The sequence below is a fragment of the Marmota marmota genome, unplaced genomic scaffold (assembly GCF_001458135.2).
Source record: "Marmota marmota marmota unplaced genomic scaffold, marMar, whole genome shotgun sequence".
Lineage (NCBI taxonomy): Eukaryota > Metazoa > Chordata > Mammalia > Rodentia > Sciuridae > Marmota > Marmota marmota.
The window spans coordinates 57,054,162-57,118,182 of record NW_025999977.1 but is presented as its reverse complement, the minus strand read 5'-3'; the positions used below and the strand labels follow the sequence as shown (position 1 = coordinate 57,118,182).

General features: G+C 46.2%; 1 long non-coding RNA gene across 1 annotated transcript; it reads right to left on the bottom strand.

Annotated features, from left to right (window-relative positions):
- Positions 1-9,941: 9,941 nt before the first annotated feature.
- On the bottom strand, positions 9,942-34,623 carry LOC125617283. Its single transcript, XR_007348261.1, has 2 exons — positions 34,204-34,623; positions 9,942-10,582 (listed from the first exon to the last, which is right to left on the bottom strand). It is a non-coding gene; the product is annotated as an uncharacterized LOC125617283 (long non-coding RNA).
- Between the last annotated feature and the right edge of the window lie 29,398 nt (positions 34,624-64,021).

Below are 64,021 nucleotides of genomic sequence, written 5' to 3'. Positions count from 1 at the left end.
TATATATATATATATATATATATATATATATATATATATATATACAAATTTTTATTAGTACTCAAAAGTACTTCTTGGAAAGGGATCGGGGGGAAAACAGTGCTGGAAGTCCGTATCTGGAAAATGGTTTTCCAGGTGTCAGCAAACGCCAGCCCAGGTCAAATCCTACCCCCATCATCCAAGTGCCGTCCGGCTGCTCTCAAACCAGAGTCAAAGGATGGGGCAGACCTTACACCCCAGGGAGCCAAAGTGTCTTGCCATATGGCCCTGCACCTCAAGTCTCCGGAAAGTCTAGTTGATGTGTTTTCTCTTGAGGGGTGTCAGGGGGAGCGTGAAGTCTTATTTCTAGAGAGACAACTGAAGGGTGTTGCCCTGTATCTTTGAGGAGAGCAATGTACATGTGGGAAGCAAAAGGTGATTCTGGAGTCTTCAAAGAATTTCTTTTCCCAATACAATTTTCAACCCAATAGAAAGTTCTCTAGGAAACTGCACATGGCTGCCCTTTTATCAGACAAGGTTAACATTTCCTATGTTTACTTGAACAGAGCTTGGGCATTTAGCTATTTTTTTAAAAGATTAATTTTCATTGAGTATGCAAATCTACTTCAAATACGACCAAACCCAGGGCTCTCCTGGGGTGCTGACCACTGGTGTTAGAGCTGACCCTTGGATATTTAAAGAGCAACCTCACTGCCCAGAAACAGAGATCATGCCCCAGGGGGGGATATCTCAATGGACTAGGCTGAGAATAGAAAGTAAGGAGAAGTTCATGGGCATTTGGAAACATTGCATTAATGGGTCATTATATTTACTTGGAGATTTTCAGGTAGTCAGGTGGATTTCTTTACGGAACCTGCATAAATCTTTAGAAAAATGGATGAAGGGAAATTCTGGCTCATGTAGTTCCAAATGTGGAGAGCAGTTCTGACACCAAAGTGCTTCAGGGCTCCTTCCCGCTCAGAGAGGTCACGCCACCCTCAGCACTGTGAGGCCCATTTCCTTGGAGGTGACTTGGGTAAGAGGCCACAGCCCAGGGCCTCCACCCCCACCTGTGCTGAGATCCCGCCAGGTACGCTGGCTTCTCCTGCACTTTGAGGTTCACAGGCTTCATCTCATGTCCCGAGGAGGAAGTGGTCTCCTACCAAGGGAAGTTCTTCCAAATTGAAGTATTTTCATAAAAATCATGATCTTACTTGATTCTAGCCCAAATGCCTTTCCTTTTATTTTATTTCCATAAGTCAGCTTTACGAATAAACGATTTTCTAAGTAAGGCTAAGATTCTCTCTTAGGTTCAAATGTGCCTCGTGAGAGGACAAAGTTCAGGAAAACCAGTGTTCTCGAATCTGCCCCACACCTGGCACGAGGTTCTCCTCATGGGCCTGCGTTTGCCATGGGCAGGCTCAGTGAGACCTGGCCTGAGCCACCAGGAACAGAAGCCACCAACTGGTCACCACAGAGTGGCATTCAGGTCTGAGCTGTGTCTTCTAGAGCCTGTCCCCATATCTAGCTCCAGATGTGCCACCAGGTGCAGAGTTCAGGTTCTCGTTTCGGTTGACATCCAGCCGGGCTGAGGTTCACCGTGCCCCTTAGTTTTTCCCCAGTGCCACTCCTCCTCCCTGGTAGGTTCCCAGGCCCTGTCGGTTGATCATCACGGTTTCTCTCCCTTACTTTCCCCTCCTGCTCTCAGTTCAATTTCAATTCAAGTATCTGGGGTGCCTAAGCTGCTTTGAAGGATTCTTCAGCTTCCTGGGCCCTAGGAGTGGGACCTGCACTCACTTCTCCATGGACTTCACTGTCTCCCAAACCCAGCTTGTGAACACATGGTGTCCTTGGGGTCCAGGATGCAGTCTCCCTGATTTCTCCTGTGGGAGAACCCAGGTTCTGAGCAAGGACCTGTACAGAGTGAGACTTTGCCTGACGTTCCTCGCCTCGAGGGGTCCTTGGTACCGGTGCCACACTGGGGCTCAGCACTCATGCTCCACGCACTCACAACCCATCCACGCACACCTGCACCACGCCCGACTTCAAATACCAGCCTCTAATTTAAAATGGTTTTAAAACGGTTTTGATGTATCCACGCTAAGCACGTCTACCTTTTCCCAACACAACATTGTCAGAACACAAAATCATGAACCAGGCTTCTTTATCCCTCTACTTGAATTTTGGAGTAATCATAGATAATGAATTGTGTCCCCTAAAACTCCTAACACCCATGTCTTGTGATGTGTCCTCATTAGGAAGTAGGTCATCACAGATGTAGTGAATTAAATCAAGTTGAAGCCACCATGGTGAGCCTTAGTCCATTGATATTCCGTTCTTATTAAAAGGGTGAATCTGGAACCAGAGGTCCATCCACATAAGGTGAAGCATCTGGAGAGGTGAAGCCAGAGAGGGGGTATGCTCCCAGGAGCACCCAAGGTGGCTGGAAACCCCAAGGAAGTCGGGACACAGGCTTGTGACCTGCTCTCCCTCCCAGTCCCAGATGCCCCTCTCAGCCTTCTGGCCCAGGGAACCACGAGGGGATACACATCCACTGCCCTAAGCCACCAACAGTGCTGTCCTTTGTTGGGACAGTCCTTGGAGCCTGGCACAGCAGGGGAGATGCTCACTTCGGAAGCAGGTGGAGCGAGTCACATAAGGCAGCCTGGCTCAGTGGTGTGTGGCAGGCAGGGTCACCCGGGAGGCGGAGATCTGGGTCAGAAAAGGAGGTCCAGTGAGTGGCTGCTTGCTCCTCGGGATATGATCAGTCCCCTCTGGACCTTGGGTTCCCAGAGCAGAAAGTGGGCAGGTCAGTAGTTTTGTCAAGGATCGTCATGAAAGAGGAGTGGAAGCAGACATGTATAGCTTATGTGCAAACTGAAGTTTCGACAATTGAATGAAGGAGTGAAGAAATAAAATGCCTCAGGAAGTCACGGAGGAAAACAACCACTGTGTTAGAGACGGTGCTCGAGTGGGACTTTTGTGTGGTTTTCAATTGTATTCCAGCAGATATTTCTAATGGTATGGAGTTTCAATTTTCTTAGAAATTAAAATATTAATAAGGTGATACATACTTATAAAACTTCTAATTTTCTAAATCATCACTATTTGTGGTGTGGATATCACAATTATTTAATTCCAAATGTTTGATTTTCAGATAGCATTGATCTCAAACAGCCCTACTGACTCCTCTGTAGTTTGGAGGAGACCAGTAGAAAGCAGTGGTCTGAGCTCCATCCATGCCAAAAAGAATTTTAGTCCTGTGTATCCAAGTGACTTTGGCCCAAGACTAGGTGTGCCCAGCATGAGCTTGAGTCACCTGCAGGTTTTATCTGCGAAGCGTGTCTTCACCTCTCCGTTGCCTGCACGGTGCATTAGAAGCCTGTGCCTCCTCCTCTGGCTCTGGCACTGCAGAGCCTCCAGTTCCAGCCTGTTCCCCTAGCTCCAGGCAGCCGGGGTTGACTGAAAACATGGGACTGCTCGAGGCTTCTGTGGAGCGGAGCACATCTCGCCTGCTCCTCACCTGCAGAGCCAGCGCCTCCATCACGCCCACCCCGCTCGGCCCTCCCCCTGCTGCTCCCCGGGGCGCTCTGTGCTTCTCCTGTTGCCCCTTCTTCTGCTGAGCCCAGGCTGGCTGTGGAGCGCCTCTTGACGCCTACAAACACCTCTGGCCACGGGCCACAGGGTCTCGCTGCATCCCCAGGTTCTAGAGCAATATCTGGCACTGGGTAGATGTCAAAAGTGTCTTCAGGACAAAGGAAGAAGGAGTGGAAACCCAACTAGCCAGTGTGTCGTCAAGTCTTCTAGTCTCTTCACTGTACTTTTATGAGCTCAATATGGGCCGAGGCTGCTCCAGTCTGTATGAGCATCAGCACCTCACGTTGGTAATCCTCACATGACAGGCACCTCCAGAATCCCAGTCCAGACAGGGAGGTTGAGACACACAGAGAACGGAGACCCTGAGCAAGGTTGCCCCTCACTGGAGCAGGAAGGCAGGTATTCAGACCAAAGCTTGCCTACAACTGGCATGTGTTGACCTTTCAGCCACCAAGCCACAGAGCTTGCGAAGGCTGGAGTCTGATTCGGGAATCAGTCACATCCTAACTGCGGAGAGCAGACTGCGTCTTGCTCTGAGTGACTCCGTTTCATGAAGCAGCAGTTTGCCACGGGCTGTTCCGTCTTAAGTGCGAGTGCCAAGGTGGAAGGACTCCCCACTTTGCATAGGCAACCACCACCATCTGCCCAGCACCACCATAAGGATGAGCTAAGAAATAAATTAATAAAAATGGCCACCTGTGAACTTATCAAATTAAATCAGAGGCACAGGGATGCATGGGCATATAACCCCATATCAGAAAAACCAGGCCTATTACCCGGCCTGTCAGTCTCACTAGAGGACACTTCCCACCCGAATCCTGTAAGAGCAGAAGTGGAGGCACACGGGTGCTGTCTTGGGACCATCCTGTGGTCGGGCCGTGAGCCAACAGGCACCGCCCTGCCTCTGTCCCCTGGATCAGCTCCATGGGATCTCCCTGCTTGACAGGGCTCACTTCAAAATGACTGCCCTCCAGATGGACCCTAGCGAGAATAAGTGTGTGTACAGCTCTGGGCCCTGACCAATTCTTCAGCTGCTGGTGACCTTATCTGAGCACCTACAGGGACTCCTGTGTATGTATCTGCTCTCTGCCTCCTTCTCCGTTCACCTTCCTGAGCCCTGCTGGTCACCTGAACATTTTGTTCGTCTTTCTGTGACCTACATACACATTATTGTGTAAGTGTGGAGTGTGACTCAAGTGCTGGAGGTGTCAGTGACCCACGATTACTCCATGAATTGCCACCAATGGAAGTGACACAGCTTGTGCTCTCTTGTATTGAACATCTTCAGATGCTGTGGGGAGACTCGGATGTGAGTCGTTCAGCTAATGGCACAGGTGGCTCTCGGCACTAGCAGAAGGGAAAGGAGGGAGCTAGACGCTGCTGCCCTGCCTGTGCCCTTGGCACCGCCCACCTCCCTGCCCAGGCCCACCAGCCTGGACCTGGCCTCCTCCCAGAAGCCTCCTGTGCCTTTGTCATTAGTGATAGGTCCCAGGATGGTGTCCCCTCTCCCCTGGCACCCCTGCTGGGGTGGTGTGGACTCCCTCCTCAGGCTGCTCTGTTTCTGCTGGACAGAGTTCATGTGCCCTGAGCTGATGTGTGTGAACGAGAGCGTTTTGCTCTGCCCCAGCAGGCGCTGGACAAACACTTTTTGGAAAGATAAGTGAACCATCACGCTGTAACAGAAAGGCAGTTAAAATACTTTGGGTGGAAGCAATCACCATGATTTAGAGTGCTTAACAAATAAACATGGTGGAACGCCATCATGACAATCGTAAAACGCAGGCTAGCCTATGTACTCATGGGGAAATTACATTCCACAAGAGGTAGCCACATAGAACACATCCACAAGGCAATGGAGTAGGTCTAATGCCTCTTCCAAATACCAGAATCATAAAGGTCATGTTGTGTATTTGAGATGAATCCAATCAGTTATACTGTCAAACAAGCTGCAAGGCAAAAAAATTACTATTCCCTTGGAAATTTCCACCCATAAATAATATATATGACTCTGGTCTTATTGTTGGATGTATGACATGTGTGTGTGTGTGTGTGTGTGTGTGTGTGTGTGCTTGTACACACCATATGTATGCCTGCCTGTGTGTACCCATGTGCAGATAAACGGGGGTATCAGAGGAGGGGCATGGGTGTGGAGACCCAGCCCGCTGCTGACCTGTGATGGAGAGTCCTCTTCAAGGAAAGCCCTGTGGAGTTCCCACTAGTCTTTGAGCACAAGATCCCACAGCCCTGGTTCCTCCGCTTGCACAGAACAGCACCGTCTTATAGTTTATTTCTTCCCGAATTTCTTTCCTTTCGCTGAGATTGTGAAAGAATTCAGACTGTGTCTGTGGTTTTGTTTATTGATTTGTTCCTCCCTCACCTGATAGCATGCAGCACCTTTATGTCCTAAAACTGTAAGGGAAAACACAATGATCTGTGAACTCAGTTATCAAGGAGGAATTTGGGGAGAGTTTTCCCTGGTCTGTTTGGGCGCCAGGCTTGAACTGCCGTAGTCCTGTTCCCGAGGGTGCCACACAGTAGACTATCAATTTCAAAAGCCAGATTTAATTTTTGCTTCTCAGGCAGCCCTCACTTAGCAAGGGCAGAAAGCTCATCTTTGGGATTCAGTCATAGGATATCTGCACTCAAAATTTAGACAAAGGACTCTGATGACAATGGAGTGACAGTTCACAATAGGGTCTCAGAGGCCCTGCAGGCCAGTGGCTGAGTCTCTTGATTGGCTTCTCAGCCAAGCGTAGTCCCAGTATGGGGCAGACACTCAGAAATGGCCTGAGGTTGGGGAGGCCATGCTATTTAGCTGATTTGTGGAAGGCACATTAAAACTAAAAATAACAAATACGAACCCAAAAATATAATGTTGGAAAGGTTTGATTAGCAATCGTGCTGGACCCTCCACCTGTGGTAGGGTACCAAGAGTAACTTCTTATTTGCAAACAAAGTGCGGACTGTGTGACACTGGTGGGCCAGACACCCTTGAGCCTCGTGACAGATCCCACACAGCACGAGGTCCCTCCTTCCCCAGGTCCTCTCCTACCACATGGCAGCCACTCTGTACTCTTGCTTCCTGTCTGTGAAGATCTGATTAGCGCTGAAGTTCATCGACCATTGAGGCTGAGGTGTGGCCATGAGGCACAATGGCCATGGCTGTAGGTATGAGTTGTCCTCCTGAGAGCCACGCCCAGCCTGGGAGCAGCCCTCGACCAGGCAGGGGAGACTGCCTTTCACTGACTGCATTAATCTTAGTTTCAAGATAGAAGAGACACATTCAGCAGCTGTCTCTCAAGTACTCAAGCTGGGAGAGGGTGGGCGTGGAAGGGGGTGAGAGGCCTTAGGTCTTCTTGTCCCCATGGGAAGTGTCTACAAGGTCATCTACAAGGACAGGAGTGGGAGGGAGCAGAGGGAGCCCACAGCTACACAGGAATGGGGGGAGGAAGGAAGGCTGGGCTCGGGGCCCACGTTCCTAGAGGAGCCAGAAAAAAATATAAACGAAGCCTCAGGTGGAGGGAGCAGTTTCTCTTTTCTCCTAGTGATGGTTTCAGACAGCAGCATTCTTCCAAACTCCAGGCCTGAGCCAAGTTGGACGTGGGGATGAAACTGGCCCAGGCTCTTTGAGTGAGTGAGCCACAGCCTTGGCCAGGCCTTTGCCGCTCCGTCGTGGCTCTGTGTGGCGTGGACCCGTGACCCTCCCTCCCTGGTGTTCTTCCACATCCTGCATTGCACACTCACCCATCACTCGGCACATATTTTGTAACTATTGCAACATACTGAGAGGGACTCAGAAATTCTGCTTTGGATAGTAGGCTCCAGCGTGCATGGTGTTCTGTAAGAACTTACCCTTCAGTCTAGAACACCAGTGCATGTCACATCACATAAACATGCTATCATTATTTTATTTATTTGTTTGTTTGTGCCGTTCACCTGTAGACCTCACTCCAAGGAGCAAAACCAATGGCCTGTGTTTCCACATTAGGACAGGGCGATGATGACTGCAGGAGCTGTTTGAAAATGTCAGTCCCTAGAGCCCTCCCCAGGCATCCCTGTTCAGCTGGTCAGAGTTGAAGCTAGGTTCCTGTAGTTTTGATTTATTTATTTTATTTCATTTGTGTATATTTATTTATTTATTTATTTTGTTTTTGCTTTTTTTTTTTTTTTAAGTCTCCCAGTTAATTCCTTTGGGGCACAGGTTGGGATAAACTCTGCTCAGGACTGCCTCTTAAATAAGGCCAGAAAGATGACTACTGTGCCCTGTTTATAAAGCAACAGCTTGACCATGTAGCAGAACTGCAGTGGTTAAATAAAAGCAGAAAGGATTTGAGCAATGTGACTTTAGAGATCTGCTGAAGGTGTGCCCAGGAAGGCAGCCAGCCTTCAGAGGCTCCAGGTAAAGGCCAGGATTAAAGACAGTTAAGCCTCCGAAGAGAGAGCCCATTACTCTCTGGCTGTTCTGAGGTGAGAGGACTCCCTCTTGTCCAAGGAATTCCTGTTCCCCTGCTAAGGGCTGTTGACAGCTGCTCCTTCTCAGAATGATGTGATCCAAATCCTCAGGAAAGCAGAAATAACACCTACACTCTCATTAAGCCCTGTAAGAAGGGATAGGAATTGAGAACTTCTCCCACTTTGAGCTAGAGATATCCTGCTTTCTCCCCCTACTAAGTCTGCTGAGGACCAAAAATAGTGTTCTAAGGATTACTTCTGCTTTATTCATACCTAGTGATTTACAGTCTCTGAGTTGAAGACCTGTATCTTTGGGGAAATGCAAACAGGATCATTTCTACTCTGGAACTATAACAGCCATCTTTAGTTAAACAAGGCTACCCAAAACACAGCCAGGCAGAAAGGGCCCAGTGCAGGACTCCACCAGCCACGGCTAACGGTAAGAACACAGCCCGCATACCTGCCCTCCTCCTCCCTGCCCTCCTCCTTCTCTTCCTTAGTGTCTACCAACTCCTGAGGACACAGTCACAACTGCACACTCTCCGTAGCATCAGCAAAGGGTGCATGCACAAACACACTGCCATGTCATTACAGCCTGTGAGATACTGCTGAGAGTCCTGAGGAGAGGCAGCTGTCCAGTGAGGCCCAGGACCGTCACTTCCCTGAGAACACTCGAGCCACAAGAAGACGCATTCACGTCATAGTTGGGGGACTTCCTGGGATGGGGCTGCCCACTGTGCCCCGGTGTGTCAGCACGGACCTGGTCTTCAGTGGGTGCCTAAAGGTTCCTCACTAATCCCACATCCTGAAGAGCCCCACAGAACCTCAGGACGCATCACAGTAGCAGCCAGAATATATCCTGACCTGGTAGGAAAACCAGCTTAGGCACCTGAGCCTGCGGGCTTTTTTTTTTTTTTATTATTAGGTGTTCATGGGTCTTCATTTTATTTACTTATTTATATGTGGTGCTGAGGATGGAACCCAGTGCCTTGCACATGCTAGACAAGCGCTCTACCGCTGAGCCACAACCAGCCCAGCCTGAGTGTTTTTTTTTTTTTTTTTTTTAAATCTTCTCCTTCTGCTTCTTTTCCTCTGTCTGATCTGTCCTTCTCCACCCGGGTCTGATGTCCTTCTCTGTCTCCTTGTTTCCTATCTGCAAGTCAGAGAACTGTGAGCCATTCTCCAGGGGAAGGCTTTTAACCTCTCAGGTCACATTAAAAGAAAATTCTGACATTATTATGTAAATGTGTTTTATTTTACTTCTCCATCTCCTCCTGTTTTGAGAAGGAAGCATTTGCTTTAACAAGTGGTCAGACTGTGTGCTGAAATCTCAGGGCTTGTCTTCACTGTCTCCTCCATAAAATGCAGGAGAGCAGGTGCATGCATACCGAGATTCAGGAACAAGAGGAGTCAAGGGCGCAGAAATTTGAAAAAGGTTCATTCACAAACATACTCACACACACACTCATGCACCCGTGCACACACTGAGACTCATTCACGCACATTCTCACACACTCATACACATCCACACACAAACTCTCACTTGTGCAACTCACAGATTCACACACTCTTTCACCCACATTCAAACTCTCACACACCCGTGTATGCTTGCCTAGTCCTTCACACTCATGCACACACATTTACATACACTGGCTCACACAGACAGCCTCACCCACACTCACACATAGTCGCCTTCACACACTCGCACACTCACACACACTGACTTTCACAACTCACACACACATTCATACACACAGAGAGTATCAGTAACACAAATGCTAACTCAGAAAAGTATTGCTATTGTGATTAAAAAAGATTGATGACATCGGAACTCTTAAAATACAAGATATTTTATATAAAACAATAGTTTGCTATTATTATTAAAATGAAATCAAAACCTGGAAGCACAAGAATTGAAACAAAACAACATCTATAATTTTTATCATGAAAATATAATCATAAAATTTGCTTTTACAGTTTTTCCTTTGTTTTTCTTTTCAAAAACCAAGATTTTAGAAACACTTTGGAATAATGCAAGTGTATCTTTTATGTAGGATTTTCTGATCTTTCTCAGGCTTTGGAAGTTATCCAGCTACTACTTAATTCCATACCTCTTTATTTTTTTTTCCAATTGGGTTTGGTGTGTCTAACACTAAATGCTTAGTTATGAAAGAGCCTTCTTTTCATGATTAAAAATTATAAATGTGCATAATATTTAACTCAGCTATGTGATTATGACTGGAAACAAATACATATGACTTTTATAACTAATGCTGCAGGTGATGGGTGGGTGGGTGGGTGTGAGTCCAGTAAAGACCAGTGTTCTGCCTTGCTGATGGGTGGGACCCAAGCTCTAGCAGATGTTTGTATGGGGCGTGATGGTCCTGGTCTTAGCAGGTGCCAGTGAGTGTCCACTTGATGTGTCAAAGCAGGAGAGGTGTACTCAGTTTTACTACAGACAGGTTTCCTCCTAGGTGGCTTTCTTCATGGTATGAGTTGTCTTGTTCAGCTGCCATTTAATTGACAAAAGCTTCAGCATGCTAGCTGAGAACCCCTGTCAATACAAAATTACATAAGTGATTTTATCAATGAGGTTGATTTAACACACACATACTATAATCAATGGTATACAACTGTGCATGGTAGTTTTCTTCTAAATACTTATGGAATGTCTTTCTGATTTAAATAAATTATGTTCTGTAGTATATATTTCAGAAACTAGAATGTCATATTCATTATGATATGATACAATAAAATATAAACAAAATTTCAAAACAGTTTGTAAGCACTTACCAATTTAAAAAAGAAGCAAATAAAAGCCACAACATAAAGGACACCAAATGATCAAAACATTAGGAAAAAAAAAGAAAACAAGCTATACCTGCAAAATCACAACGGACTGACTAAAAAACTGGCTAAACTAAGTCACTCAATAATGTTGCTGTTTGCAAAACACATGCTTAAAAATATCAGTTGCTGAGCACTCTGGCATCTATCTGCAAAACAATGAATTTTCAACCTAAGTCGCCCTCCTAAATTAGCCCAAATAAGCCCTGCCATAATGCAACATTATAAAATTTTAGGAAAATCTTCAGAATTGTCCAGCTCAGAATTAGGCAAAGTGTTCTTAGACTTAACACCAAATACACAATCCATAAAAGGACATTTCATAAAACGATTCTCATTAAAATGAAAAACTTTGCTCCATAAAGGACCATGTGGAAAGGAAGGAAATGCCAAGAGAAAACTGGGAAAATAACTGCAAACCCCATAACCGACAGGCACTCACACCTAGAGTGCATGGAAATATCTGCAAACTCAAGGGCACATACCCAAGATTAGCAACCGTGATAACACCTGGGCTTGCCTGAGTGTGGAGGGACAGACTCTAAAACTTCCCCAGTGATTCTAGTACAGCGTCCCCTCAAGAAGCTTTAACAATACATCAAGAACCCTTTGAAATGCACGCTTTCTCTCCCTCATCAATTTATTTTCTAAAGTATTCCTTAAAAATAAATCTGACAAGTATAAAAAAAAAAATCGCAAATGGGAAATTCATCATAGCATTCCATTCAAAGTCCTAACATTGAAATAAGTTAACTGCTCAGTAGAAATTAACTATTAATTTATTCTCATACCACTTACACAGGAATTAAAACTGAGACATTGTCTTAAACAAAGTTTGTAAAGTATACATTTGACATATTTTTTCTTTTGACATATTTAAGGATAATTTATTCACTACATAAGAACCATACTGATTCTGAGTGGTACATTTTGGAATTTTAAGTCTTTTATTTGAGCTATTCTTTGCAATATTTTCAAGAATAAAATCATACAGTTTTTAGAATTGGGAAAAGATACTAAATAATCACATAGTTTTAAAAGTCTCTTTACTCATATAAAATTTAGAAATTCACCCAAATATAGTTTAGAGAGGGTAGCACTTCACCAACAACTCTGGATGGGTTTTCACAGACGTGCCCTCTGATTCATGGCTGTGTGGAGGCATTTACGTGGAGTGTGATTTCCTGCTATCCACCGGGTGTCCTGCCTCTGTCTGTCCACCAGGACCTAAGCTCCTGCCCAGAAGCTGTAGTGTGCAGCCTGGCACCACAGTGAGAGCTTAACTCAAAGCCCTCACTTAATCAACATGAGGGTCTTGAAAACATCTCTTCTGAGCAAGAGGCTGCAAGTCTCAAAGGTTGGCTTTACCCAGTTCTTTGTGTTGAACTCCCCACACTGCAAAGTTTTAAACTAACCCAGCGGTTCCTTCCTTCAGACCACGTGCAGAGGTTCTGGTGTAGCTGCACCTGTCGTAAGAGGTGAACTGTCCAAGAACATTTCACCGAGGATGTATCTTCAGAGGGTTAATGGGACTTACTCAGAAGGAGGGGGACAAGCTCATTTGAGGGATGGGTAAGCTCAGGCCCTGCAGATATAAAATTTGACCCATTCTTTTTTTTTCTTTCTGTGAGCTGGGTTTCAGGGAGGTCTCTCTCTTTGTCTCCTGGCATCTCTTCTCCTGTGAATCAGTGCCAGAGCAGAAGGTCCCTGGTCCATTGTTCAGGGCCAGCCAGCTCAGGTTGCAGTTATAGGGCGTAACCACTGGGGGCCACACAGCTCAAGAAGTTGCTCCAGCCCTAGAAGGTCAAGCAGGGGCTGGTATTTCCACGATGTCACCAGGATCCCTGAACCAGGAGGCCTGCGCCACACTGGTCTATTCCTTCTCTTCTTCTTGCAAGCAGGACTTGTATTGGGGGCGGGGGTTAACAGGCTTGAAAAATAGCGTTCTTTTAAAATCTCTTGTCGTGATCTCTACCCACACACACTACCTGAGAATTTGGGGTAAGAGATAAGAAGCCAAGGCAGAAAAAGAAGAGATGGAAAACACAAACATCCACAGTGACAACAGAAGTGGAGCTGCTGGATGGGAAACCCGGTTCTGACCTCTGCAAGGTGAGGTTTCACTGTGGCTCTAGTTTACTTTCTTACCTCAGTGTTTCATTTTGTTAAATAGTTTATTTACTTAATTGGTGCATATTAATCATGCAGAATGGGGTTTCATTCTGGTATGTTGTTAGAGGCATGTGACATTATTTGATCACTTTCAGTCTCCAGTGCCCCCCTTGCCATCCCCCTCCTTCCCCAACTCCTCCCTCTGCCACAATGGTCTCCCTTCTGCCTTCCACTTTCACGATATCCTCCCTGTTTTCCCCACTAGCTTCCACATATGAAAGAAAACCTGTAAGACTTGTCTTTCTGTGTCTGGTTTATTTCACTTAACATGATGCTCTCTAGTTCCATCGGGTTTTCTGCAAATGACATCATTTCATTCTTTTTTGGTGACCGAATAAAACTCCATGTTCATGTACCCCACATTTTCTTTATCCGTTCATCTGTTGATGGACACCTACATTGGGTCCATAACTTGGCTCTTGTGACTTGTGTGGTGACCCACATTGGTATGCATTTATCTGTGGAGTCAATTTTTGGCTAAGGAGTGCTACAGTTGGATCTGATGGGAGTTCTATTTGGTTTTTCGAGGGACCACCATTCGGATCTCCATAGAACATAACAAATACACTCCCACCGACAACACACGAGTTCTTCCCCATGTCCCCACAGTATTTATTGTTGTTTGTATTCTTGATGACTGCCGTTCTGAGTGGTATGAGATGGGATTTCAGTGTAGATGTGGTTCATGTCTTCCTGATAAAGATTATTAAACAGTTTTCATATAATTCTTGGTCCTTTATATTTCTGCTTTGAAAAGGGGTCTGTTCAGTTCATTAGGCCCTATATTGATTGGACTATTCAACATGTTTTGTTGTTGTTTTGAATTTTGGGGGTATTTTATATATTCTGTATATTGATTTTCTTTCAGAAGAGTAGCTGTTAAACATCTTCCCTCATTCAGTAAGTTGCCTCTTCACTCTGTTCATCATTTCCTTTGTTGTACAGAAGTTTTTTAATTTGCTGCCATCCTATTTATTAATTCTTGCTATAATTTCCTGAGCTATGAGAGATCTGTTCAGGAAGTTTTTTCTTGAGCCTATATGTTGAAGGTTTCCCCTATATTTTCTTCTAAGAGTTGCAAAGTTTCTGATCTTATACTTAGTCTTTTGACCCACACTGAATTGACCTTTGTGCAGGGTGAGCGATAGGAATCTAGTTTCATTCTTGTACATGGAGAAACCCAGTTTTCCCACAACCATTTGATAAAGAGGTTGTCTTTTCCTCCAAGTGTGGTTTTGGCATCTCTGTCAAGCATCAGATGATGTTTGTCTTTGGGTATTCCTCCTGTTCTATTAGTCTACATGTCTGTTTTTATGCCAGCACTGTGCTGGTTTTGTTACTATGGCCCTGGACATACAGTTTGAAGTCAGGTTTGGGATGTCTCCTGCACCATGCTTTATGCTCAGGATTCCTTGGGTGATTCTAGGTTTCTTTTTTTGTTTGTTTGTTTTTCCATCAGAATTTCAGGATTGCTTTTTCCAGTTCTGTGAAGAATATCACCAGTATTTGGAGATTCCCTTTAGTCTGGCCAATTTAACAATATTAATTCTGCCTATCCAGGGATATGGAGGTCTTTCTATTTTCTAGGGCCTTCTTTGATTACTGTCTTTGGTGCTCTGAAGTTTTCATTGGGGAAGCCTTTATCTTCTTGATTAGGCTTATTCCTAGGATTTTTTTATTAAACTATTATGAATTAATTTTTTTCCCTGATTTCTTTCTCAGCAAATTCGTTATTCGTGTATAAAGAAGCTTAGCTTTATATTAGCTTTTGTATGCTGGTTTTGTATTCTTCTATTTTGCTGAATTTGTTTATCAGATCTAGAAAACTTCTAGTGGAAGAGATAGGATTTTAAGTGTAGGATTTTAAGGATAATCTGACTTCTTCCTTTCTTGTTTGAATTCCTTTTATTCCTTTCTCTCGTCTAGTAACTCTGACTAAAACTCCAAGCACTATATTAAACAGAAATGGTGAGTGCGGATGTTCCTGCCTTCTTTCTGGTTTTAGAGAAAGTGCTTTCAGGTGTTTCCCATCAGGTGATTCTGGCTCGGGGTTTGTCATATACACACCTTTTTAGCTTAAGTTCCATCTATTCATAGTTTCTTTAGGGTTTTATCATAAAGCAGGGTCGAAATTTGTTAAAGACTTTTCCCACATCTTTTGAAATGACCATGTGACTTTTGTCCTTATTTATTTATTCATTATGTTTATTGATTTGCACATGCTGAACCATCCTCACATGCCTGGACTAAAACTAACTTCATCACGGTGCATGGTCTGCATGTGTTGTTGAATTTGGTTTGCCAGTATTTTATTAAGGAGTTTTACACCTATATTTGTCACAGACAGTGGACTATAATTTTTCCCCTAAGGAGTCCTTATAAAGTTTTGGTATCAGGGTAATGCTGGCTTTACGTAGAATGAATTTGAAAGCACTCTCTCCCTTCCTATTTCATGGGCTAGTTCTCCTTTAAAGATCTGTAAAGTTCAGTGTTGAGACCTTTGGTTGTGGGCTTTTCTTTCTTGGGAGGCTTCTTATCATTGCTTCAATTTCATTGTTTGTTATTGGTCAACGGAGATTTCTATTCTCTTGGTTCAGTTTTGGCAGGCCATATTTGCCTAGAAATTTATTCATTTCTCCTAACATATTGGAATATTTTATTTTTCAAAATAACCCCTCATGATCCTCTGGATTTCAGTGGTGTCGTTTATAATGTTCCTCTTTTCATCTCTAATTTTAATAAATTGGATCTTCTCTTTCTTTGGTTGGTTTTGCCAAGAATCTCATTAATCTTTCCAAAGAATCACCTATTTCTTTCATCCTTTGTATTGCTCTTTTAGCCTCTATTTCATTATTTTTACTTCTGATTCTTTGATTGTATTTGTTATTGGTTTGTTCTTATTTTTCTCAGACCTAATAATAATTTCTCATTATTAGGCTATTTACTGGAGACCTTCCTGACTTGTTTGGTTGTTGGTTTTATATAGGCAGTCTTAGCTATAACCGTCCATCTTAGAACTGCCTTTGCTGGGCTACAGATTCTGGAATGTTGTGTTTCCACTTTCATTTGATTCTAGGAATTTTTAAATTAGCTTCAATTTTAGAATCCACAGCTTCAAGGAGGTTTGTTGTGCAGTGCATCCCATCTCTGTTGTGACCCAAAAAAGTCAAATTCTTAGAGGACTTTCTATACTGAGCTCCACCCCTCCTGCCCCGGCCAGAAGTGAGGAAACCATTGTCCTCTACGGAGTGAAATTCACCCTCCATAACCCTGAATCTTGTTGTGGGGGTGACAACCTGGATTGCACCCTGCCCTGTGCCCTCAGGGCCTCAGGCCCCATGCTGGGTGTGTGCCAGGTGTCAGGCTGTGGGGGTCAGTCCTCCCATGCTTCTGAGCATGGGTGACATGACCACCTGGAGCTCTGCTCTTGGTTGGGGCGCTGCTGGCTGCAAGATTGTCATCAGACCGATGGCATCTCTCCTACTTGGCCTCTCCCACACCCACAGCAAGCATGTTGAGCTCTTTGTCACAAAGCTCAAATGTCCAGTTTCAAAGGGAAGCTCTATCCTATTTAGTTCTCCCAGTAGGTCCACACCATGGTCTCACAGGGGATCCCAGACAGGACTTGGGGTGGGCAAAAGTGGCTTTTGGATTTGGGAGACACCAATTAAAAGGAAATAAAAGGGAGACTGGGGGCCGGGGTAGGGATGGAGTGGGTGGGCGGGAGTCTCTGGTCTCCACGCAGTCTGTCCATGCAGAGCAGCCGCTGTACCCATGGCTCTCCTTCCTGGCCCTCACTGACCGCAGCCTCTTAGAGGTAAATGCTTCTCCCCACTGCTGGCTACATATGATCCAGATCTCCTTCTGCTCAGACTTAGCACTTGCCCAATAGCGGAATCTGCATTTCTTAAAATCACCAAGATGTCTCTCAGCAAACCAGAGGGGAGTCTTCCCATCCCCCCAAGCTGCCTGCACCCACAGGTATGGTGAAGTCCACCTCTTTTTGGATTTTCTTCTTACTCTAAGAACCTGTATTTCTGGATTTCTGCTGGCCCTGACTCTGTGCTGCCTCCTGCTCCCTCCCAGGGCTCTCCTACCTTATCCTGTGGTCCCCTGTGTTGAGGGGTGTCAATTTCAGGGGAGAGCCAGGACACACTGGATGCCTCTAGTCTCCTTGTGAGAGGATCTCTGAAGTCTGTGTTCAGCAGAAGCAATCACAGTCAGGACTGCCCTCCACACATTATCTTCAAAGGCTTGTCAACTCTTTCAAGTCCCCTAGTGAGGACCCATCTGAAGAATGTGGAAACACAAACCCTGGAATATCACATTGTGGCGAAAGTGGGAGAACAGTTTGTTGAGCTTAAAACCTGGGGGATCCAGCCTCCCATCCTTGGCCGTGAAGCAGTTTACCAGCACACACTGCGGAAGGCTAGCCACCTCCACGCCCTCCTTCTGCACCTTGGCTTTTCCATACCGACTGTTTCAAATACCATCCAAACTCCATTTTATCACAGCCAACTTGTTTCCAGATCCACAGTGATTTCTGAAATTCCCCTCCTGCTGCATCTGCTCACACAGTATCACAATCATCCCTCAAATGGCTTTTCTCAAACTGCAGGCTTTGCTGAGGACATGGGGCTGATATGTGAGGCTAGGGAATCTTCACCGTCCTTGACGAAAATCACTGCCCAGCCAGCAGGACTTCAGCCCACACAGTGCGTGGGTAACTAGGCAGGGCCTACGTGACTCCTCACCTCAGGGCGAGTTCTGCTTGAGCCCTGATTCTGCTGTGTCAGCAGGCACAGAGCTCTGCCTCTGCAGGTGGGTGAGCTCACGGAATGCACAGTGTGGTCAGGGGACCGGGGAACCACAGCTTGTCCCTATGTACTGTCACTGTAGGCATCTGCTGGGTGGCTAGTGTCCTACTGGGCCTCACATATCACAGGAAACTGCACTAAGACATAGTGCCCCTGGCCATATCACATTTGAAGTTCCTCCCTATTTTGTGCCACACTAGAGGCAAGGACTTGGCTTTGCTTTTTTTAAGCTGTGCTGTGACATGCCCAAATGTCTCTGCATTCATCAGTTTTCTGGTGAAGCATAAGTATCTTACAAAGCTCAGGCCCCCATCACAGATGCTCTGATAAGTGTAGACAGATAGGTTCAAGAGACACTGCCTCAGACTTTTAATGAAGCCTTCACAGGGCTGGGGAGGTGGCTCAAGCGGTAGCGTGCTCACCTGGCATGCGTGTGGCCTGGGTTCGATCCTCAGCACCATGTACAAACAAAGATGTTGTGTCCTCTGAAAACTAAAAAAATAAACATTAAAATTAAAAAATAAAATAAATAAAGCTTTCGCCTTCACCTCTAGGTGTTGATATCCCAAAGGGCCCTACCAAGGACCCGGGTGACTTCCAACCTACAAAACTTCTGAGCTCAGTTGTGATTCATTTCCCCTTTTCACTGCTAAAGAGTTGAGCTATCCTCTGTGAATACCACCTCCAAACACACATGTTGACACACCAGTGTATAGCCTCATGATGCGGTCAAGGTGTATGACTTCATGGAAACGCAGTTCTCCACCTATAAAATTGGAACAAGTATAAATGCCCTGAGGATGCATATAGGGTTAAATATAATAGGCACAAGGCTCTGTCTTATAAGCAGTGGGCTCTTTGTAGGTGGTGACCATTTACCAAATACTTCCATTGCTGCAGTACATGTGATAATGGAAGAAAGAAATCCAAGTCCTGTTCTCTTAACACCTGCTTCTTGGTTGTAGAAGGCAAATAAATGTGAACATGTAGGTGACAATAGGTGCAAAGAAAAGACATGATTATGCTACTTGCATCTGGTAGAGATAGGCAAACACTTCCATTTGCTCAATAAAGGTTCTGGGAAACACAGTGGACACTCTGAAAGGGACTTTGGCCTTTTTCTAACAACAATCTTCTCATTTCACTTAGAAACTATGTGGAGTCTTTATGGTGCAAACATTTCTCCTGCAGGGAGAGTGAGGGTCACAGAATAGAGGAAATGTGCATTTTCCAGGTACTCAGTGTCTGGGGTTCAAGCAGTACTGCTTCTCAGCAAGGTGGGTGATGCAGGATTCACTGAAATCCGGTAGGGAACAGTCAGCTCTGAGTCCTAGAGCCCAATAAATCCAGGTGCTTTGAATCTGGGACAAGAAAGAAGACACAGAAGACCAAGAGGCAGTGGCAGCAGCACCAGTTTACCTCAGGGGGTGGAGTGACACGGGTAGAAAGAGAGGGTCACTGCCAGCAAATTTGGCATGGGAGAGCCTGTGGATCAGAGAGGCAGTCTGATGAAATACTAGGAGGTGAAATACTAAAGAAAGTAATTAATTATTGGAAATTTATTATTAAAATGATTAATGAATGGAAAGAAGTTCTAAGGAAGAAATTAAGAGAAAATTCAAGAGGTGAAAGACCATTTCCATAAGAGCTAGAGATTCTGAAAGAAAGGGAATGAAAGACAAAGTTAATCCAATAAAAGTTTCCTTGAAAGTATCATTAATAGATTAGACTATATAAAAAACAGAACTTCAGTCATTAAATAAAGGGTATATGAACACGAACACTCACAGGCAATAAGAAAAAAAAAATTAAAGACCAAATCAGAATATTTAAGAATTCTGGGCCAACATCAAGAAAACAATTTTAAGAGCAGTTGGGACAAAAGAGATCATGGAAATTCAGGGTTAAGAATCTTTTCAATGAAATTATAGCTGGAGATTCCCAAGCCTTAGAAATGAGATGGAAATTCATATTCAAAATGTATATACCATCCAAAAATAGTCCAAATTCAAAAAGTACCTTTCCAAGATACATCCTAATCAAAATGCTTAACACAGGAATAAGGACAGAATATTAAAAGCTGGAAGAGAAAAACATCAGCTTGCATTTAGAGGTAAACCAGTAAAACTTCTGACTTCTCCCAGATTTTAAAATCCAGAAAGGCTTGGAATAAGATAAGCCAAGCTCTTAAACAAAAACAATTGCCAACCAATATAGCTGTATCCAGAAAAGCTATCATTCAGAATCAAAGTATAAATAAAAAACATTCCACAATAAGAATGAACTAAAAGAATTTATTACCAGTAAACAACAATAAATAGAAAATACTTAAAGAAATACTACACATAGAGAACACAAAAGCAAACACCAAAATTCACAAGTAGATGAAGTTTTCTAGAAGGGAAGTTAGATAAATGAAGATTAAGGCTGAATTTAATATATAGAAAGCAAACAAAAATGCCAGGAAATAATAACAGATTCTCTATAAAATCATTGAATGTAAATGGACTCAGCTCTCCAATTAAAAGGTACAGACTGGCAGACTGAATTAACAAACAAGAGTATACGTTTTTTACAAGAGACTTATCCTATAGGCAAAGAAATTCACAGGATGAATGTGAAAGGATGGGAAAAGATACTTCATGTAAATGGAGTCTGAAAACAAGCAGAGGTAGCTATTCTCATATATTAAAAATCAAATTTTAAGCAATAATTAATCATAAGAGACAAGGAAGGCCACTATATATTGGTAAAGGGAAAAATTATATGAAATATTTATGCCCCAAATGTTAGTACACCTAATTACATAAAACAAATGTTTCTTTATATTAAGTTCCAGATAGATTCCAATACAATAAAACTGTGTGATTTCAACACAACCTCCTCAACAATAGACAGATCATTCAGACATAAAATCAATAAAGACACTGTTGACCTAAATGATAGTGTAAATACAATGAAACTAGTAGATATCTGTAGAATATTTTGTCCAACCACAGCTGAGTTAAATTTTTTCTCAGCAGTTCATAGACCCTTTTACAAAACAGACAATGTTTTATGTCACAAAGCATGTCTTAACATGTACAAAAATTTAATATAATTCCATGTACCTTATCATATTATAATAGATCGAAATTATAAATTAATAGCAAAAAATACAGAAATCATATAAACACATGGAGATAGAACAATTCTCTGTTGAATTAAGAATAGGTCATAGAAAAAATAAGAAGAAAATTTTTAAAATTCTCAGAATCAAAAACAATGGTGATATGACATACAAAATCTGTGGGACACTATGAAGTTGGTTATAAAAGCAAGCTTTACAGCAGTAAGTGCCTATATGAAAAAAAAATACAGAAATACACCAAAACAATAATGAAAAAATAATAATGGGGTTCTTTCTCAAGGCTTTGAAAATGCAGGAACAAACAAATTCTCAAACTAGCGGAAGACAAGATTTAATTAAGCTCTAATTTAATTAATCTTAATTAAGATTAGAACTAAAATTAATGCAGTAAAGAATACAACATAAATAATCACTGCAACAAAGAATTGGTTATTTGAAAAAATAAACAAAATTGATAAACCCTCAGGAAAACTAACCAAAAGAAAGAGAAAAGACACAAATAAACAAAATTAGAGGTGAATAAAGATGATATCACCCCAGACATTTCTGAAAACCAGAGGATCATTAGGTATTATTTTGAAACTTATACTCCAATAAATGGCAAAATATAGAAGATATTCACAAACTTCTGGACACATATGAGCTACCCAAATTGAGTCTAGAAGATGCAGTAAACTTAAACAGATAAATATCATGCAAAAAAAGATTAAAATAATAATAAAAACCTTCCAACAATGAAAAGACCATGACCAAATGGATTCTCACATGAATTCTACCAGCTCTTTGAAGAATAATTAACACCAATCTTTCCAAATTATCCCATAAAATAGAAAGTAAGAGAACACTACTAAATTCATTCTAGGAAGCAAGTAATACCCTAATACTAAAACCAGATAAGGACAAATCAAGTGAAAAAAAATAATATCCCTGATGAACATGGGTGACAAATCTTAATAAAATATTAGCAAACTGGCAGACTGAATTAACAAACACATCAATAAGATGCTTCTACCTTACAAACACATCAATAAGATGCACACCATGATCAAATTAGATTTACCCCAGAAATGTAAGGCTGGTAAACATATATAAATCAATAAATGTAATTCATCACATAAATAGAATCAAGAGCAAAAATCACCTAATAATCTCAATAGATGCAAAAATTTCGTGATGAAATCCAACACCTATGTATTTAAAAACACTGAAGAAATTAGTGATAAAAGGAACTTACCTTGACATCATAAAGTCTGCATATAATAAACCAAAAGCCAGCTTCAGAATAGATAAAATTCAACAGCATTCCATCTAAAGTCAGGATTAAGACAAGTATATCCATTTTCACTACTGTTACTGAATACAGTTCTTGAAATTTGAGACAGAGTAATAAGGATAGAGAAGGAAATTAGAGGTATATAAATAGAAAAAGAAGGTAAGCAATCTCTGCTTACTGATGACATGATCTTATACTTCAAAGACTCCAAATCTTCACCAAAACACTTCTAGATCTGATAAACAAATTAATCAAATTTCTAGGATAGAGGATCAACATATAGACTATCATCCTAAAATCAATTGATTTACTATATTACTTTAATGAATCTGCCAAAAAAGAAGTTAAGAAACACTCATTCACAATAACTAAAATAAAGAAAGAAAGAGGCATGTGAACTTTATGATAAAAATTATAGTACCAAAGAAAAAAATTGAAGTGAACCCTAGAAGATGAAATAACATCCCATGTTCATGGATAGGCAAAATGGCAGTATTATCAATAGCAATCTACAGATTCAATGCAATTCCCATCAAAATACCAAAGACATTTTTCACAAAACCAGAAAACACAGTCCTAAAGTTCATAAGGAAGAATTAAAGATACAAAGTAGCCACAGCAATCCCAAACAGTAAGAGCTGTTTGGAGGAATCATAAGATCTGTTCTCAAAATAATTCAACACAGTTATAGTAATAAAGCCAGCATGATAATGGCATGAAAACATATATGAAGATCAATGGAATTGAATAGAAGACACAGAGACAATTCCACATAGATATAGTCATCTGATCCTTGACAAAGATGCCCAAAACACACGCTGAAGAAAAAAAGCCTCTTTTTACAAACAACGCTGAGAAAGCTGGATATCCACATGCAGAAGAATGAAATAAGGTCTCCCTCTCTCACCGTCTCAAAAAATCAACTCAAAAGGATTAAATACCAAGGAATTAGACCAGAAATACTGAAACAGCTTGAAGAAAACATAGGGTCAATACTCTAACATTCTAGTGCAGGAAACAATTACCTTAATGAAATTTCCACTAGAACTCAAGAAATGAAATCAAGAATCAGCAAATGGGATGGAATAAAGTGAAAAACTTCTGCACAACAAAGAAAGCAGACCATGAAGAGAAGCCACAGAACTAGACATTTCTCCAAAGATGATATACAAATGACCAACAAATACATGAAAAGTGATGAATATCTTTAGCAGTCAGGAAGATGCCAATCAAAACTACACTGAGATTTTATCTTACTCCAATTAAAATGAAAGTCATCAAGAATACAAACAAAAATAGTTGCTGATAAGGATGTGGGGCAAAAAGTATACTTACACTTTGTTAGTGAGACTATAAAATAGTGTGACTAGTTTGGAAAACAGTATCATAATTCCTTGGAAGATTAGGAATGAAACAATCATATAATCCAGCTATTCTATTCCTTGATATTCATCTAAAATATTTAAAATCAGCATTCTATATTGATACTTTTCTACCAATATTTATTGCAACATAATTCACAATAGCCAAGTTATGGAACCAAATGTTCATCAACAGATGAATGAATAAAAGTAATGAGGTATATATACACAATAAAATTTGACTTATCAATAAAGAATAAAATTATGTCATTTGTGGGTAAAAGGATGGAGGTAGAGAACACCATGCCAAGTAAAATGAGCCACACTCAGAACATCAGGTGTTGAATGGATTCTCTGATGTGGAAGTTAGAAAAAGAGAGTGAGAAAGAGAGAGAGAGAGAGAGAGAGAGAGAGACAGAGACAGAGACAGAGAGAGCAATGGGGGATCTCATGAAAATAGAAGGAAGATCAACAGAATAAAGGAAAGGGATCCTAGGGAGGTAGGAGAGGAAGTCATGTGGAAGTACTGGGGAATGAAAGATGCCGAATTATGCTACGTGCTTGTGTAATACACCACAACTAATATCTATATGTTCTGACATATTATATGTACATTGCCGCAGTCTGGCTGGGCACAAATGCCGCAGTCTGGCTGGGCACACAATCACGAGCCACCACACAGCTTGTAGATTCAAACAGCAACTCTTTATTCCCGAACTCACACCAGCCGTCTACAATCACGTTCTGGGGAAATCCACGTTCTCTGCCCAAATCCACCTCCACTGGGCTTCTGTCTCCTCAAAAATACTGTCTGAATCCCGTGAGAACTCAAGGGGAACTCAGGCAGCAGGATACGCCCTATTCCCAGCAGGAATAATCTTAAACCTTAAACCTGGAACCTAAACCGGGAACGCCCTAATCCGCCTTGGTCCTTGAGCAAGGTCACCTACATTCAATGTCACTGCAACATGGGGTATGCTGGCAAGGAAATTGTCATACCTACTTGGCTAATGGCTCCCAGCATCTCCCCCCTTCTGATTAATTAAACAACAAGCAATGTGGCTTAAGGACCGTGCCTGGTAGGTTGTCCAATTCAACATATGGTTCTTACCCGTCATCGGAAAACTGACCTTTAGGCGTCAGCCTCCTGTCTTAGGTTGATACCACTGCAATTGGATCATACCCGTCACTGACTACCGGTCCAGCATANTACTTTTTCACCACCTACAGATTATCCCTGTTTGCAGATGGTATGATTCTACTTGTAGAAAAACCTAAAATTTCCACCAAAAGACTATTAGAATAGATAAACAAATTTAGTAAAGTTTTAGGATACAAAATCAGCCTCAGAGGGCTGGGGTTGTGGCTCAGTGGGAGAGCGCTTGCCTAGCACATGCAGGGCATTGGATTCGATCTTCAGCACCACATAAAAATAAATATAAAATAAAAGCATTGTGTTTAACTACAAGTTAAAAAATATTTTTAAAAAATCAGCCTCAGATATGAATATCGTAGGCTGGGTTGTGGCTCAGTGGCAGAGCACATGCCTAGCACGTGTGAGGCAGTGGAAGAAAAGAAGAAAAGGGTGGAGACACTTTAAGACGTCATTTCAGACAATGATTTTTTGGATGAGACCTCAACAACATAGGCAACAAAAACAAAGCTGACCAATTCAGATGTCTGCGCATCGCAAAGGAAACTGCAAAGTGGAGCAACGCCCTAAAGCATGGGAGAAGATATTGGTTATGTTCCTCTGAGAGAGCACTAATATTCAGCACCTATCAGGAGCTCAAAAACCTCAACAAGAACAAAAGACCCCAGGCAATCCAATTTAAAAATGGGCAAGTAATCTGAATAGACACTTCTCAAAAGAAGAAATACAGATGTCTAACAGGTATGTGAAAGATGCTCACTGTAATTAATCACCCGGGAAATGCAAATCACAACTACAATAAGGTATCATGTCACCTCAGTTAGAATGATGATTAGCAAAAATAAAAAGTATGGAATGCTGGTGAGGATACAGGAAGGAGAACTCCTGTGCACTATTGATGGGAATGCAAATTAGCACAGCTGATATGGAGAACAACATGAAGTTTCCTCAGAACACTGAATGTCAATCTCCCACACGATCCAGCCACCCCATTTCTGATCACAAATCCAAAGGAAATGAAATTAGCATATCAAAGAGATACCTGCACTTCCATATTTATTGCAGCCCTAATCACAATAGCAAAAATGAGGAGTCAACCTGAGTGTCATCAGCGGACAAATGGCTAAAGACAATATGTTGCCTACAACAAAATACCACTCCATCTTTAGAAGAAGGGGATGATATTATTTGCAGCAACATGGATGAGACTTTAGAACACTATGCAAGGTGAACTAAGCCAGGCACAGAAAGACAACAAGTGCATGTCCTCAGTTATGTGTGAAATCCAAACAATGTAACATGCAGAAACCAGGAATAGTTCAGTGGTAACCGCAGGAGGAGAGAAGGGGATGATAGGAGATGTTGGTCCAAATGTACAGTCTGCAGCTGAGTAGTAGAAAAGTGATGATACATTAAGGAGCTGATTCCATCACTCCACAGGGACACCTGTATCAAATCCTCTTCTTGTGCCCTGATGCTCTGTCTAGGTATGTTTGGTTCCCTCTGGAATGCATGGTGGAGTTTAATCCATATCGTGAGGAATTAAGAGGTCAGAAACTTAATCTGACTGTGGAAAACAGTTCAAATAAACTAGTTATAAAGAATATGTAGGTGCATTTGGGAATTTGAAAGATATATAGTTATTAGAAGAAATGTAAATATACTAAAATAAAAGTTCAAGATTGTTAATTTAGAAATAAGCTTTAAAACAGCACAAAGATTATAATATCATTTGGTCTGGAAGTATTGGTACGAAAATATTAATAGTGTAACTCTCTGGGCATCAGGAATGTGATATTCTTAGTTCTGTCTTTTTTTTAGACTACCTAATTTATAATAAAGTTTAATACTAAGTTATTTGAAAGGAACTCCACAAGGTGACATTTAAACTCATCACATGCATAACATTGGCCAAAATTTTGAAGACTGATAAAATAAGCTTTTATCAAGTATAAGGAAAATGACACTCTCCTAAGAACAGACCCTGGAGAAACATACTCTTGTGTAGCTAGACATAAACTTACACATTTTACAAAGAGCCAGAGACCATCCAAGGTTTTCATTGTAACTGGGTCAGTGTATGATGGTGTATTTATCCAATTTTATTGTAAAGCTCTAAAAAACAGATCAATTACAGCTATACACATAAGCATAGATGATTCCCAAAACATTAATTTTGAAATAAAAATATGTCAGTGAGAATCACATGGTTAGGATAGGATATGAGGTCCTGCAAAGCTCCTGCTAATGCAGAAACTTAATCTGACTGTGGAAAACAGTTCAAATAAACTAGCTATAAAGAATATGTAGGTGCATTTGAAGGTGACAGGGTTGGATTGTGAGAGCTGTCCACTAGTCAGTCCATCCTAGTTGGTGGACTGACTGCATGGTAATGTAGGCAGGTGGGTGGGGCTGGAGGAGGAGGTTACCCAGGTGTGTCCTGGAGCAGTTCCCCCTCCCTGTGGCCCCTTCCCTCTCCCTCTCTATTTCCTACCTGCCAGAGTGAACCCTCGGTCCCCACCCTGCCCTTCTGCCATGCTGTCCTGCCTCACCCTGGACCTAGAGCAATGGAGTCGGCTGACCAGGGACTCCATCTAAATGTCATGGGTCATAGTAAGCTTCCTGCACTAAGTCATTCTGCCAGATATTTTGGTCCCCGTGATAAAAAGCTGACTAACACACATGTATAATTTGGTTTTACTTATTTAAATTTAAGATAGAGATTATTTCTTGTATATATATTCAAAATGGGGATACATGCATTATATATTTGATATGTAAACATTAAATATTCATAAAAATATAGGCTATTGATAATTTCTGGTAGGAAAATACACTTAGAAAGGGGTGTATTAAGGACTTCAAAGTTATAGGTAATACTCTAAATACTTTTAAGTTTGAACTTGGGGTACATATAATTATTTTATTATTATTTTTGAAGCTGTTTATACGTGTAAATATATAAATAGCATGCATATGGACTTGAATATATAGTTTTATATATGATATATTCTTGTAAAATTAAAATTATTAACGAGGATGGGAATGACTTGTATTCATAGGTCAAATTTCACTTTACTCAGAGCCAAAGTTTATTCTGAGCAGTTCCAAAGCACATCTGCCACCCACAGCTCTTTGTATCTGTAGTTCTGTATCTGGAATAAAAATATGCATTTAGTCCTTGTCAACCTCCCAGAGAGGCTAGAATTTATCCAGGGGCCAAAGCCTTGAGTCCTCTCCAGTGTGGTTTCCTCCTCAGGCTCAGGAGGGTTTGACTGTGGAACTTGTGTGGCAGGTGAAAACCTGTCCTCCACAGGCTCTGCCTTCACGGCCCTCGCTCCTCACAGCTATCTCATCAGTACACTTGGTCAGGTTCAACCGCACTCCAACCCAACACCCTGCTCGCTTGGCCTGAACACTCTGATTGTACTCAAAATGCAGAACCAAGAAACAACAACCCAGGGAAACACACAGGCACACACACATAGAGACTTCAAGGTCTAGGCCCAGCGAGGCTGCTCACAAGGTAGAAAGACCTTGGCCCTGGAAGAATCGGAGATGATCAGCGTCGGGCTATGGCAAGGCGAGGGAGAGGGCCCGCATGCCGAGTGGCACAGGGAGGTCCCGCTGAAGAGTGAGGGGCTTTGAGACAAGGGAAGGACTACACAGAGCCTAGAAGGTGCCTGGCTGGCAGGTAAGGGGCGCAGAGGTGCATTCCTCTCCTTTCAGGTCCTTTCTGCAGGAGTTGCAAGAGACTGCTCGACTAGGAGAGAGGTCCTCTGCAGTGTGGTTTCCTCCTCAGGCTCAGGAGGGTTTGGCTGTGGCAAGTGGATGGGAAGACATCCTTCCCTGGACAGCAGCTGGCAGTGAGTTGTCTGGGATCCTCCTTGAGTGGCACTTCCAAACCGCACCAATTCCATATTTAAAATTTTAATGTAAATGATGGTTTTCCAAAGCAATTAAAACTGAATCTGCTAAAAGAGCCTTACCCTTCTTTAACCTGGCCCAAACCGGGAGTTTTTCCTGGGACCTCCATGTTGTTTATGATCCAGTTGGAGAAAGGCCTAAAGCAGTGGTGGTTTTGACTGTGTAAACCAGGACTCCGCGAGCGCTGTCCCCACGGTCCGTCCCTGCACATCCAAGGCTGAGGTCCTTCGTGCTATGCTGCGGAGCTGCACACTCAGCATGACATCTAGGAGTTACAGCGCAGCCTCCTCCCTTCCACTCGTTCCTGAAGCATTACTATTCATTTTTATTGATTTTCAAAAATATGCAGTAAGGCAAAATGCAGTTTCCAAGAGCTTCCAGAGTTGTGAAGCTTTTACTAGGTCACAACCTCGTTAATTCACGTCCAGTTCTCATTCCTCCTTATGAGCATAGCCCTACACTTGTGACCCGAGATTTCAGCCTGACGTTATGGCCTGCTTCAAGTTACTCCCAGGGAGGGAGGCCAGGGAGGAAAAGCTCCGTTAACCCTTTGGGCTACGGAGGGTTTTCAGTAACTTCCATCGTGAAAACCTAATGCTGTGAAGGAGCATCAGGCAAACCCTTCACCATTCCTATGCATCCCAGAGTCCCTGTCCCAGAGCAGCTGATGTCAGTGTCAAATCTCAGAAGATAATTCCCAAGCCCTCCATCCAACTTCCAAGCTTGTACTGTAAGCACCACTTCTCCAGCTGGGTGTTGTCTGGTGAGGTTTCACTGCCAACTTACCTTCTGAAGGCCTTTACTGCGCACTCCTCTAAAAGGCCTCTTGATGCATCCAATTCCAAAAATGGCTGGGGTCCCTACCCAGGGCTGAGGACTGGGAATGCTGGGAGAAGAAGCACACTTCTTTCCCTGAAGGAGATCTATTTGGACAGGTCAGTGACTCAGTGGGTGCCTGCTGCCCTGGAACCCTGTAGGAGCATAGACAGGGACCAGATAGTAGGAAACTTCCTGGAAGAGGAGGATCTGGTGAGTCTTAAAGTTCACCTAGTTAAACAGGGTAGGGTGGAGCATCCCAGGGCCATAGGAAGGTCATGCTCAAAAAAGCCACAGGATATATCTAGTTATATTCACATGTGCTCAGAAACCCATGCACATGGTTCCAGGGAGACTCGGAAGGGGCGTGGAGGGAAAGGAGGCTTCGCGGGTATGCAGGAGCGAGGGTGCATGCACCCTTGGGAGGTGTAGGAGATGCCAGCAGAGGAAAGTGTGAGGTGCTGACATGTGTTTATTGCCCTGCTAGGGAACTAATCACACGAGGTGTGTGCACATACAAAATCACACCATAATACAGGCAGAAAGGGCTATTCCAACAGACATAAGGCCAAGAGTCAAACATCTGCTAACTTTTCCTTTCCTCTTGATTGTCACTGTCCAGGGGTCTGAGGAGATCTCTGAGAGATGCAGGGACCTCTTCTTGGCCCCTCCAGGTTCTTGAGCACTCTACAGAGAACCGAAGGACACCCCAGGTGTGAGCAGCCGAGCAAGACAGTGATCACACCAGGGCGCAGGCGCTCAAGAGCCGGAGTGTGGACGACCTCAGAGAGGAAGTGAGTCCTCCGCCTCGGGCTGGAGTTTTAGGTTTACGGAGGGATGGGAGCTCCAGCTGAAGCAGAGGTGGGTGGGCTAAGCAGTCTCACACCAGCTTTCCCCGTGTTGCAGCGTGGGTTGGCCTCGCACCCTCTGATCCTGCCACCTCCTCCCTGGCGAGCCTCACTGCAGCTCAGGCCTCCACCTGGATGTGCGTGTTGTGTCCTAAGGAGGCAGGGCCACATCTCTGTCACCAAAGTCTCGGGGCGCACATGTTCCCCGCAGCAGAGCTCCCTCCGGATGCCTGTGGTCCTCCCGTGACTCCCTTCGTTTTCATCCTCCAGGAGCAAGCTGTAGGCAAGGAGCCGAGCAAGGACACGGGCGGGTTGCTGCGGAGACTTCGGCATGCCCCTGCATTCCAGTAGCTTCTGGGCCATGTCCCTTTGGAGACTCAGTGTTCTCTGGGTATCCCTGAGCTCCCATCTCATGACCATGGTCTGCATTGACTCCACACGGGTATAGAAGGAAGAGAAAACGAGTGCTGTAGCATCAGCATTTGAAACAGACACAACGGAATTTCCAGAAAGTATTGAAGTGATTGTTTAGAGCTTGTTTAGCTCTGCCAGCGAACTAACAGTACCGGCATAGAAATTCCAAGCATGTTCCGAGAAACTGGAAATGGTTAAAAGAAATTTAGATCCTATGAGAGGAGGTATCTCTGCTTCTATACCAAGGGTTTGTTCTTTCCAGCCAAGTCCCAAGGAGGAAGGAAACCCTAGGATCCTATATATTTAAGATGAAGCTCCGGGAACAAAATTGCAAATGCAAAAATAAAAATTTAATAAGATATTGTTAAAATTTGGTTTTTGTTTGTATGTTTGCTTTTTTTTTTTTTTTTGTAGGACAAAGGCCTAACAGTCTTGAAGCTTCCAAAAATTATCCTTGTGCTCTCTGCAAGGCAATAAGGATGATTTTTAATATATGAATACACCCATATACTTGCCACAATTTTAGATTGAAAAAGACATTAAAATTTTTTTCACCAATTCTGTGATTTGTGCTGATAAAAATTGGGTCCTGGAGAGGGGAACGTGCGGGAGGGAGGGCAGGCCACCCCTCTGAGTTCCCTGCAGGCCCTGCATCTCCCCTGCCTCCCTTCCTGCTGTCCTCCTCCATCTCTTCTTCCTTTCTTCTTGCACTTTTTCTCCCAAGAGCTGAGTGTGCACCATGACCTTCTCCCTGAGGGTCTCCGGGGCTGCTCTGTGAGAAGCTCTTCTCAGTCTCTCTTTATCTGTGTTACTAGAAACTACCCAAAGGCATCCAAGCACACTTTCCAGCAGCCCCTTCAGAGAAGCTGCGGCTGCCTGTGGGGCATGGAGATGGGCGAGTGTGAGTCCCCAAATGACTGAGCAGAGTGGGCCTCACAGACTGGGGCTGTAGCTCAGTGGTGGAGCACTTGCCTAGCATGTGTCTGCCACTGGGTTCAATCCTCAGCACCACATTTAAATAAATTAATTAAATAAAGGTGTCGTGTCCATTTTCAACATATATATATATGTTAAATGGACATCACAGGACTCTGCAACTTCCCTGTCATGGGTCTTTAAGGGAACACAGCCTCCATCTCTGCCATCTCTCCTAGGCAGCCCATCTCAGCTACCACCTAAAAGCACCCATTACTCTCTGGCTCCTTCTAAGTGACTTGAGCTGGTCACCACTGTGTCAAAAGCCCCTCCTGGAGCCCCCAAAGTTCTAACCTAAGCAGGTTTCTGGAATGCCCACTTGCTTCTCATTCCAACCAAGGCCACAGGATCAGGCCATAGGATCAGACGCTTGCCCCAGGCACACTCAGAAAGAGGTTTGCCGATGACCGGCAGTTGGTCTTTGAACTTGCAAGAAGAGGCTTCTGAACCTGGAGGGCTGGTGGCGTACAAGTTGGGTGGACAGCCTGAGGCTCCAGGCCTTATAACCAGTTGATAGAATCAGGTTGGCCCACATCCTGAATAGTTTTGTTTTGTTTTTTTCCCCAGAAAGGGAATAAAATATGCTTTTGCCAAAAGCCTCCTCTTGTGACCAGTGTGATCTTAATTACACTTTCTGACACCGCCAAAAGCCTTGAACCAGAAAATTTGCTTAATTAGAAACAAAAACAAACAATATTTCAAAAAACGAGTTAAAATGCTGTAAAGTGAAAAGCATGACAAATGAAAATTTCAGAGAACTACAATATTATAAGGGAACTATTTTCTTTCTCTTAAGGAAATAAGGGATTGTGGAAAAGTTGCCAAGCATTAAGAGAGAGGCTTCCTCGGGTTGAGGGACGACAGAACAGAACCAGGAGGAGTGCAAGAAAGTGGCCCGGTTTGTCCCGACTGCTTGGCCTCCTCCTCTGGCCAGCGTGTGCAGGGGGAGAGCTTGGACTTGGTGGGTGCAGATGAGACCCTCGTGATGTTCACCCTGTCCTGGTTCCTTAGTGGCTGCCTCTACTCCACGTGTGCATTCGTGTGACGTGCGTGCGCCTCTCACCTGAGGTCCTGGTAGCCGCGTGGTGATGGTCTGATCCAGGTGAGTCTGTACATGTGTGTGGCCCCTTTTGAGGTACATCAGTGGTCCCTGCCCTGGGAATGTTCAGACTGCACTTCTCCATGTTGCCTGGCGGACGAAGCCCTAGCTCCTGAGCCTTGTGCCACGGACAGTTCATGGTTCAGCCACTGGCTTCCCGCACGGTCTCTGTCACTGTCCTGACCTCCAGCTCTGCATGAGCTGCTCTGTGTCCCTGCGCTATCCCATCATGGCTCCCCTTATCTTTTAGGTAAGTCCAAGGGCACAGGCTTCTTGGGAGGCTCCTGGCACCTTCTCACGTGACCTCAGGTTCTCCTGTGCATCTCCTGGCTCATACAGCACTTCGTCTGAGTCTCCCTGAGCATTTGAAATCACATTTTGTAAATGATGATAAGTTTTTTTTCTGATTCAATAACTAAGTAGTCATCATCTTCAGGAAAAGAATTAACATGCTTTACTTTTGTGTCCCCAACCAGTAGGCTGGTGTGTGACTTGCAGTGAGTCATTGAGGAAAGAACAAAAGGACCTGAGAAGGAAAGGGAGGTGGGAGGGAGGGAGGAGAAAGAAAGAAGGGAAGGAAGGAAGGAGGAAGGAAGAAAGGAAGAAAGGAAGGAAGGAAGGAAGGAAGGAAGGAAAGAAAGAGGATGGAAGGAAGGAAGGACAGAAGGAAGGAAGGAAGGGAAGAAGGAAGGAAGGAAGGAAGGACGGAAGGAAGGAAGGAAGGAAGGAAGGAAGGAAGGAAGGAAGGAAGGAAGGAAGGAAGGAAGAAAGGAAGGAAGGGAAGAAGGACGGGAAGAAGGAAGGATAAGCGAGTCTTAATTCTTCCTGTGCCTGCCGTGGACCCCTGAGCAGTGGTAACTGAGGGGATGTGGAGGAGGATCAGGAAGTGGATGTCAAGTGGAGAGGTGGGACCAGGACACCAGAGGAGACCCTGCAGGGCCTGGCCTGGGAGAAGAGGCAGTTGATGTGCCCAGAGCGGAGCACACGTCCCAGACCTGTGCTGAAAAAGAGCAGCTCTTCTGACTAAATCAGGATCTGGCCAGCTACGCCATGGCTTCATATCAGATTTCAGCACATTAACTTCACTTGTTCAAGATCTCTTTAAAGAAATGCACATTATAGGGCTCGGGATGTAGCTCAGTTGGTAGAACATTTGCCTAGCATGTGCGAGACCCTGGGTTCAATCCTCAGCACTCAAAAAAAAAGCACATTATAAAAATAAAGGGAACAAAGTTTAAAACATTTCAAAGGCTAGGAATTCATTAGAACACATGAGATCCCTCATAGAGAGAGTAACCAACTCCCTGGAGAGCGCTTCCTCCCCACAGAGAGTTAACGCTTACCTGAAACTAGAGCAGGGGGTCAATCTGCGCTGACCCCACGTCTCCCACACAGGTCTGCCTCTGCTTCCAAAGCTGCAGCTGGACCCTACAGAAGGGCTTTGTGGCCATCTTGAGGTATTTGTTTCAGGTTAATTTTTCATCTGGAGTCAGAGGAAATATCTGAAACCTGGTGAGGCAGATTGCAGGCAGAAAGCCAGGCTGCAAAGGGAAGTGTGTCCAGAGGAATGTCCACCTGTAACCCTGGACTATGGAAATCCAAAAACCTCATTATCTTCCCAGTTACCGAAGAAAGGGCAGGGAGGCTCCCTTCCCCAGGAGAGGCACTGCAAATCTATAGTGCAGGGCCTGACCCTGGACAAGCCTTAGGTCCGAGCTACATTGTTATTGTATGAGAGAAACTTCCTTTGACTGATCACAGGAGTTAACTCTGTTTTGGTTATTGCACTGGTCTTCAGGGTGCGACCATGCATTTTATTTGAAGCTACAACATTGTTGTATTTATAAAATATGTCTTGTCTTAATAATTTATTCTTTAAAAGGGTGTTCTGCAGATTACTAGCTCCTAAGATGCTAGTAGCTATTGTATATAAAAAAAATGTTTTGTGTCTCAATATACCTAGGAAATGTGGACTGCACAAATTTCAAATAACTTGATAATTTTAGCAGCTTCATACTATAAGCATGTGATGCCAATCTCCAAGAAAGTCGTCTTTGTTTTGTTTCCAGTCTTTTGTTCTGTTTCTCAACCTTGACTATAAAATTATTCCTAGTAGGAACGAATTTAGGAAATTCTGATTTAAACATCATAGAATATTAAACCTGAGTGAGAATTTTGGAATAATCTGGTGGGGTGTTTTTCCATGCTGCTGCTCATTAGAATTGTGAGCCCGAAGGGGGAAGTTCCTGGCATTTTCCCTGAAGGTGCAATTCAGGAGCCCTACGTGGGACATGGCTGAAGTTTTAAAACACTTTCCAGCAATTCGGAAATATATTGCATTGTCTGGGAATCACCACTGAAGCTACCAATTTTTTTTTCATGTACAAAGTAAACAGAGTCTCCCTTGAAAACTATAGTGGCCCTCTCGTATCTAACTTCAGTTCTGTTGTAGAAGGGCTTAGAGAAGTTTATCCCCACTGTATCTTCCTGTGATACGAGGCACATCCATAACTGAATATCTGTGATGTAGCATGTGAAGGTCGGATCTAGCAGACGCACAGCCAAAGGAATGCCATACAGCCTGGGTTCCAGCGCCACAGAATCACTCACTAGTGGTTAGATCTAGGACATTTCCTTACTCTCTTCAGGCCTTGCTCAGGCCAAACGAGAAGTTTGAGTGAAATATTGTCTTAGGTCAGTAACATCTGAGGACAATTTTGCTCTGATTTCAATAGAAAAAATGTACTAGGGCATTATTGCATTTTACTGTAAATTTAAATTCAAGTATTTATGTATTGCAGATAAAGTCTGCCCAAACTTCACAGATGAGAGCGAAGTGCTGACAGGCATTTCTTAGAGCAAAAGGGGAGGATCCTCACAGCTGACCCTTCTCCGTGGGTACCACCACTAGAGAGTGACTTGTGCCTGCCACTGGCCTGAGAATCACAAGTGACCAAAGTGAGACTTGTCATAGGCAGTTTTTCTAAACTGTTGCTTCGTCCCTGAGCCTTGCTGGGGTCAGCTCTTCTAGGTAGGGCATAATTGAACCAGCTCTGGTTACAGGTGCAGAATCCTGGAAAAAACAAAGTTCAGAAAGAAGGTGGCCTACCTCAGTCACAGCAAGGCTGCTTCACGCAGGTTCACTGCAAAGTGGGCTGGTTCCTGGCTGCTCAGCAGTTCTCCTCCAATGACCACTGCTGACCACAGTGCCTGCCTGCCATTCCTACAAAAAGGTGAGTGCCTGGTCCTTCCTCCCTCCCTTCTCCCTGAACTTGTAAACCACCTCTTCAGAAGTCTGAGCAGCTCCAGAAGCTTACTTTGGGACTCAGGTCACCTCTGCGATGATAATTAGAGAAGGACCTATAATGTGTGACGGTAACCAGAAGGTATTCAATCTTCAGGACACTCTTGAAATTGCAGGATTTTTGTAGACCAAAAAGCCAAAAAAAAAAAAAATCCGTTTTCTATGGATTCTTGCAAAACCAAGTTTAAATAGATTTTAAAGCTAAGCAGACACATAACAGGTTAGAGAAGCACAGTATTTAAAAATTTGATATTTAATTTATATTTGCTATATATGTCAAAATACAATCTATTTTGCATGTTATATTTATAAATTTTATGCACATAAAATTAAATTCTATTATACATAAAGTATATGCAAATCAAAACAAAGGATTAGAGGAGAGAGGAGCCTGAAATGAGCAGTTGCCCACCAGTCTGGCTTTCTGGTGTGCCCCTCTGGAACTCTGCCCCAGCTCCAAACTAGGGACCCCGGAGCCCTGAGGAGCTGAGCAGGCCAAGCCCACGCCCCGGCTAGGCCCAGGGTGTGCACCGTCCTCCGCCTCCTCGGGCTGCCGGACTTCCACTCCTCTCCAAGTCGGAGTGCGATCTGTGCTTCCACTGAAATCCCCGAGTGTTGGATCACATCACAACTCTGGGAGGGGCCATGTTTCCATCTGGGATCCTAGCTCTGAATATAGTCCTAGGCCCCTCCCAGATTCAACACATATTTGTAGAAAGAAATCTGAGTCAGTATGCCAACCCAGGGGCCCTTCACTGAGAGGTAAATCACGGAGCGTCTTCTATGGGCTTGGCACACGCCCAGGTCCGGTGTGCATGGCAGTGCCCGGGCCATCCTGGAGCGTGCATCCCCCTAAGTGAGAAACAACATGCGCCTCTGTGACTAAGGAAGCAATTCAGCCTCCCACCGCAGGCCATGCAGAAAGCCCTGCAAGTGACGGGTTCAAGGGTGCTGGAGAGGACCTGGCCAACGTCCTGATTGGACACCTGGAGGCAGGGCCCCTGGGGTGAGGCGGGGCCACTGGGGTGGGGCGGGGCCAGCGTCCTGACCATCAGGTGAAGGCCCTCTAGGGAAGGGTTATGGAAGCACAGCAAACAGACCACAGGGGTAGAGGAGGCTCCGATGCTTCCAAGGTGAAATGGGGAGGTCTGGCCTGCTTTGTGGTCAACTACAGCAAGGGATGCTGGCAGCCGCAACTTCATAAAGGGTTGGTGAGTCATGAAGAAGAATGTGGACCCGACTGTGACCTCCTGCACTGCTGGATGTTTTAAAGGAAGAGAATCACGTGCCCCGACGTGGGGCAACCTTACACTCCAAGGTCAGGCTGAAGAACCACGCAGGCATCTCCTTCCCCACAAAGGGAGGAGGCAGGCCTGTTTCTCCTGCAGGTAAGACCACAGATGTGTGTCAAACTGGGAACTAATAATGTCCCCACTGGGTCCTGGCGCCCCAGGACCTCTGGGATGGAGTCAACGAGAAGGTCTACGGATTGCTGCCCTTATACCTGAGGCAGCCCCATGGTCGCTTGAGCTCTGTACTGGGGCGTTGGCAGAACCTGGACTGAGATTTCCATTATCACAACCCTGAAAGGGCTATAATGCCAGAGCTCCTGAAGCATTTCATGACCTACACCATGCTGTCCCAAACATGGGGACATTAACATGAGAGAGGATATGAGCTTCAATTTAGAAATGGACATGGCTACCAAGAACATGGCTACTGGTTTTATCTTAGCAATCTTGAGTTCCTAATTTTTAAAATCATGAGTTAAAAGGAAACATTAGAAAATGGCTGTCTATTTCTACGTGTATAGCTGGATCATAATAGTTCCACTCAAAGGAATAGTCGCTTCCCTGGATAGCTATGATTTTTTTTTTTTTTTTACGAGTAATAATGATCAACTCATTAGCTGTGGTTGCCTTAAAGCATTTTGATAAGATTCATATATAGACTACTATTATTTAATGGATATTTATTCTAAAGAGCTAGTCACTCATGTATTCAGACTACAATAACCCTTCTGCTCAATCTCCCTTAAATGGTTATTGTATTATTTTCAAATGCATTGCTGCAATAGAGTAGCACAAAGGCAATTCCACGGAGTCACAAAGCAAAGTTGAGTGTAACAACTGAGTCTTTTATGTACTGATTTAATACACAGTGACTCTAAAGTTGAGAGTCTAAACCAAATGGGGATTTCCTGAGTGGCAAGGTAAGTGGTGGTAGATTCGTTGTGCTGTGAAAAAGTAAAAATGAGCAAAATGGTGACACTATGTATCCATGAGAACATGGCCCTGCCCCAGCATTTCCCTTGGCCTCAAGAGAACCACTCAGTCCCTAGAATGCAAATTAGCACCTCCCAAAAGGTTAAGGACAGAACCCAGAGAGGGGGTCAAGAGGAGGATGTCCCCAGGGAGGGAAGAAGACCATAGTGGCCCATTGTCTGATCAGCTGGTCTGAATAAAGGGGTCAGTCAGTGCTAGGAGGAGATGTCAGCATGGTGGGCAGAGACAGTCCTGAGAGGTGTCTTTCCACTTGCAGATCTGTCTGTTTTAGGGGAACAAGAGTAGTGAGGCAGTCCAGAGGCTGGGCTAGAGCCAGGGGGAGGTAAGGGTCCCTTGCAGGACCACAGAGCAGGCACCTGGAGCCCACTGTCACAGAATTTTAACAAGCAAGACAAGCCTGATGCCGTCGGTTATCACTAGGAAGCAGAGAGCAAAGTCCAGAGGTATGCATCCCTGAATTTACTTTAAACAGGCCGAGAAGGGAGGCCAAGGTGGTGCACACCTCACAGATTGAAGAACACCCCACTCAGAACAATCTGTTGTGGTTAGATGTGAGGTGTAAGTTACCCCAGAAGCTCATCTGTGAGGCAATGCAGGAAAGTTCAGAGGTGAAATGACTGGTTAGGAGAGCCTTAACCTGCTTTGTGCGTTAACCCCTGATGGGATTAACTGGGTGATGACTATGGCAGGTGCTATGGCTGGTGGAGGAGGTGGGTCCCTGGGGGCGTGACTTTGGCATTTATATTTTCTCCTTGTTGAGGGGAGCGCCCCCCCCCTCTCGTTCTCTGCTTCATTGTGCCATGTCCCCAGGCTTTCCTCTGCCACACTCTTCCACCATGATGCCCTGCCTCACCTCCAGCCCTGAGAATGGAGCCAGCCATCTGGGGACCTCTGAAACCGTAAGCCCTGAATAAACTTTTCTTCCTTAAAATTGTTCTTGTCGGGTCTTTTGGTCACAAGAGTGAAAAAGCTGATAAAACATAATCTGTCAATGAAAGGAACTGAAATGACTTGTTCTGTCTCTTCCTCGTGTGAAAAAATGTCCGTATCAAATGCCTCCTTCGTTTTCTCCAGTGTCTGCTCAACTCTGATTCTTTTATTGGTTTGAAAGCGTATTGAGGTAGAATATGCAAAGAGAGGATCTCCCGGCACAGAGGAAGACGGCCTGGCACGTGTCCAGAGGCTGCACTCCTGTGTGGCCAGTCCCCAATCAAGAAAGGAGCCCAGAGAGCCCTCCTTAGACTAGCTCACAGCTGACCCTGGTCATTGTACAGATAACCATATTTCCTTTCATTTGTTGGCTGCTAGAAACTCTGGAACCATATTTTGTGCCTGTTATTAGCAAACACCAGCACCTCACTGGGTTTTATGGACCAATCCCTCTTCCTGCTTTATTTTATTCTCCATATGGCCTTCGCCCCCTCACTTGTGTCATGCCCTTGACTCCTCTGAAGTTCAGCAGAGTCTACTGGGATAGCAAAGGGACTTGGGCATCACCAGTGGGCTTCGGCATCACCAAAACTCCCCCACAGCACGACCCAGGGTTTGTTGAGAAGATAAAGAAAAGGTCCATGTGTCTCGGGCCACTCCTGAGCCCAGATCCCTGACAATACTGGGGTACTGTGCACTCAGCTGACCCTGGGGTGCACAAGGTCAGAGACTTCTCTCGGTGGGCATTGCCCTTTTCACTGCATGCTTCCCGCTGGTGGAAGCTGGGAAGTGCCATACCAAACTGGTGTCTGGCAAGGGCCTGCTTCTCCCTGTGTGCTCACCTGGCCACTAGGACAAATGAGACCTCAGAGTGCTCGCCTCCTTAGGCTAATCCCCCTCCCAGGGGCTCCACCCCGGTCACGCATGGCCTCCCCACAGGCCCACCTCTTAATATTCCCGTCGGGCCGGGGTTTCAACATGAATTCTGGGAAACGGGGACATAAACCTGTACTCGCACATAGCACCATGCCAAGGCTCTGGAAGCTAATTTAACTTTGCCACATAATAAACACTAATTTTATTTTCTCTGTTTATTCATCCTTTCTTTTATGGTTGCTCTTTCCTTCATTAAGGTCAACTGGCAGCAGGGCCTACAGCTCAGCCAGGGATCCCAGGCTACCGTGAGATCTCATTCTTGCCTAACCTTGGATTGCTTGGCTCTTTCATGAGAACCCTCCCAAGTGCAGAGCTTGTTCTCCACAAAAGCAAGGTTGGGTTTTCCACTGGCCCAGGAGTCCAAGCTCCATCCTCACCGCACACACGACGGCTGTGCCTGTGGGGAGCTCAGGCTTTGAATGGGCGCACTGCAAAGTGACACCTGTTCAACAAACGGAGCAGAAAAGCTTTTGGTGCTGAGGAGCCAGGGGTTGCCATCGTGGCTGCCGTAACCTCCAGGCAAGCAGGAGCAGTCTGGCCTCAATGAAACCGACCTCAAGTCTCAACGCCCTCTAGGTCCATGGGGAGGGCTTCTTATCAGAGTCATCCGCTCCTTAAGGCTTAGTTTATTTTTCTAACTCGTAAAACAAGGGTGGGGCTATGCAGTATCTGCGTATCGGAAGCCAATAGAGACGAGTGGAATGCTCTGTCCAGTGTGATGGGGACAGAGCTTCTGGAGTGTGAGCAGAAACCACCTGTGTGGCACGTCACAGGACGGCAATGGCGAGATGAATGGCCAGAGTTTGCCAGCAGGGCGTTTAATGGGGCAGCCTCCCCTGTGGAGGGTGCAGCGGGGAGAAACCCCTCCTTGTCCTGAGCCCAGATTCCTGCAGCACTGGGGGACTCTGCACTCAGCCGACCCTTGGGGTACACAAGCTCACCTTTGCCTAAGCACCCCCACAAGAAGGCTCAGCACCAATCTACTCTAAACGCTGAAGCCAACTTTCCAGCGATGCCTGACATTGTGTCACTGTTCCTTGGTATGTGCCTCGTGTTGAGTGGGGCTGTGATTCTGGTGACACTTGGAGCCTTAGGAAGACCACGTCTGCAGCATGCGATCTCATAAAAGCTGAGAGAGGTAGGAGATGAGTGCAGCCAACGCTGGGCCACCCTGTGGAAGACACCTGGAGACAGAGGAGTCCTTGTGGCTCTGCCTCTGGCCCCATGCGCTCTCCATGGCCTGCTAGAGAGCTGTCTTGACCTGACTCTTTGGGTCACAATTACCTGCTTGAAATGCGTCTTACGCTCCTCTGATGCTCCCAGGAGTTCCCTGAGGACCATCTGCTTCCTTCCCTTCATGGGCATTGCCCTTTCCACTGTGTTTTCTTTCTTTCTTTGCCTGAAACGTCCTTCCTAGACATGAGCTGTTCTCTGGTCTGATGGAAAGCCCCTCCCCAGTGGTCCCGGATCCTCGCCTGCCGTCGACAGGCAGTGTTACTTTCACAAATTCACTGATCACAAGTGGTAGTGGTGTCTCAGAAACCACCATGACCCCATGCACAGGGAGACGCTGTCCTTCCCATCTTGTGGCTGAGGGAAAGAAGGCCTGGAACCGCCATGAGGGGACATGTCCTGTCAAGCTTCATGTGTTGTCAACGGCATTTGGAGGCCTTTGGGAGGTAATTAGAATTGGACGAGGTCACAGAGTGCCCCCAAGGTGGCATTGTGGCTTTGAAAAAGGGAACGAGAGACCTGAGACAGCACGCAGGCTCTGTCTGGTCAGGTGATGCCCTCCACCATGTGCCCATGGGCAAGAAGGCCTTACCAGATGCTGGCGCCATGCCTTGGATATGCCAGCCTCCAGAACGTGGGTAAATAATCCTCTATTCTTCATCAATTACTCGTCTGAGGCATTTTGTCGAAGCAACAGAAAACCAAGTAAGAGAGGAGCAGTTAAACAATTAAATTCCTTGCCCAAGGTCACGAGGAAGTGACCTGCCAGACTCAGGCCCATTACTCTGACTGCAGCAGCATGAAGCTTCAGTGACAGCCTTACTAAAAGTGGACCAATGCTTTGGTTCTGAAATATAGTGAATTCATTACCAGTGTGGTTCTTACCTGAAAGTTAACCAACAGCATATGGTTACGGGCAGCATTTTTATTCTATTTTACTTTTTTTGCAAGTAGAATCAGCTTATGACAACAGATACTTGATGACTTTTATAGAATTTGTCTGCATGGGCTGTGTCCCCATTGGGAATATCCATTTTTCTCATACTATAAATGAGAGCTGCTATTTAATGAGCATCAATTTCATGCTGTTCCTTAACATGTACTAGACCTTACTAACATTCTCATCTCTAGTGACGTCATTTTAATGTAGTGACTTTGAAGCATCTTCCCTGAGCCAAACACTAGAGAGAATCAACAGAGGTCAACGGAAGCGTTGAATGATAGTGATAGGCAGCCAGAGCCACTGAAGAGCCCAGAGGGTCCTTCTCAGTTTGGAATGCTTTGGAAGAGCCCACAGGTAAAAAAAAATAATAATAAAATAAAATAAAATAAAAAGTAAGAAGCCTCTCATAATTGTGTCTTCATCTTGAAGTCTGTCTCACACTCTCCTCCTTAATTAGCGAAACCTGCCACTGAGGCGTTGCTCACATCTGCGAAGCACACACTGGGGACCCCTCCCTGGAGCACTGGACGGCGCTCATGCGTCATCAGGGCTGACAGCTCAGTGCTGTAAATAAAGCTGTACCTTTATTATCGCCAGGCATTCAGACGGACGCACGCCTACTTGCATGAATCGCTCCAGACACAGAAGGCATCATTTCTGATGGGCTTCCTAACCCAGGCGCCCTCTCCAGTGACGGCCCATCTTCACTGCACAGGCCCTTTGAAAAGAAGCCACAAGTGGACATGTGGCCCAGCAATGGAGACGGGGGTCACATTCACAAGAGAGGTGAGCAGGAGGGGAGCCCAGGTGCTGCTGGCAGGCCTGGCCCAGGGAGCTGGAGCCCTTTCCCAGTCCGCGTAGCTCAGAGAACCCCCGCAGCAAACTGCCCCATCCTTCAAGGGCAGGCTGCACCGAAGGGCTCACTGCTCTTGCAGTCTGAAGCCCCTGGAATCTAGTTCCATGCTCTTTCTGTGCCCAGTTCCCTTGAAGCTTCTCGCCACCCCAACCACGTCCTGTGTGCACAGCCAGCAGGACCCTGGCATGCTGGTGTGAGGGACCCAGGTCAGCCTCTTCCCACACCACAGAGAGGCAGGAGGGGGCGTAACTATTGTCACATTCTGGGAGCTGAGCAGAGTCCTTGACATGAGGTGTAAGATGACAAAATGACTGTTCAATAAATGATTGTTCACCATTGAGAAATGTATCAATAACAATCACATGAAGCAACCATTGAACTACAGTCAGATCAACCCACCATCAAACTGAAGCAGAAGTACTTACTGGGAAGATTCTCAACAAGGACAAAATCATAGAATTGCCGTGAAGGGTCTAATCACCTCATTTCGCCAAGTGGTTTGATGAAGGCCAGAAGACAGCAGCATGCTTGTCAGGGTCACTTTTTCTAATTGCACACAAAGCTTTTCATTACTGACTTGTGGTATCTGATTTCTGTGCCACATACTCAGTAAAATATTGCTAATTCTCTGAAATTAAATCTATGGTCATGAAAAACAGGATTTAGTTCTTCACTCTTTTCTAAAAGTACGAATGAATCATGGAAATAAAACAGAACGTTTCTATATGCGTCCTCCCAAACATTCAGGGCCATGACACCTGTGCCTGCCCGACCGAGTCCTGACCAGCGATACCGTCAGCAAGCTGGTCCTCACTGGGGTAGGACCTCACACTCTCAGGGGCAGAGGGGACATTCCATATTTACTTTGAGCACCCACATGAGAGGTACTGTGCTAAGTGTTGCTTATACTTGACAGAAGCACATATGGTGGAGAATAGTTTGTGATTTGAGGAATGTTGAAATATAGTTGTCATCTCCATTTTACATGAATCAAAGTTTAAAAGTCAACCACAGTTTCTCCAAGATAATACGTTGACAAGAATTCTAGCAAAGGTCTGGTCCTGCACCATGCCTGTTCTTCCTAGTACCCAGCTGCCTTCTCAACCGTGCAATAGGAGGGTTTAGTTCCAGAGGGCAGCAATGCCCGGCTCAGTGCTGTTTATCTGCCCCTGGAATGAAGAGGTGAAACGTTTACCTTGCACCCGCCCTGTTCCCGGTGCTCAGAGCCCTGCAGGAGCATAGTAGAAAAGGCTCTCGCATTCAGAAAGCACACGTGCAAGTGACAGGATTGATGGCCTGTCCTCTTGTACCCAGGGCGTGGAAGATTTACACATTTTATGCATTATGGTGTCCCAGGTGCTTTGAAAACATTCAATTAAAATGCATCGAATGAATCAATCCAGTTTTAAAATCCCTCCTGAACTGTGGTCCCCTGGGCCCGGCTGGGCAGCCTCCTCCCTGCTGTAGACCCATCGCTGACGTTCTCCACCAGGGCAATCCCACGGTCCAGTTCAAACACTCCTGGACACTTTACTGACAGTTGGAGCAAGCAGATCCCTCTTCATCCTAACAGGCACTTGCTCCCAGGGCAGTTTCAATGTTCCTTTCCTGCTTCCTCCTGGTTTTCCTGGCATCGCACCCGATCCTGAGGACTACTGTTTGATTCTGCTTTCATGGAATCCCTAAAAGGACCGGACTTTATTTTGCAACCACTGAGGAGGCCAAGTGCAATGACCCACTCCCCTCACCTTGGAGAGTCCAGACAGCTCTGTGGCACAGGACAGAATTCTCTTCAGCTCTGCCCTCTACAAATAGGCCACATCCCGTGCAGACAGCTCTGGAGAAGTTTGGAGCTCATGTTCCTTAAATTGATGAGAATTTCCATTATTAAATAGTGGAAGTTCTCTACCTCAACAACCATCATGCCTTTGGAAATATATTTGTGTTGGGGTGTGTGTGTGTGTGTGTGTGTGTGTGTGTGCGCACGCGTGGGTGCGCACCATATAAAATAAAGCATCATTTCTATATTTTCAATGCAGTAGCTTCTAAAGCCTAAATTCAGCTTTCAAAAGCATGGCACAGTCTCTTGCTAAAACGCAACTAGGGACAACAACAGCCAGACACTGAGATGCAGACTCCAGGTTCAGTGAATCCACGAGGCAGGTGTGGAAGCCCACGGACACGCTGTCCCTGCAGTTCCTGAGCTTAGACACAGAGGTGGCACAGGAACGAGTGCCCAGCGAAGGGGCAGCACCTGCCTTGGGTCTGGTTTGGCACCAAAGAGGATCAGGCAGGGAAGCAGCCAGTGGGAAACCACGTGGATGTGCCCTAATGCAGGGAAGCCAGGGAGGCCAGGAGCCAGGGCGGAGCCAGGGTGGTTTGGAGCCTGCTGTTCCTGTCAGATGTGCCACAGCCGAAGGCTCCAACAACAGCTCATTCCAAGTTACCCACAGTTTAACACCTGACTCACACAATCCTGCACATTTGCCCACCACCTCCTGGAGTCCCCACCACCCGGCTGCTCCACAGGGCAGCCTCTGCCTACTGCGCCACACCGTCGTGAGGGGCTCTGAAATCATGCAGACTCTTTATGCACCCAGTCCCTGTCCAGGGTACAGGTCAAGAAATCTCCCTTTTTATTTTGCAACTTCGAAAAGAATCATTTTAGAATATTTGAAGAAAATAAAAAAGACTGACTAAAACCTGACCAGCATTAGACAAACATTTGTTGTTTGAATTACTGACCGTGGGGATGGAGAGAAGAGGAAATGGGAAGATGGACAGTGGGGCATGTTAATTGCTGGAGACACTGCCACCGCAGCGGCCTGGAGGAGGTGGCCTTGCCCCTGAGTCTCCACTGAGCTCTGGACAGACCAGGTGCGGGTGGGCTGGGATGCCAAGGCCTGAGCCTGCTAGAGCACAGGGACCGCAGGGCCAGGCCCCCTGTGAACCTCTGGAGAGCCTCGTGCACGTCCCAGCCCCCAGCACAATCCACCCCCAGATCCATCTCCTTTACAGTCCAGGAACTTTCCTGCAGCTGCTGCAAAGTTAAAGACTTTTATAAAGCCACCTTTCAGCCTTTCTTTCTCCAGGCTAAATAATCCATTTCCTGAAGTCCCCTGGGTTCCTACTTTCCTACCCCTTTATCACTTTGTAACTCCATTTAAGTTCTGCTTGAAAGAAATGACTATGGGCTTCTGCTGAAAGGCCCCGGGCCTTGCACTGGAGGCCACAGAAGGCCTAGGGCAGTGTGCTGTGTTAGAGTCTGTAAACAAGTCTGGATGGCGCCTGGCATTTTGCCAGAGGGAGTGGTTTGTGAAGTAACGCCAGAGAGCCATTAAGTGTGGAGATTCCTTATTGGTTGACTGCTGTATCTAGTTTATGCTAATTAAGATAAGCTGTGTGGAATGTATAAATACCTCTGTTGTCCTACAATAAACGGCTCCCACTCCTGCTGTATCAANTTTTGCTGCAGCCAGACTGCGGCAGTGCTGCGCCACGGGCCTCCTGAGGGAGGTTCTCGGGGGCTCCCTGTGCCCATACCTGAGTGGTCCAGCCCTCGGTGCTGTCAACTCCCCGCTCTCTCTGGATGTCGGAGGCACCTGGGGAATTATCGCAGCCGTTCATTCTAGACACGCAGGGAGGCTGAGAGCTGATGGGTTTGAAACTCAGGCTCACTGAGGGCAGTTAGGAGAGGTGGACCCAGACTTCACAAGGAGTCCGCGGCCAGCGGCCCTGCAACACAGTGAACCACAGCTGCGCTGAAGAGGTCACCACAAACAAGGCCCAGACATGCTCTGCATCTGGCCTCTTCTGTTAGAACAGCTGGGCAGGAACCTTTGCAGTCTCACCCCACCAACATCAGCTTCTACAACAGCGAGGGGCAGGCCTCTGCTTCCATGCACAGCCGTTCTGTGGGAGTAGGATCAGTTGCTTAACTGCTGCCTGCAGCCCATGAGGTCAGTGTGGCTGATGAGAGCCTCGGCTCTGATTAGCAGCGTTGCTTCTTCACATAGATCATGACAGACACCATGCAGCAATTATTTGCAGGTGGCAGAAACCCCTCAGAACTACAAGCAGTATATTTAAGGGCGTGGGCAGAAACTGAAACTCAGAGAACAGGACAGCCGCCACCCTGGGAGTATATCTGGGTGGGATAGAAGCCCCTTTGCTCTTCTTCTCCATGTCTCAAGGAAGTGGGGACTGCCACTGCATCATAGTGGTGCAAGTTAAAACCACAGGGAAAAATCAGGTCTCAGGAGCAGCTCCACCTGTTTACATCGCTCACATCTCCTAACAAAAGGACCACTGTGTGATCTCAGGAAAGTCACCTAACCTTTCTGAGCATTATTTCCCAGTGTTAATACGAGGCAGTAGATGTCTGCTCCCCTACTAAAGACCAAACAAGTTAATGTTATGAAAATGCTTTCGAGAATATCCTCTCCGTCCTCTGGAACATGCAGATTAGATGAATAATAATGGCTGTTGATCTAAAGAATCTCATTGGATTTTCACATCAAGGGCTACGTCAGGATGACCTGGACTGAAATGAAATCTGTTTACGACAGACAATTTCAAGAAAGTAAAATAAAACAACACATTGCTTTTCAAATTACGGAATTAAAAGGTTCTGTGTTTCCAGATCTCATAGAAATGAAAAGACATGGAAAGTTTCTACTGAGGGACTTAAAGGCAGTCCAGAGAGGCCCAGCATCGTGGAGACCCCACGGGCCAACTGCGAACCTGTGGCGTGCTCCTCATCCTGGCACGAAGGCTCACGAGGCATTTACGTTGTCAGGTGGGATCATGTTTACTGGGCCTAATCCTAAACCTTAGAAATTAAACAGCCTTAAATCTTGATCCTCACTTGTCAAAGAGAGGTGAAGCACTTTCAGAGCCAGCAAGTCTGCTTCAGAGGTAGCCTGAGGGCAAGGCACAGATTCTTGAGCGTTTGAGCTTTCTACCTGGGAAAATGAACCAACAGAGTGCTCACTATTAACTTCCGTGGATAACTTCCGTCAGGGTATCTTTTCATTCCATCTGGAATTAAAAACAAAAGCTACTGGTACATCAACACTGCCATAAATCATACCAGTGTTCTTGCCTGGGATGACTGTGGAGAGCTGCAGAAGCATGAATTACCACAAGCCCTGCCCTCCTTTGGTGTGCGTCTACTTAGCGACCCAGGCATTCATTCTCCCAACAAATGCTGACTTCTCAAGCTTGTGGGTGGAGCAGCAGGACAAGTGCCGTAGATGGGGAGCTATGTGGGTGCCATCAGCCTTGATTCCTGGCCAGAGACAGCTGAATGAGCAAGACACCACAGCAGTCAGAGAGATTGGCAAATAGATACTGATTAATAAAGACATAATAGTTAACTTAGAACAAGTGTAAAAATAAACCAGGGAACGTTGAATGTAAAATGTGAAGCATTTAGGCTTGGAAGTTGGAATGATTGGTACTATCATTTCAAACTGTGCAATCGCCCTTTAGAAAACAAAATTCTTGACTAATAATATATTTTTGATTTCTCCAGTTCCTGCACTTAGAAAGCAACTCTAGAGTTAACCTAATGCTGAAATGCAGGAGTGTGAACCACCCAAGATGGGGAGAACGCTGCACTGTGGGGATTTTGCTTTAGAGTTGTGCCTCTGCAGCAAGTGAGATTCTGTCCTTTCTTGGCAATTTGTGGGTGGAAATGCAGGATATAAGCATGCTTTCTGTGCATGACTTAAACCTTGTGGAAGAGAGCTAATGAACAGAATACATTTATTCATTCATGAATCTGAGAAGCACCTTTTAGGGGCTCCTGGAAGGTGAAGACACATGTGTGCAGGTGGAAGCCCCAGCACTCTGTTCACGTCACCACCTGTTTTACAGGGGACTCCTGGGCTAACTTGTGATCATTAAGACCCCCACTTTGTGTTTAGGCAAGCGAGATCCAGAGAGGTTAAGCAATCTGCTAAAGATCACTCTGCTTGTATAATGGGTTTGAAGGTCAGAGTTCTGATTCAAAACACAAATTCCATTCTACTGAGAAGTCAGTAAAACCATTTTGTGAGTCTGATGGATTGGATGTGGAGTGGGAGAAGAAGGTGAATCCTGGAACACGTTTCGAAGACGTTTCTCCTTGAAGTGTTCTCTGTCCTTGGTCACCAGGATAGTGCCCTTTGCTCTTGACTCCCTCCCTGTCCCTTGGCAGCCTTATCTCCTCTTCTAGTTGCCCCAGACAGCCAGGGCCCAGGCCCCTCTCTTCCTCTGCACGTCACGCTGTCTCATGTCCTACACACTCAGTCTAAGACCTGCACCTCTGCTTCAGACTCCCCCTGAGGACATAGCACCTCCTCATGGATGTAGACCGTCCCTGACTTAGCGCCCATTTCATGATGGTGCACATAGGAGGCTCAGGCAATGAAGACCAAGAGTCAGATTCTGAATATGGATCTTTCCCAGACTGGCATTGGTTGCGTGGGCTAAATTCCAAATGTATATTGATATATTATACAATGTTTTCTTGTTGCCCAAATAAACAATCAATGTTAATAGAGCAAGGCTTGGTTCCCTCTAACGAGCGTCAGCTCTTTACAGTGTTGGAATGAGCTGAGGTCACATCTATGTACCAGGCCCTCAGAAGTGGAGCTTGGGACTCCTGTAGAACAGGGAAGGTCTGAGTGGAGAAGGACCAAGGCTCAATGTGCCGATATGCCTCTTGGTTTTCCAGTGAGTCTTCGTCATGCAGAGGGGAGCCAGTGGGACTTCCCAAACATCAGAATCGAATGGAATTTCAGATCTGCCTTCTGCAGTAGGGTGACCTCAGCCAAGTGACTTAGCTCCGTACCTTCCATTTCTTCACCAGCAGATGAGCACCATTAGTTACTCCCACCCCAGCTGCTGCGGAAATTGAACAGATTAAAAAAATGATTAAGAAGATTTCCAAAACACTGTAATTATTCCACACAATTCTTAGCACAGGGTCACTGAGCAAAAGTACACCCCCTTCTGCCACTTTTTCCTCTGGATGATGAGCCTGGAGCCAGTCAGATGTGGCAGAAGAGGCTGCTCAGCCTCCCAGGGGCAGAGTCCTTTCACACAAAGGAGCCACCCATCGACTGCACAGGAAAACTAGCCGGGCAGAGAAGGACGCCATGGTGCTGCTGACCGTGAGGCTGACCACTCTCCTGCACAGCCGTGGAGTCGTTGGTCCACAGTCCTCCTGCTCACAGGAGAGACCACCACCTCCTGAGCCACACGTGTCTCCTTTGTGTCCACACAGGGTGGCTCCCGGATCATGACAAAAGGCATCAGCCTTTGTGCACTGCCCAAGTCCTCCCCCTCCTCCCAGGACTCCTGGAGGCAGCAGGGGGCCTTCACATGTCAATCTTGGCCAGTGATGGAGACCCTGTAGAGCACTCAACGAGGCAGAAGAGAGGTCAAAGAAGGGTCATTGACCAGAAAGAACTTCCAAGAAAGCCCATCAGCCTGACCCAAGGTCACCCAGTAGACCATGAGGAGATGGAACTCAGACAGCTCTGAGGGTCCTCTCTCCCCAAGGAAGGCCTGAGGTCAGAAATCAGGCTCTGTGCTTGCTGATGCTCTGAAGGTCTGCAGGGGCTCAGGGCCCTGCTGGTGACATAGAGCACCTAACTCAGACATAATGGACAGGGCTGTGCCACGCCAAGTCACCTGGAGACAAGGGTCCAGACAGGACTGCAAATGGAAGAAACGAGGTGTTTCCTAGAGAGCAGAAGCGTCTAGGGTAGCCCAGCAAATGGAATCCAGAGGGCTGGGTCTCCCACAGGGCTCCGGTGAGGGGTACGGGGACAGAGATCCTGAGAGGAGACTCCACAGCCCTGGAGAGCGACTTGTTCGGCTCTCACAGGCTGAGCTGCAGCACCCTGGGCCCCTCGACCAGCTCGCCTCCTTCATGTTCTGACCCACACCCCTCGTAGCCGACCAGCTCGGAGGCCAGTGCTGGCAGCGCTGGTGTGAAAATCTGACTTTCAGCACATTTGCAGGTCGGGGATGATAGGAGGAGATGGAGACACACTGAATGTGCACAAGGAGGAGCTGGGTTTAGAGTCTGCAGCTCCACGGGCTGCTGTGACATGGGCTGGAGGGAAGGAAGCTTAGCTGTTCCTTCGTAAGCTGTGGCCCTGTTCCCTCTGACGTCTAGTCCTGGGCCCCAGGGGCTACTAGAGGCAGGAGGTTATCAAAAGAGGTGAGACCCTTACTGCAGGTGAACCCCATCGGGTCACTGCCCAGTTCAGAGGATGGCACACTGCCCCCCTCGTGGACCTGGCCTAATCTGCTCCTGGCATTGGGAAGGGCACACATTGTGTGTGTCAAGGAAACAAGAGAAACAATAAGACCGGGGAAGAAGAGTGGGGGTCTGGCTTGGGAGCCCTCAGTGGGCTGTATTCACACTGGGCTGCCTCCCCAGCTCCTGGTCCTCAGCCCTCCGAGTCCATAAGGCAGGAGAGCAGCCAAAGGCCCTAGAGAGCAGCCCCGGGATGAAACGTGTGCATGACCAACACTGACCCAGCTCCTGTGCAAGGACAGATCTTGCAGAGCCAGTCAACTGTGAGAGGGGAAAGGAATGCTTTCTGCCTGTGATAGCTACACTACAAATTCAGGAAAAGGAAGTAGATGGTCGGGAGAAGTAGACGGTGTTTTTGTTGGCGGTTCAGAGACCTTTGCTGTGTGTCCAGTTGATGGAGCTTTTCAAAGCTGCAGGCTCATGGCCTGGGTATCAGAATGGCCGCCCACTCGCTGTTTCCTCCTGGGAAGGTCTGCAGCCTGGCTAGGAGGAGGGAGACTCTACACAACAGGGCACATGTGAGTCTCCAGGAGTGTCTTGGGAGCTACGAGCCTGTTTTTAGCTTATGAACTCCTCCGTGACTCACGCCACTCACTCCCAGACACCTCAGCGGAAGCTGGCACTTTGATTTCGCGGGGAATTCTATTTTGTTTTGTCTTCCGTTTTTGGTGTGTGTTATCTGGGACCTAGGAAGTAACAGGTAAGTTTTATTATCATGATACAAGGTTCATGTTGGGTTTTTTCTAGTCCATTCTTCCAAACTTCTTTGGAAGTCCTGGCCCTTCCCAGGGTCTAATTCCCTTTCCACCTCAGAGAAGCCGAGGTGCCGGCTCAGCACCACCTCTGGCCCCCTGCGCACTGCAGCTATGCTCTCAGGTCCCCAGGCTTCTGCACTGTGTGCCCCTCCACACCTTGGAAACACCCTGAGCAGCAGAGGAGGGCTTCTTAAGGAAGAGCCGCTCAAGGAATCCACAGCAGCACGCTCTTCAGTCCCTTCTAATTTGAGTCGTTCCCTTCTTATTTTCTATAAACTTCAATTTCTATCTTTGAAAAATGGCATTGATATTATCTATTGTGCACAATGTCAAAAATGAGAATTAAGATGTGTGTGTGTGTGTGTGTGTTCACTGATGGTAAGCATTATTGGAGAACATGCAATTATATGTGTGTGCATATAAATATAGATCTAAAGTATTTGTGAAAATTTTCCCATTACGTATATACGTATACATCATCCATAAATATCTGCTCCAGCATCCTCCTGTGGACACCCAGGTCTGCCAGCACTCCAGCCTTTGCGGAGCAGTGTGGTGCTCGAATGCACCCGTGCGCATGCTCCGCACACCTGAATCTCTGCTACAGTACTCTAGTACCTAATGCAACAGAAATGCTGTGTAAATAGTGTATTGCTTAGGGAACAATGACAGGGAGAGGCCTGTACATGCTAAGTACAGACACAGGCTTGAAGATACTTTCAATCTATGGTTGGTTGAATGGAGGGTACAAAACCTGGGGATACAGGAGCCCGACTATATCCTGATGTTTCTGTCTACCGTGTGCATGTGTGTCCTTCAGAAATGCTGGTCCTAAGTAGACAGATCATTTTTACAATGATACAGTTGCATAGCCAGTAATAGGAATGGAGAGCCCAGATTCAGGAGCTGAACGGGAAGGACAGGTCCCCGGCAGAGAAGGTTGAGTTTCTCTGGGCAGGTCCAGAAACACTTCTCCTTTCAGTACCCAGCACTGGGCTCACGGCCAACCCCAAAGTCGAGAGAGTGCAGCATGAGCTTCCACAAACGTGTGTGTCCAAGAAAGAGTTCCTGCGGGACCCATAAGGGAGAAGAGGAAGGCCTTCCAAGCTGCATCCCGGGGTGAGGAAGCCCTGCCCCTCTGGCCACGCCTTTCAGCTCAGCTCTGCTGGGTGTGGAGTGCTGCCCTGCCGTAGGCAGCCTGCTGCACTCGGAACCCTGGGTCTAACAGCATGTCCTGGGTGTCCTGCGCCCTCTGACTGCTCTGGTGTTCAGGTGGGAGAAGGCCGTGTTCATGAAAACGATGTCCCTGTCCGCAGCCTGCCCCTCATCTGGCCCCCCGGAGCTGCCAAAGGACAGATTGCAGAATTACCATTAGAATACGGGCGGTGGCTGCAGGCAGTAAGTGCAGAGTGGGTGAGCATATGTCCCCAGCAGGATATTTTAGCTTCATAGAAGCCGTAAAGTGGAAATAAGCCAGCAGCGAGCAGCAAGTGCTAACCGTTCTGTCTGCCCGTGTCTCCACGTTGTGCCATATGTCCGGGTAATTCTCAGGGAAGGGGGAAGGCTCCTCTTCAGCCAACTGATAACATTTGTGAACGGGGCTCACAATTGGTGCAGGACTGTGAGGTCGCGAGGGCTCCACCTACTGCGCTGGCAGCTGGCTTCCCAGGGCTTTTGGTTTTTAACTCCTGAAGAAAAATGGAACATCTCTCAGCATTGACCATGATGGTGACAAAGTAAGAGCTTTCCAAGAAAAAAAAAAAAAAAAGGATCTTAAGGTTTCTGGATGTCTAACTAGACAGATAATATTTGTGTCCAGGGTTGAACACAATTTTAAAAATGGAAAGCAATGACTCTTTATATTATTCTTGGAGTAGTAGCAAATTTAATTATATATATGAATAATTAATGAACATCAGCCTGATTAGCAGCCCAAAATACAAATCCTGCATCCCCTCAGGAGAAACAAGATGTCCGACTATGGATGCCAGTGAGGGCCATACTGCATGTCTGGAGCAACAGAGGCCTCGGAAGGGAGCCTGCAGCAGGTGGGCTCTGCACCGGCAGACTGCACACCTTCAGCCACCTCTCAGCCCCAGGCCTTGTTTCCAGAGCTGTAAATATGGCTAGTGCTGGGGGTGGGAGGTTCTCCCAGCCAATTGGCGAGACACGCCCATCACAAGGAAGTTCACAAAGGGGGCTCTGATGGGGTCAGTTATGGTCCTTCTCTACTCTTTAGACATACATATATAAAATCAGGGATTGAAGTCATGGGCACTTAAACTCTGAGCCACATCCCCAGCCCTTTATTTTTTTTCTTTTATTTAGAAACAGGGTCTCACCATGTTGCTTAGGGTCTTGCTAAATTGCTGAGGCTGGCTTTGAACCCATGATCCTCCTGCCTCAGCCTCCTGAGCTGCTGGGATTACAGGTGTGTGCTACTGCACCCAGAGTGTGAGGTCATAATATTTAACCTCCATTTTACATAATAATTTATAGATGAATAAACTGAATTTTGAAGAGATCAAACTGTTTGGGATCACAGCTTTTGGAGGGAAAAGTGAAGACTGAAGTCCAGGACCCATAATCCTAACCCCCAATGAGCTCTGCTCCCTTCATGCCTCTCTCTGAAGTTATGAAGGGAGCTATTGCTGGCATTGCTCTTCCTGCATGAACCAACTTCTGAGTATTGAAGACTCCATAATTTTTCACTCCGTATGTTTTAACTTATATCTGATCTGTATTATTTTACCAGTGAAATATTAGCCTAAAATTATCATTGTGAAAGATGTCTATATAAATTAGACAATAAGGCCAGGTGCCTTGGTGCACGCCTGAAATTCCAGCTGAGGGACTACAGCTGGGGAGGCTGAGGCAGGAGGGTTGCAGGAGGCCAGTCTCAGCAATGAAGAGAGATCCTGTCTCAAAATAAAACATGAACAGGGCTGTGGATGTGGCTCAGTGGGAGATTGCCCCGGGGTTTCATCCCCAGGGCTGCAAGATCAGGAAACAGACAGCAGGTCAGTCGGCCTGGTGCTCCCCGGGCTTCTCCTGGAGGCCTAGACAGCTGGGGGTGCCGAGGAGGGAGAGCGGCTGCTGCTCTCCCTCCCCTCCAGGGTCCACATGTGGCCACCCTGGCTGCTGCTCTCCCTCCCCTCCATGGCCCACACGTGGCCACCCCGGCTGCTGCTCTCCCTCCCCTCCATGGCCCACACGTGGCCACCCCGGCTGCTGCTCTCCCTCCCCTCCATGGCCCACATGTGGCCACCCCGGCTGCTGCTCTCCCTCCCCTCCAGGGTCCACATGTGGCCACCCCGGCTGCTGCTCTCCCTCCTCCTCCATGGCCCACACGTGGCCACCCCGGCTGCTGCTGTCCCTCCCCTCCAAGGCCCACACGTGGCCACCCCGGCTGCTGCTCTCCCTCCCCTCCACGGCCCACACGTGGCCACCCGGGGTCTCCCCTTCTCTGGAGCAGTGGCCTTCCAGGGCTGCACCTTGGCAAACTCTGCCCCTCCCATGGGAATGGCCTGAGGTCCTCCTCACAGGCAGGGGTCTGACCGGTCCTGGGCAGGGGCTGGATCTGAAAAGTGGGGGCCCTGTCCCCCTCTGCAGCAGAGCCCAGGCACCCTCCCCAAGGGGCTGCAGTGAGCCAAGGGCAAGTGCAGCTCTGTCAGAGCGGCCAGGGACTGAGGGCCCTGGGAGTCGCCGTGTGCCCTGAATGTCTGTTCCGTCTTCTTGCTGCACTCAGAGGAGACGAGAGGGGGGACCATCTCACCTGGCAGGCGCTGGCAGCCATCGCAGGCGGAGAAGCACAGGTGCCTGCCCTGGGGACCAGGAGGCGTGGGAGAGACCACCGCACAGGAGCCCGTGGCCTGCCCTGAGGGGATTGGCCAGGAAGAGGGCCACCGGCTTCCACGCCCACTGACCCAGTGTCCACCATCTGAGTCCTCAGGACTCTAGAGACATGGGTCCACAGACAGGTCCCCCAGCCATGCCCTTGAGTCTCAAGAGGCTGATGCACCACCCCACCCTCCGTCTCTCCCCCGGGTCTGGATGTTTCCGTGGGGAAGACTGAAGAGCCTCCTAGTTCAGCCACCTGGTTCCCTGCTCCTGGGGACTTCCTAGCTTCTCTGCTGGGATTCCCTCATGGGAGCTGCTGACTGATCTCAGTCCCATCTTGGTCCTGGGACTTGAGCACCATTCTCTAAGAACCAGTGGGTAGTTGATGGCAGGCAAAACCTCGAGCCCTTCTCCTGTGTCTTATCGTCCAGTAGGAAATTCAAAAAAAGCCTGGGTGGGCAGTGCCCCCTCCTGCCTGGCACAGAAGAAGTGCTCTCTCCACGCTACCCTGGCTGCCCTCTCCCCTTCCCTCTGCTCTTTCTCCCACACCCTCCTGTGCTCTGTCCTCCTGTGCCAGGGAACCAACCGCAAAGCAAAGGTTTCCAATTTCTTTCCAGTTTAGAGCAGTGAGCCGAGATTCGGGTGAGCAGCCAATAGTAGAGCTTCCCTTGGGAACCTCAGCGGCTGGTGTGGAAATGGAAGGGGCCACACAGCCAGGACCCAGTTCCAGCGAGTGCACCGTGTCAGCCGTGACTCAGAGCCTGCCTGAAAAGAGACCTGGAGGAAGGAAAAGCAAGGTCCATAAAAGGCAGACTACCACTGCATCCCCAGACTGAAAGACGAACAGCCACTAAACCAAACTCCTCCCTCACAACGCAGAGACTCAGCTATGGAGGGCCTGGGAAAACACCATGTTCCCGTCCCACAGCAAAGTCGCTAGCACTCCATCCCCACTTTGTGAACCAAGTCTCAGAGACGATGAGGATTCACCCAGGAGCTTGGATGAGTCAAGATTCCTTGAACCATAGCAGAGCTGGGTTGGGTTATGCAGAAAACGGGTTGATTGAAGGTTGTCAGCAGATCACAGACCCTCCCCCCCCCGCCCAGGGGGGCACAAGGAGCAGGCTGAAGCCATGGGTTAGAACCACAGCAGCCCCCTCCAGAGCAGGTGGGCAGAGGAGGGGTGCAGCCCCACACCTCCACATGGCCCCGGCGACTCTGCTGGGTGGCGATCGAGATGCCACCGCTACCCCCACCAACGCAGCCACTACAGCCACGCCTGGGCCACCGCACCTCATGCCTCATAGACTCAGGGCCACCTGGGAAGGGGACTCTGAAGTCCTTCTCCATAATGACATTGTCTCTATCTTTCTCTGAGACCGCAAAGGGACTAAACCCAAACACAAGGCCAAGTTCAAATCATACACAATACCCTTGGCAGATGCCCTTTAAAGCCACGTCCCTGCAGCCTAAATGGGTAGAGTTTGGAGGAAAACTTCAGTTCTGATTTCTAATTGAGAATTCCTTTTTATGTTGTTTTTAAATTAGAAGTTTTATTAAATTTCAACACTTGACATAAAGTTGTGTGACAAATACTTGATAGTTTTATAGATCATACTCCATATATACACAATCAAAATTATATGAAACTTATTTTCTTTTTATTTATCTATCTATTTATTTATTATAATCAGTTATGCATGATGGCAAAATGCTCTTCAATTCATCGCACACAAATAGAACAGAATTTTTCACTTCTCTCGTTGTACCCAAAGTAAGGTCACCCGACTTGTGCAATCATACGTGTACCTAGGGTAACGATGATAACCGAGGACTCCTTTGCTGTGTTACTCTGCCTGGAAAGCAATGGGTGCTAGAATCCTAGTCCAGATTTATTTGTCTTGCTGTTGTCATGAAACAAAAACTTAAAATCCTTAGTTATTCTCTTTTCATTTCTTAAAAATTCCTTTTCATGTGATCTTTAAAACCATGCTGTGAGTTGAGAGGGCAAGTAAATGGACCTCATTTGTTTTCAGATAAAGCACGTAATACTTAGGTCTATCAGGCACTTGCCAACTGCACTTGAACTTTCTAGAACATGCCTGGTGACTGGTCTGGGGACTTGGCTTATTTTGTATCCCTAATCTGAACATGGCCGGGGGTATTTTCTTGTTGCTGTTCTCTTTCTTTCTCCTCCCGGGGCCCCTCTAGCACAGCAGGCATTGCAGAATGAACTTCCAGTATGGATGCGTGTTGATTGGTGAACCTGGGTCCTGCTGCCCCGTGCCAGTGGGTTCGCAGTTCACACCTGCATCTTTCTAGTCCAGCCAGATGTTTGCCACCACGGCAGCTTCAGAAGCAGACAAATTAACTCCAGACTGCTACCCTCTTTCAAGCCCCACTACATCCCTTGCTTCGGGTTCTAGTAACAGAAACCCTTGGCTCCATGATTCCTGTTCCTCCCACTACCAGTCTCCTTCCCTCCACCTTCCCCTTCACACTCCAGCCCACCCCAGGGACCTTCCCCCCGCCCCTGGCCCTTTGTGACTGAGAGCCACAGGACTTCTGCACCGCTCCCCTCCTGGATCCTTCTCGCCCTGGCTGCCAGGGGGCTCCACAGCCTTGTACCAGGGGCTCTGCTGTTTTGACCTGGGGGATCCCGGACACCACTGTAGTCACTGAGGCAGAAACAGCTTCTTCCTTTTCCTGTTTCGCTCTGGCAACAACCTGGGTCTGTTCCTCGTTCTTCATCTTCCTGGGTGTGATTCTCCTTTTTCTTTGAGGGCTCTGTGTTCAGGGCTTCTGTCAGCACTGATGTTAAACCTCAGCGTTCCACGGAGTGGAAACTTGCCCCTGAACTCTTTTTCCTGACAGCATCTGCCAGGCGTGGCTCTGAGTGCATTCCACGTGAGCTTCCATCTGTCTCCCCCCTGACCCTGGGCCTGCCTGTGCCTGCAGAGGAAGGTGGGGGGGAGGTCGGGCTGGGGTGCAGAGCTGGGAAGTGGAGACACCCGCGGGTTCCAGAGCCCAGCTCCAGCCCCATTCAGAGCAGCTCCTTCCTGAGAGAGCGGGGCTCCAGAGCCTTGGCTGAGACTTGGCCTGGGGAGGGCCTGGAGCCCTGACTCAACCAGCTCTGTGGTTCAGGAGAGCCCCGAGGAAGAACAGAGGCTGACCTCTGAGTGCACAGGAATGAGCTGGGGACACAGTGGGCTGTGACTTGGGCTGAGGAGAAGCGAAAAGAGACACACATTGAAGGTGGATTTGAAAACAGGGCTTGGGGCAACCCTCCAGCTAGGGGCACCCCGTTGTCAGCTCGCTGACAGCATCTCTTTCATGTCCCCTTGCTACGTGTAGCTAATATTTTGCTTCCTACCTCGCGTTATGATGCTGACATAAATATTTGTGTCTGCACTGTATCATCATCTCTGGGGTAAATACTAGGTTGACAGAGTCAGAAACCCCAAGGAGAATGTCAGTGTGGGTGAATCTGTTTAATCTGCTTGAAGTTATTGTATGGGCACAAAAGATGTGAGTTTAAGTTTATTAAGACAGTGCTCAGGTGACTCTGCCAGGGACATTGTCTAATGCACAATGGCGACATCAAGAGTGGGAGTGGGAGTCATCAGGGGAGCTCGGGATGAACAGAGGGGCCTGGAGAAAGCTCCTCCCTCATCAGCCTATTGATTCCAGCGATGCAGTTTGCTGAAGGCTCCTTTTCCTGGAGAGAAAGGCCCTCTGTATCCATTATTTTGGAAGTGGACTTTTTCTCTGCAGCCTGGTGGTGAATTGGGGAAAAGCCTGAGAAGTAGATCCCACCCCAGCTCCAGCTTCCTTGAGGGGGTGCTTGGGACCTGGCCTGGCTTGTCTCTTCTACCCAGGGCCTGGCCCTCGATGGCACCTGGGGAGCATGTGCCAAGGGAGACCCGCCTGGGGATTCTCTCTTCCTCCTCAACTGCTGACTGGAGCTCAGCGCGTGGGTCTCACAGCAGGACCCCCTCAGCGTCCCGTGACAGAGCGTTGGGCATGCTCCCTGATGTGCCAGGGAGAGAGGCACAGTGCCCTCGCCAGCAGAACCCAGCCACCCTGCTTCCTCACTGTCTCACGGATGGGGCCATCTCCTTCCCACGCGCGGCACAGGGTCAAAACAAAGGTCTTCCACAGCCACGTAGAGGTAGGGGATGGATAGAAGAGTCTGACCTGACCCTAAAAGGAAAAAAACAGAAAAGCAGGACACAAGACAGCAATGGGGATGCACGCAACGTGAGGGACACACCCAAGTCAAGCAGGAGCAGCACCCGGGCAGGCCCAGAGCAGACCTGGCTCCCCCTGTCATAGTGTTGAGCAAACCCACGAGCCACTGGGGCCTGGATCTCAATGGCCGCATTAAACATGCACTGGAAGTGTGCAAGTTTGCTAGGAGACGAGATTTTGGTACTCTAACTAGACACCCACAAGGGTAACTATGTGAGATAATAAATATTTTAATTTGCTTTATTTCTGTAGCCAGTTCAGCAAGGGCAAATATAGCAAGCATTATATCATACACGTTAAATATGTGCAGACAAAGAAAAAAGGGGCAGGTTCAATAAGGGAACTACATTTTTAATTTTAGCTACTTTAAAATTAAATTTAAATGGCCCTATGTAGCTGGTTCCTTCTCTATTTTGGGCAGTGAAAGATTGTAGGTAAATGGAAGTTTTAGAAGGTAAGATATGTGCAATCATGATCTCTGAAGGAGGCAGAGCCCAGTGAACCAACCTTCATGAGATATTAAACAGAGAAAAGGAAGAAACCGAGCTCCATGCAACTCGTTCGGAAGAACACTGAAACTAAATCACCGTCTATCCTAATAAGTAGGCTAATAAATTTGCTGAAAATAATGTTGAGATAGATTACTTCAAGCACCCTGGAAAAGCCACTTATAATGAAAAGATAACCTGGCTCTGTCTGGGCTTGGCTTCTCGATGCTTCAGGACAGTAGCAACAAGGAAAGACCATGTGAAAAATAACACAGGGTCCAGGAGTTGGTATGCAGTCTTCTGCTCATTCAATTAAAGGGTGACAATCTGAGCCTTCAGGACAGGGACACTATTCCCACCAGGCCATCCTGATGACCTCTAGGGAAAAGACCTCACATAACAGGAGCTAGCTCTGTTGGAATAGGAATAAAATAGAGAGTGGAAGTCACGGTTACAGAACCGGGAACATGTTATATTCCTGGACGTTGTCATAGACGAGAAAAGACAAATCAGACTTTTAAAGGTAGAAAGAACAATATAAGATAATGACAGACTTTAACCCATGTGTGTCAGTTGGAGCAAGAAGTGGAGACCATGGACAAGCTAGGCCCACCCACGACGCACCAAGTCGCCTGACCACCTCCAGGTCTGACCCCTCCACAGACCCCATGCCATCCCCTTTACTGATCACTGCTAAAGCAAACAATCAGGAATACTTGAAAAAAGACACAGGGAAGGCCATTGCTGTGGTTGGCCCCAGGGTGTGCCCCCAAAGCCCGTGTCTTGAAGGTGAGGCCCCGGCCCACAGTGGCAGGGGAATGGTGGAGACTAAAAGGTGGGCCTTTTGGACGCTTCAAGCCTCTGTGGGGGGGAGTGCCCTCTGAGGGACTGTGGGACCCCGCCCTTCCTCTCTCCCCTTGCTCTCTAGCCACAAGGGGAAGAGTTTGTGCTGCTCCAAGCCTCCACCAGGATGACTTGCCATCTGAGCCGATGAAACCTCCAACAATTGAGCCAACACAAAACTTCCCTCTTTATAAGTTGATTATCTCAGGTATTTTGTTACAGCAAATGGAAAGCCAACATGGCTATATACAGAAAATTCAAATAAAAATAAAGTAGATTGTTATGTTAATCAGATTTAAATGTGGACCAAAATAATAAAATATATAAATTATAAGAAAATAATGACTATTTTCTATATTAAGTGTAGATTAGAGTTCAAAATAAAGTTATAGGGCTGAGTATTTATGTAGGAGCAAATTTAGCATTAATACATATTCGGCATTAATACATATGCAGCCCGAGAAACAAAACCCCAGTATGAGATGGAGACTTCTTTGTGGACATTTTCCCATCTAATGAGAAAGATAAGACCATGGAAGATGTAAATATAAGGGATATGTGTCAGACTTCAAAACCTGCACCACAAAAGCAGAGAAAATGTCTGGTTACAGAAGCAGACAGATTCTGCACAAGCACCTACTAGACAATGCGTTCCAGGCCGGAGCCAATTACCAGGCAGTGCAACTGGTGGTCAGCGGCAGGCCAGACCCCCACAACACATCTAGCCCTGGACGGGAGACTGCTCCTGTGTCAGAAAGAGCATCCATTTGATCTGGAACATTTCTGGACTATAACCAAGGAACTGGAGCCCCTCCCCCACCCCTCTCTTGCTTTCTCTGCCATGTGAGGGCACAGCAAGAAGGTGGCCACCCACGGGACAGGACAGGTGTTGTCATCAGCAGTCACCTGGCCAGCACCTTGGTCTCCAACTTCCCAGCTCTCATGACTAGAAGTGAGCCTCTACTGTCGAGGCCAGCTGGTCTAGGATGGTCTGCCATGGCCAGCAAGCAGATGCCACCTATCAGACACCCACCAGGTCATGAAGTTAGCAGAAGTAAACACTTTTAGTGGCACTTGAACTGGCAAAATCAATGAAAAACAAGAATTTTCAGAAACAAATCTAAACAAATAAAGACATTTTCTATTTGTCAAAGTTATCATATCAAATCAGTGGGGAAAGAAGATCTTGAGACACATTTGTTAATCAAAGGAATATATCATTTAAGAAAATAAAATAATTTTAAGTCAATAAGGCAGAAATCTTGGGAAAAAAATCAACTAGATCCCTCTCTCACAGATCATAGAAAAACATTCTCCAAATGCATACAATATTTAAGGACAGAAATTCAAACCATAAATATATTTGAGGGAACCCATGGCAGAACTCCTTTATGATAACACCGGGCAGTGAGATGTTCTCAATGTGACACAGAGCCCAGAAGGCGGAGAGACCTGATAATCGCATAAAAATGTTTTTAATGGAAACAGTTAAAAACAATCAAACTGGAAAAAACCACAAAGAATAATACAAGATAAGATTAATATCCCTTATATTTACAGAACTTCTGCAGATTAATAAGAAAAATGCTAACAAGTCATAGAAATTCAGTCAAAACAATAAGCAAATAGTTCAAAGAAAACAAATGATTTTTAACACATGAAGAGAAGTTCCAACTCTGGTACGTGTCATTTTTCTTTCTGAGATTGGCAAAGACCATAGAGTTTGATGCCATCTGAGTGTGAGGAGACTGAGCCTCATGCTGACTCCTGGGAGGCATATTGCCATGACCTTCACGGAGTGCAATTTCTTAATCCCTCCTGATGCCCCCGCAATTCCACTTCTGGAAACTTAATCTACTCTAAACTAATATTTGTAGGCACACAAAATGATTCCTATTGAAGATTATTTATTGCACTGTTTCAAATAGCAAAAACTTGCAAACAATAAGTTGTTGTTGATTGTTGGTTAAATACCATTAATAGGTACTTGGCCAATGGATCAGGGTAAATCTGCAAAAAGGAAAAGCATAAAACTACAACAGGACTGAAAGTTACAATTAGATAGAAGCAATAAATCAGCTGTGCTATTAACAATAGAAAATAATAACATATAGTATATTTTAAAAAGCTGGAAGGTTTTGAAAGTTTACACCATAAAGAAACCATGCATATTTTTGGAG